The sequence below is a fragment of the Taudactylus pleione genome, unplaced genomic scaffold (assembly GCF_031769625.1).
Source record: "Taudactylus pleione unplaced genomic scaffold, aTauple2 ptg000399l, whole genome shotgun sequence".
NCBI lineage: Eukaryota > Metazoa > Chordata > Amphibia > Anura > Myobatrachidae > Taudactylus > Taudactylus pleione.
Window position 1 is genome coordinate 3,746,256 of NW_028284801.1, and position 72,089 is coordinate 3,818,344.

Genomic DNA, 72,089 nt, shown 5'->3' on the forward strand with positions numbered 1-72,089 from the left:
AATATCTAATTTGATGATTAATTCAATAATTTATTAATTAATAATCTTGTGTCAAAATAAAATTTTACATTATTTTGATTCCAGCTCCTGTTGTCTGTGTGTTTATTTTAGATAAGTTCTAGTTGTTTTAAGTCTTTAAGGTGCAATGTGGATATCAACCATTAGGGAGTTTATTAGCAGACTACAGCAAAATGCGCCACAGTGATGCTAAAAACATGTGAATGCGAAAAAAACTCCTACTCTGTGGTATTATGACCTTCTCAAATTTACACTGGACCAAGACCCTCAGCGCCTATCTCTGTGCTCATTGGCTAGGAGAAGAGGTGGAAGATTTGGGCGAAACTTCCAGCATTGATTTGGGAAGTGGAAAAACAGTGCAAACACACCATGCAAAATAGATGATACATGAGGTGAATTCTAGAATAATTTAGAGGTGAGCGGGTTCAGATTTCAGAAATCCGAATCCCCCGAGCCCCCCCGATCCGAGTCATATCCGAGTCAGGCTCGACTTTTCACGCCTGACTCGGATCTGAAATACAGGCAAAACGTCATCATCCCGCCTTCCGGATCTTGCGGATTTTGGATTCTATAAAAGGTCCCTCGAAAATCTTGATTGAAGATACAATAAGAACTGGAAAATTTAGAAGAACAAGGTTCCCAATACCAGATGGATTCTGAGACTAATAATTGGAAGAAATAGTCAACTTGGTCCAAGAAAGGTTGGTCACCAGGAAGTCATCGATTCTTCTTCTTTTTTTTTTTCTTCTTCAAGACACAGCCCTTCAAGACACAGCCCTTTCTTGGTTCTCATCTTACCTATCTAATCGCTCTTTCACTGTTCGCTTTTCTGATTCTACCTCCACTTCGCTACCTCTATCAGTTGGAGTACCACAAGGTTCAGTATTAGGTCCTCTGCTTTTCTCAATATATACCACCTCTCTTGGCAAACTAATCAGCTCTTTTGGTTTTCAGTATCATCTGTACGCGGACGATACTCAAATTTACCTATCCTCCCCAGATTTGTCACCATCTGTGCTGGTCCGTGTCACTGAATGTCTCTCCGCCATTTCATCTTGGATGTCATCTCACCACCTCAAACTTAATATATCCAAAACAGAATTAATTATATTTCCACCAGCCAATAGCAGTTACCAACCTGATATCTCTATTACTGTTGACAACTCGACAATCTACCCCACCCCACAAGCTCGCTGCCTAGGTGTCATCCTTGACTCTGAACTGTCTTTTGTTCCCCACATTCAATCTGTCTCTAAATCCTGTTACATACATCTAAGAAACATAGCCAAAATTCGATCATATCTTACGCAAGACACTGCAAAAACTCTTATACACGCACTCATAATTTCCCGCATTGACTATTGCAATAGTCTCCTTATTGGTCTTCCCAAAAACAGGCTCTCCCCACTACAATCCATTTTGAATGCAGCTGCGAGGTTGATCTTTCTCACCAAACGTTCAGTGTCTGCTGATCCACTCTGTCAGTCCCTCCGTTGGCTGCCGGTCTTCTACCGTATTCAATTTAAAATACTTACACTCACACATAAAGCTATTAACCAAACCACACCAACATACATCTCTTCACTTATCTCAAAATATCTTCCAACCCGACATCTCCGTTCTGCACAAGATCTGTGTCTCTCATCCCCGCGCATTACTTGTTACCATGCACGGTTACAGGACTTTTTTCGGGCTGCACCCACCCTGTGGAATGCCCTCCCTTGCACAATAAGACTTTCCACTAGTTTCCAAACATTCAAGCGTTCTCTGAAAACTCACCTCTTTAGACAAGCTTATCAGATTCCAGGACCGCCCACCTAACCTTTTATAGCTCCCTATCTAACTCTCTTCTTATAGTAAACACCTATCACATCTTCTCTTTCTTCAATTGAACATCCTCCTAACCCTAGGCCAACTTTCCAGTGTGATTGGATTATACAGCCCACCAAGAATATCTGCAGTTGGGCTGGACCAATTTGCAATAGCACCTCTCCTTGTGTATCAACACCTATTTCCCTATAGATTGTAAGCTTGTGAGCAGGGCCCTTTTACCCTTATGTATGTCATGTATGTATGTCTTTTACAACCCAGTATAATGTTAATCTTGATTCAAATTGTAAAGCGCAACGGAATTTGCTGCGCTATATAAGAAACTGTTAATAATTAATAATAAATACATTTTTCCAAGACTTTTTCGAACCACTTGAAGAAGAAGAAGATTTAAGTTGCAAAGTGTCTTTCATGGGAACTACCGAAATAGTTTTTTCATCATACTCAGGATCATAGTCACAATCTGTGTTATAATTCATCATCCTTATGCCTCCTTGAGTCTTATCCTTCTGGACAGGTTGTTTTTGTACTGGATCTTTTTGAGAAGGACTCAAAGAAATGCATCTGAGCTTAATAGCAGAGGGTAGTACCCCAGAACTTGAGACTTTGTTGAGATGAGTATCCTCGAGAGAACTGTAAGGATAAGTTGGACCAAATTTTTTAATGACTGCCACAGCAAAGGCTACTAAATCTGACAGCATCGGATCCTTTGAATCATAAATAGGCTCAACCCAGTCCCAAGCTTTACCTCGGAAAGATGAAATTATAAATTTTTCTACATTAGTAGGCTTGATTTCAGACCATGGAGAGGATTTCATAATAGCGATGAAATGATCCACCAAAGTATAATACTGCGTTATATCTCCATAAAAAAAAATGGACATAGAAACATCAGATTGATCCTGAGGTATACCTTTAAATGTAGTGGTATCATCATCTTGTGAACCTCTTAACGGATTGGGCACTAAAACATTTGACTTTGACACAACACTAGAAGATTCTTCCTTGAGTAAAGAACCGGAGATCTTTCCTTGGGATACAGATTTTGAAATCCCTTTTTGAGATGTAAAACTTGAGACTTTCCCCTGGACTATGAGACCTGATACCCCCTGCCGGGGTACATAACTAGAAACCTCTAACTCGGAACTGAAAATGAGGCAAATCGTCATTATCCCGACTTCCGGATCTCACGGGTTTTGGATTCTATAAAAGGTACCCGCGTCGGCGCCATTTTCCCACTCGGCTGTGGACAGTGAAGAGGGTGGGAGTTAGGGCTGGCTGGGATGTGTAGTGTAGTGTAGTGCTGCTGTTGTCCATAGGGGCTGTATCCACTCCTCCAAAGTCCATAGGGGCTGGCTTTGTTGTGCTGTGCTGCTGTTGTCCATAGGGGCTGTGTCCACTCCTCCAAAGTCCATAGGGGCTGGCTGGGCTGTGTTGTGCAGTTAGTTGTCCATAGGGGCTGGCTTGGCTGTGTTGTGCAGTTTGTTGTCCCTAGGGGCTGTGTTCACTCCAAAGTCTATAAGGGCTGGCTGGGCTGTGTTATGCAGTCCTAAAGGGGTGCTGTAGTGTTGTCCAGGGGGTGCTCTGTCCATCAGGGGTGCTCCCCCCAAGTGCAAAAAATTATTATTTTTTCTGTATTTGTGAATTGTGTGCACAGTAGCCGCACGTGCATCAACAAAGTAGCGCCAAGCGTGCGCCTGTGTCATAAGTAAAGGGCCAGCTGGCACATCCGTTAAAGGGTGCTGTAACCCCCAAAGTGCACTCCCAAAAAATTTTTTTTTCTGTATTTGTGAATTGTGTGCGCAGTAGCCGCACGTGCATCAACAAAGTAGCGCCAAGCGTGCGCCTGTGTCATAAGTAAAGGGCCAGCTGGCACATCCGTTAAAGGGTGCTGTAACCCCCAAAGTGCACTCCAAAAAATATTTTTTATTTTCTGTGTTTGTGAATTGTGTGTACTGTACGTGCATCCTCAAAGCAGCAGCGCCAAGTGTGCATCTGTCCGTTGAAGGGTGGTGTAACCCCCAAAGTGCACTCCAACAATAATAAAACATTTTCTTCTGTGTTTGTGAATTGTGTGCACTTTACGTGCACCCTAAAAGCAGCAGCGACAAGCGTGCGTCTGTCTGTTAATGGGTGGTGTAACCCCCAGTGCACTCCAACAAAAATAAAACATTTTCTTCTGTGTTTGTGAATTGTGTGCACTGTATGTGCATCCTCAAAGCAGCAGCGCCAAGCGTGCGTCTGTCTGTTAAAGAGTGGAGTAACCCCCAAAGTGCACTCCAACAAAAATAAAACATTTTCCTCTGTGTTTTGTGAATTGTGTGCACTGTACGTGCATCCTCAAAGCAGCAGTGCTAAGTGTTCATCTGTCTGTTAAAGGGTGGTGTAACCCCCAAAGTTCGCTTCACAAAAAATTAAAAATTCTTCTTTATTTTCTGTCTTTGTGAATTGTGTGCACTGTAGCTACACCTGCATCCACAAAGGAGCAGCGCCAAGTGTGCGCCTGTCTGTTAAAGGGTGGTGTAAACCCCAAAGTGCGCTACACAAAAAATAAAAAATTCTTCTTTTTTTTCTGTCTTTGTGAATTGTGTGCACTGTAGCTGCACCTGCATCCACAAAGGAGCAGTGCTGTCAGGGTTCAGCCTAGGATCGGCCTCTCTCACCTCCTTGCCGGCTTCCCCTGACTTCCTAGCGGTCAGACGTCTGGTGCAGTGATGGATGTGGGGCTGAGTATTCTGCCTTAGGTGCTTTTTGCGAGCTTCCATGGTCGGCTGTGTGCTGGGGATCGGAGTTCCCATCATGGGTGCCGCCATGACAGTTCCTCTCATGTGACTGTACTCCTAACCTATGGTAGCATGATTTCAGTCAGCTGATGCTGTGCTCCAGTAATCTGCTACCCCTGGGTATAAATCCGCCTCCAGAACTCCAGGAAGTTGCTGTTCAACTTCTTCTTCTTTGTTCCAGTGATACCAGCGTTGCTCTGTGCTAATCTTTCAGAGAGTTACTTCAGCCTGTTCACAGTTCTCCAGTTTCCAGTATTAGCTTCCAAGCTATTCTTAGTCTGAGAGTAGTTCTCTCCCAGTATCCAGACTGTTTTGTTTTCTATGTCTGTGTGTCTTTGTATATGTGCTGTTAGTATTGCAGCTTCCTTGTGTCACTGAGGTGTCAGATTACCTGCTGGTATTAATTAGCCCACAGTTGGACCTCCCAGCACATATCTGTGTCAATCTGCCCTGTGCACTTGCATTTAGCACTCTCCTAGTGTATGCCTGACTTCTCTTTGTGTCCTGTCTCTGCCAATCATTTCCAGCATTCCCATATATTTCCTGAGCCCACTCTGCTCTTGTCTGTGCAATCTCCAGTATATGTCTGTGTTCTTTGCTCAGTGTCTTGTCTCCAGTAATCAGCTCCAATCATTTCCAGCATTTCCATATATTCCCTGAGTCCACTCTGCTCTTGCCTTTGCAATCCCCAATATATGTCTGTGTTTTTCTGCATACTTAACTGTTTACAGTCATTGCCTGTGTTATAGCATTCAGTTCCATTTCCAGAGTTCATTCATTCCAATCACCTCCAGTCATATTGCATTCATTATAGTTTCCGGTCTTCTGCCATTCCCAGGTACCTGTCCAGAGGGCCGCGACCTGCTCACTTGGTGCAGCTGAAAACCAAATCCCAATTGGAGGGGTCACTGGAGAAAACCACCAAGTGAGTTAGACTCCACGCCTCTGGGCAGGTCTAGCCAAACCTGGGTTTGGCCGCAACTAGGAGACCTAGTCTAGTCACTCCCCTAGTCACCCGAACCCCTCGGCTCACCGCCTCCACAGAGGAATTCTTGCACTGGATCGTGACAGTTTGAACAGCCCAATATGCAAGCCACCGGGTTCCAGGGTGATGCAGGGTTTCAGGATTTACTCTTTCGTGTGACTGCACAGGAGACAGCTTTGCAATCTGTCAGACAGCAGCTGGAAGAACTCTCTAATCAAATGATGGTTATTCATTCAGTTCTAGCTGCTTTGTCCCCAGACACACCAGATTCTCCACAGTTTTGTTCTGAAGTTTCAATTACACCTACAGATGAAAATTTTCTGTGCAAGCTAGTGAACCTCTCAAGTGTCCTCTGGTTCCCCAATTTTCTGATATGCATGACCCTGAACCTTTCAAGAGTTTCTACTGGCTTCTAGAACAACTACAAAATCTCCATCCCAAAATTTTTCAAGTTATTCCCAAGCTTTCTAGTGCTACTCCTGACTTGACTAACAGCTTTTCCAAACAAACTAAAGTAAAGCATGAAAGTTTCCTGCGCCCTAAACTTACTGAGGTTGAACGTCAGCGACGACGGGAACTGCATCTCTGTTTATATTGCGGTTATGACAATCACTATCTTAAGGACTGTACTCTGCACCCACTGAGAAGTGGTGACAAGTGTGTGACTCCCAATGTCTGCGCTTTCAGTGCTCCCCATCATCCATCAGTGATTCCCGTTTCTTCAGTTACAGATAAGGAGGTGATGTCCACTGAGCAAAAGAAAGTTCAAGTTTTTGATTGGGGCCCTGCTACAAGATGCTTCAACCCTCGTCTAAGAAATATTGGGAGGATATTTCAACCTTCTAAAGTCAGGGACACTACTCATTCAATTTCTACTGGTCACGGCCCAGATTCCATTTCCATCGGTCCCAGTCCGGATTCTGTTTTCCCAATACGGGACTCCAGTCAGTAGCCCCAGGAGGGGTCTCAACTTCCTTACCCCGAGTGGAGGTCCCAAGTCTTGCACCCCAGCAGGGGGTCCCAAGTCTCGCACCCCAGCAGGGGGTCCCAAGTCTCGCACCCCAGCAGGGGGTCCCAAGTCTCGCACCCCAGCAGGGGGTCCCAAGTCTCGCACCCCAGGAGGGGGTCCCAAGTCTCGCACCCCAGGAGGGGGCCCCAAGTCTTGCACCTCAGGAGGGGGTCTCAAGTATCGCACCCCAGGAGGGGGCCCCAAGTCTTGCACCTCAGGAGGGGGTCTCAAGTATCGCACCCCAAGAAGGGGTCTCAAGTTCCACGCCCCAGAAGGGGGCTTTCATTTCAAGTTTCATGCCCCAGGAGGGGGTTTCAAATCTCTCACCCCAGAAGGGGGTTACAAGTGTTGTACCCCAGGAGGGGGCTTTCATTTCAAGTTTCACGCCCCAGGGAGGGGTCTTCGTTTCGAGTTTCATGCCCCAGGAGGGGGCCTTCATTTCGAGTTACACGCCTCAAGAGGAGACCATCGTTTCGTGTTTCACGCCCCAGGAGAGGGCCTTCGTTTCGAGTTTCATGCCTCAAGGGGAGGCCTTCGTTTCGACTGTTATGCCCCAGGAGCGGGCCGTAATTTCAAGTATTACTCCCCAAGAAAGGGTCTCAAGTTCCATACCTCAAAAGGGGGTACTGAGCCACTCACCCCAGGAGGAAGTCTGTGTTCTTGCATCCCAAAAGGGGGTTTCATATTGCGTACCCTGAAAGGAAAAGCCAAGTCAGCTTCCCCAGAAGGGGGTTTTAGGTCCCATACTCCAACAGGGAGTGTCAAGTTCTGTACTCCCGGAGGGGGCCTTGAGTCTCTCACCCCAAAAGAAGGTTTCAAATCTTGTTTCCCAGGAAGGGGCCTCAAGTCAAGTACCTCAACAGGGGTTTCCTGACTCTATACCCCAGGAGAGGGTTTCATGTGTCGTACCTCAAGGAGGGGCCTCTAATGCTATACTCCAAGAGGGGGTTCCTAGTGTTACGCCCCAGGAGGGAGCCTTAAATATTCTTCCCCAGAAAGGGATTTCAAGTATTCCACCCCAGGATGGGGTTTCCAGTGTGATACCCCAGGAAGGGATTTCAAGTGCCTCATCCCAAGATGGGGTTCCCAGTGTTATACCCCAGGAGGGGAATTCAAGTGTCTTACCCCAGGATGGGGTTCCCAGTGTAATGCCCCAAGATGGGGTTCGTGGTGTTATTCCCCTGGAGGGGACTTCAAGTGTCTCACCCCAGGATGGGGTTCCCAGTGTTGTGCCCCAGGAGGGGATTTCAAGTGCCTCATCCCAAGATGGGGTTCCCAGTGTTATACCCCAGGAGGGGAATTCAAGTGTTTTACCCCAGGACGGGGTTCCCAGTGTAATGCCCCAAGATGGGGTTCGTGGTGTTATTCCCCTGGAGGGGACTTCAAGTGTCTCACCTAGTGCCTAGATTCCTAATGCCATCCCCCAGGGGGGGATTTCGAGTATTACATTTCCGAAGAAGAGTTCAAGTGTCTTACCCCAGGAGGGGGTCTCAAGTCTTGTAACCCCAAGAACAAGGGTATCCAAGGGTTACTCCCCAAGATGGGGGTTCAAGCATTATACCTCCAGAGGAGGTTTCTAGTTATGTACCCCGGCAGGGGGCATCAGGTCTCATAGTCCAGGGTAAAGTCTCAAGTTTTACATCTCAAAAAGGGATTTCAAAATCTGTATCCCAAAGAAAGATCTCCGGTTCTTTACTCAAGGAAGAATCTTCTAGTGTTGTGTCAAAGTCAAATGTTTTAGTGCCCAATCCGTTAAGAGGTTCACAAGATGATGCTACCACTACATTTAAAGGTATACCTCAGGATCCATCTGATGTTTCTATGTCCATTTTTTTTTATGGAGATATAACGCAGTATTATGCTTTGGTGGATCATTTCATCGCTATTATGAAATCCTCTCCATGGTCTGAAATCAAGCCTACTAATGTAGAAAAATTTATAATTTCATCTATTCCGAGGTAAAGCCGGGGACTGGGTTGAGCCTATTTATGAATCAAAGGATCCGATGCTGTCAGATTTAGTAGCCTTTGCTGCGGCAGTCATTAAAGAATTTGGTCCAACTTATCCTTACAGTTCTCTCGAGGATACTCATCTCAACAAAGTCCCAAGTTCTGGGGTACCACCCTCTGCTATTAAGCTCAGATGCATTTCTTTGAGTCCTTCTCAAAAAGATCCAGTACAAAAACAACCTGTCCAGAAGGATAAGACTCAAGGAGGCATAAGGATGATGAATTATAACACAGATTCTGACTATGATCCTGAGTACGATGAAAAAACTATTTCGGTAGTTCCCATGAAAGACACTTTGCAACTTAAGTCTTCTTCTTCTTCAAGTGGTTCGAAAAAGTCTCGGAAAAAGAAGAAGAATCGATGACTTCCTGGTGACCAACCTTTCTTGGACCAAGTTGACTATTTCTTCCAATTATTAGTCTCAGAATACATCTGGTATTGGGAACCTTGTTCTTCTAAATTTTCCAGTTCTTATTGTATCTTTAATCAAGATTTTCGAGGGACCTTTTATAGAATCCAAAATCCGCGAGATCCGGAAGGCGGGATGATGACGTTTTGCCTGTATTTCAGATCCGAGTCAGGCGTGAAAAGTCGAGCCTGACTCGGATACGACTCGGATCGGGGGGGCTCGGGGGGGGTTCGGATTTCAGAAATCCGAACCCGCTCATCCCTAGTCCTTAGTGATCTAAATTTCATTGCCCATCTTTTTTTTTTTTTTATGGGGGGTTATTGCATATGTTGGATGAACATCCAAAACATGCAGGACCGACACACAACGATCATCTGATCATTGTCATCGGTCCATGTCTAGGGGGCCTATTTATTATCGCTTTTGCAATGCGATCAGGGCATGTCAGTACCGCCCATGATCACATTGCAAAATGCCATCATAACGGCCAGATGTATTAAGCTGCACATGAATGGAGACGGACTCCGAAAAGAGCCTGTCCCTGTGATGTGGGCTGGAGTGCACTCGGAGCTGCTACGCATGAGCAGTCCCACGGACTGCACGAGCGGCGCCCATTGCCGGCGGAGGGTTCCAGAAGATCCCTCCGCCGGCTGATATGCGGTAAGTAACCAAATGCCTACAGCGCCTAAGGCTATCATCAGATGGCGTTAGCTGCTAGGATTAATATCATGAATACATTGCATTCTGGATATTGGTACATTTGCCAGCATCGCATCCCCCATAGAAACCTTTGGGGGATGCGGATGCCAGCAGGACTGGAGGAAGCGCAGCATGTATCGGAGATACCTGCTTGTGGTCCCTCCTTGATACATCCGGGGGATACCCAATATTTGAGGTAAACCCCCGAAAATGTGTCTTTTCAGGGATTTTACTTCATAAAATATTAATAAAAGCAGTATTACTGCAATTATTAAAACATTTGTAACACTTTTTTTACATTAAACCTATCACTCTATTGAAAAAACACAGACAATAATAAGGTGAAATTAAAACTTTTTTATTTTGTACAAAAAGTGATTGTGAAAAATATAGAAGAAAATTTCTTAAAGTTTAAAACATTTTTATTTTTCAGCAAAGAAATCTGTGTATGATCTTTAATTTTCTTTTTTCACGGTTTCATGATGATAAAGGAAATTGCCTGTAAATAAAATTAAAGGAAAACTAATAATTAATACTAATAATGTACAAAATCACATTAAATATATCGTGCACGCCATGTACATTGTGTACATTAATGGCATGGACTCATGACTACCCCATGTGTACAGTTTTAGAGACCATAGAAAACATGATCTGTGTGGAGTCGTGTGGCCTGAGTTGTAGAAAAACTAGAAGTTAACAAATAAAAAGTGCAATAAGTATAGTGATAGCTAAATAATAAACCTTTACAATTTTAAAATTGATCCAGTGTATTGTTTATCAATCACTAGCATCGTGTAAATTTGTGTATTATACAAAAACATTACAATGTGCATTTGTGCATGTTTACTCACCTAGATTAGGGCAGTCCCAGTAAACGCATTTCTATTCTTTCATACTTCTACCAATGTTGATAATTGACGCAGGATTAGTAATATAAGGGCTCCAAACACAATCAAAAAAGAAAAGGTGAGTTCAGTTCATTCAGATCAATATTATACTGTACATATTAGAAACACAAATACATTGTATTAAAAAAAAAAGAAAGAAAGTGGGTTCGGAATGCTCACTTATGGTCCATGAATATGCGTAGCCAAAAGAAGGGAGCTTTCATCATCTACCCACTTTAATACACACAACCGTATGTATTAGCGAACACCCTCACTCCCTTTTGTATACTTAGTTTACCTGGGGAAAAATGTATACATGTTAATGTAAAACATTTGTGTAAAATAAAAAAATTAAAAATGAACAATATCACCATTTAAAATGTGTCCCTCGATGAATCTTCATGGATTCTCTTCATCTGTATATTCCACTCTTCTAGGAAATGGTGATGTCCATCATAACTTCATGGTTGATGCTCCTCCGGATCTTGCTCTCCTCTTCTGCTTGGTGCTGGTGGTCGCGTTGGGTAGATGTATCCTCGTGGATACTGTTGCTATTGGTGGGGATCCGGAGCAAACTACTGTGGACGTGCTGCATGGGCATAGGGTCCTTGAGATGTAGAGGTCCGCTGTGTTGACATGAAGAGTGTCATTTGATTGGAGATCTGTTGGAGGGACGTGGCGATGACGCTGTTGCTGGTGGCGATCTGACTTTGACTCAACACAACACATTCTGAGCACCACGGTCATGATGTTCACCTGTTCGGCGAGGGTGTTCATGGTCTCCCTGGATTCTTCTTTTCTGCAAGTCTTCTCTGCCTCTAGTACTCTTCCAATAGATTGGTCCATTTGTTCCAGTCTTCGGTCTACGGTGTCCCTGAAGCTGTTCTGACAATCATCCATTTCCTGCGCGATGTCGTCAATCCTCTGGACCTGTGATGCCTTGAGTCCTGTTTGAAGTCTTCAGACCACTTGAAATTGTTCCACTTGAAAAGAAACAAAAAAAAATATGAAAATCTTAAAACATATATGCATCAATAATTTACAAATCCTGGGTGTCGCCATACAGTTGCGTAAAATGTAGACCGCGGCATCAACAAAGATAAAATCACATAAAATAGAAATAACAAATTACATATTTACCTGTATCTGCACTAGCCATCCCTATCATCTAGACCTAATCCCTTATACCTACTTCTTACACTAAACCTCCCCCAGCCTGCATCTTCAACCTAAGAACACCTATACAGTTGGTAATTTTAAGGCTACCCCTAATACTTAACCCAGCAATACCACCTTAAGCAAACATAACAACCCAAAACTTAACTTTTACCATGAAAGTTGTCTGGATACTGGTGCTTGTATCCTACTTTTACAGGAATTCGGCACCAGTATTTGGACCACCTTCATCACGCATGCAGGGATCTTGACATCATCCCATCGCGCACATTCAGAATCTAAACTTTCCAAAAAATTAGAAAAATTTTACAGACAACATTTTAACAAATATTTCAAATGAAAAAAAAAAAAACACTTACCAACAGGAGTTGGTCTTCTCGTTGAGTCTTCTGCCATGTCCACTTGTTCATCATCAACTTCATCATCCTTTACTTGCAGAAGATCCGGCCTGAAGAAAGGTCCAATTCCCGAAGCTCCTCCAGTGCTGGTCGTTGGTCCTTTGTGTGTAATGTAAGATGTTAAAAAAATTAAATAAATTAAAAAAAAACAATTAAAAACACATGCTTCTTGGAGAATCAAAGAATGTACAAAACTATTTTAATTAAACCCCTGGGCAATCTGTAATTGAATTATAGATGTGTTTAAAAAGAACATACCAAAAAACCTTGCTGTTCGCTGATTTCTGCCATCCCTATGCCCAAATCTTCCTCGGATGTTGGATGAGGAATCTCTCAACCGTTGCTGGCGTCTCCTCAACGCGATCAGGGATCCTGCTGTCTGTTTAATACATAATATTATTAGTTTTATAAATTTGAACAATTATATACCATAGGCAATTTTTTTAAAAATACTAGTTGCGCTACAGTTTGTTCTTCTATCGCTTCTACAGATCACTTCACCTGTGTCGAAGCCGGATGATTGGCTGAGACCAGATCTTAAAATATCCGCACAACGCCATTTTGCATTGTCTGCATGATGCCATCTTGCGGCGCCCACACAATACCTTCGTGTACAGCGCTATATTATGATTATTAGTGTCGTGTATCTGCCACTGCCCCAGGTTAAAAATCCCCATTATACAAATACGTACATTTATTAATACATACAATATGAACAACCCCGCAAAGCACGTACCATGGTGTACTCCACAAACACGTAGATGCACAACGCATACTAGCGTCTTTTCTTAATATCCCCACACCGACACATTGCATACTTACACAGAAAGGTTCCCTAGCATTAAGGTTAATATTAGAGGTTTTACTTGTTATCAATTATGTTGTGAAATGCAGGTATTTGATATCTAGGGTTTAGTACATGATAAGCAGACCATGTTTGGTGCCATTCTAAATCACTGTTTATTTGCAGATCTCCGGTTCCATCGGCAAGGAGATTGCAACATGCGTCTGCAAGTTATGAATTATAGAGAGTTAGGTATTGAAATGTGCTCTGTAATGTAATGTTTGTTAGCTAGTTTAGACTTGTTCTTCAGCGGGAAAAGATACACAAAGAGCCGTTGGAGGGCTGAACTACCACTGTACAAACTGACCAATGAAATACATTGTAACAGAAGAACCAAGAAGAAGAACCAATGGGATTATGCCAACTCGATTCCATTGTATTGCCACTCTCTGTAAGGGTATATATTCAGACGCTCTATATCCAGTAGTCAATCATCTTATTCTTTCTTTTGACGGAGGCTTCACCTTTGATGCCGGGAAATCTGGATCCAGAGCGCCTGCGTATGTATCGACTGTACCTTGTGATTGTATAATCTCTTTGCGCTAATTGTATTGTAGATCAAGGCATGCAAGTACATGCCTTTATGTGAATAATATCTTTATGTGCTTTGGAACCACAATAAAAGTCTGGAAAGCAATTATTTCTTGTGCAACTTACAACGCTAAATAGCGACATTTGGGTATAAAGATCATTAGATATTCATACCTGAATTAGAGATCTGGAGAAACTATGAAGACACGCTTGCAACACAATGCTAGGGATGAGAGAATGATTTTTTGGCGAATGAGGGTTTTTATTATTTAAGATGGCCGGTAAAATAAATGCTCAGTTGCTAGTTTAAACAATAGTATATATTACCTTCCAATCTTGGAGCTGGAGAATCCAAACTGATGCTGGGGAACGTTGATTCAATTTGCTCCTCCCCACGGCAAATTGATGGCTGGATCCTGGCCGTTTTGTCCTTTTGTCTCGTGGGCTCTTTGGTCTTCTTCGGGTTGAATCTATAAAATATGATAAACATTTACAATAAAAAAAACAACAAGTTTAAGATTTATACCAAAAAAAAATTACATAAACATTTCAATAAATAAAATACAAAATTACATATTTCTAACCAATACCTTTTGGTGGGACCGTTCCAGATGTCGAATCCCTCTGTCTTTCGGAGGATGTCCTTTCTTCTGAATGGGGTTCCGTCCTTTGCCTTTTCTTTGGGGCTGCTGAAGATGTCCTTTCTAAAAGGACAATAAAAAATTTTAACATCATTTTTTATTTAGATTTGATTTAAGACTTTTAAAAGTTAGTCAATTTCTTACCCTGTAGGAGATGTGTGGCTTGATTGCGGCTGTCCATTAGTCCTTCGACACCTGTCACCATGATTGGATTCATGTGATCCCGGATCTTCTCCTCCCACGGAAGCCAAAGAATTGTCAACAGTGGTCCTCCTCCGGTTCCTCTTCCATGATCTTGAACTTTCTTCATCTTTTCTTTGGCTTGTCTCTTGCAGTTGGTGTATCTCTTTTTGCACATGTCGGCATCTCGATGTCTTCCAGAGGCTGCGGTGACCTTCGTCGCAACTTCATCCCAGATCTCTTTTCCCGGGCCGATGTATTTTGAGCACGATGACCAAAGATCTTGTCATAGTGCTTGTAGATTCCATCGATGAGCACGTTGTTCTCGGTCTCACTGAAGCAGATCTTCCTCTTCTTCTTGGATGACTTTCCACTTGCTGCAGTTGGCCCCTCTTGGGAAGATGGGATGTCTTCTGTGCTGCTGGGCTGTAAATTAAACACATTTTTAATTACAAACATAAGTAATAAAGAAACAATAAATGTTAATTTAAACAGCATAAAAAACGGCCAACTTCTCACTACAATAAAAGTGTTTATGTAGTGTATAGAGAAATTTGATAAACTAAATTCATCAAGAATCATGATCAAATAAAACCATTGGGCAGTCTGAAATTTAAAAGTGTTAGTTTGTATTTACTGTTGGTGTTGTCCCTATTTGTATCACATCTTTTTAAAATTACTGCAACCAATCAACTTAACTTTATTTTTTATTGATTTATTAACAGCGTAACATTCAGTGCCACCCTATATTCAGACAATTAAGAGTTACCAAAAGAAAAAAGGATGAAAATAGTCTTAGAGTACAGGGTGGCACTGCCGGTGGCGCTGTAAATAATTTCACAGTATATTTAAAAAGTCCACCAATATCTGAAAATGTAAAAAAAATTGGGGCTACAGTGAGGCAATGGAAACACTGACACTTAATTAAAAGGGGAAATACACAAGTGTGAGAATACACTTTGGCACAGAACAAGGGTGCAGGCTATTTTATTTTTAAAACCTGCACCCCTAAAACTCAATTTTGTTTTTTTTTAGCAAACTACAGGCTGTAAGTCTTTGTAATTGAATACGGGGATAATGACAATAAGCAAAAATAACGTCATTGGCGAAAAATTATCACCAATAACGGCATTTTGCCTGAAATGGAAACCTTGCAAAAAAGTACAGTCATTTTGCATCCAATTAAATAAGGCCCCTAGGGGTAAATTTAGTAAAGTAACAGTTTTTAGAAGTGAGTTTTAGAAGCGGTGTTGCCCATAGCAACCAATCAGATTCTACTTCACATTTAACTATCACCTTATACAAGACAATAACTAGACTCTGGTTGGTTGCTATGGGCAACTTCAGTTTGAATACTCACTTCTAAAAACTCAGACTTTAAAAATTTACCCCTAGGCCCTTTATGTAATTGGATGTAAAAAGACCGTCCTTTTTTGGGCCATATTCAATTATTGAAATGGCGTTATTAGCGATAATTTTTTCCCAATGACATTATTTTTGCTTCAGTGAATTCAATGAAAAAAAAATTACCGGTGCAAAAACTCTATGTAAAAAAACGGGGATAACTTATCACCGGGCTTTAACTGGGAAAACAAAGTACAGAATGGGGGTTTTGGCCTGCAGCTTTAACAAAAATAGCCTGCACCCCAGGTAATGGCCACCATAAAAGTCTGTGTAAACAAAACTTTAAAAAAACAATTGGGAAACCCCATAAAAATATTTTAAATGTTGAGGTAAAATTTAAAAAAATAGGGAAGACACTTGTAAACTAGCTAAATTCTATCCTGTGGGGTTCCCATATCTGCGGCAGGTGTATTCTTCATTGCGGATACTCATTGGGGAAATATTATCGGCAAAAACGCCATTTCGCCAATTGAATCTGGCCAAAAAAGGCCGGTCATTTTGCATCCAATTACATAAAGGCCCTAGGGGTATATATAATAAAGTCAGAGTTTTTAGAAGCGAGTATTGTTAGCAACCAATTAGATTCTAGTTATTATCTTGAAGAAGGTGATAGATAAATGCTAAGTAGAACCTGATTGGTTGCTATCACCTTCTACAAAATTATAACTGTAATCTCATTGGTTACTATGGGCAACATCAGTTTGAATACTCACTTCTAAAAACTCTGACTTAAGTAAATTTATCCCCTATTATCTATATGTTATTGTGAGTGGTGTTGTGATATAATTACTATACCTGGGTGGGACGATCTCCACGATCCTGTCCTGTAGTTGTCCCTGCTGCACTCCTCTTCCTCTGTCTGGACCCCTCTTCCTGTGACACCTGTCACTCGTCACTGTTGTCCAGGGACCCGTCAGAAGAGCGGGGCAGGCGGGGTGACCGCGGCCTCTTCTTCAAATCAAACCTATAATATAATCAAAAGATATAACTTAAGACATGTTTATTTAAAAAATAAGAATACATAAAAAAACATTAAATACAGATAAATAAAATACAATTACATTAAGGAGTACATATTATTCTTAACTCACATTATTAAGTAGTGACAAAATTTAAGTATGGTGTCCGAAAGTGGTAATTTCATTTAGCTACAGGTCTAGGGGTAGTGGACTATTGGGGTGTAAGAGCAAAAAATAAAAATTTACTAAGGAGAGGGAGGGGGCTTGGGAGGAGTTAGACCTTGCATGCATTTTAAATTAACCTAACAGCAAGCAACTATACTTATTAAAGGAAAACATTTTTGCAAATGTAAATAAGATTAAAGGGGTGTGGGGGGGTGGTTAAAGGGGCACATCACTGTCTGTGTGAGTGCATAGGTCTGGGTGCAATTAGTTTGCATGGGCATAAAATGGGAAAGGGACCGATAGGGGTGCAGCACTGCCTGTGTGAGTGCATGGGTCTGGGTGCAATTAGTTTGTATGCCCATAAAAGGGGATAGGGGTGCAGAACTGCCAGTGTGAGTGCATGAGTCTGGGTGCAATTAGTTTGCAAGAGGATAAGGAGCAATAGGGTTGGTGTTACAGTGCTTACAGGGGAGAGGTCACTATAGGTTTCTGCATGGCCTATGTGAGTGCATGGTGCAGGTTGGTGTTAGTGTGCATGTGCCTACTACGGACTACTGCACTTTAGGTGTTGTCGAAGCTGGATGATTGGCAGAGATCATGTCTTTGAAAATATCTGAAGACACTGTCGAAGTCAAATAATTGGTTGTGATCGCTTGCAAATTATTATCTGACAATCTAGTCATCGATGGTCTGTTGAAGAGCGAGTTGGACGATGCTCTGCGTCAGCTCAGTCTGATTGCTACACAAATGTGTATTTGTCTCTGCAACAAATTAATTAAAATATGCACAGAGACTAGTATGTTCAAAGGAAGTGGTCTAAATGCAAAATTACGAATCATTGTCAGAAACCTGCAAATCGTAAACAATTGTGTGCCTTTTTTTTCAGTACTGTTTTGGTTCAAAGGAACTGGCATTTAGACTTTCAATAGGCAGAGGAAAACCTTTGAATTAGCTATCAGACGAGGTGGCAATGGCAGATAGCTGGAGGTCTCCCCCTGATTGGAAGTGAACCTTGCTGCTTGTAACACCTTGCACTGTCGTTTTAAGATATGTTAGAAATGGACAATATATATTAATCCATCACAAATACCCTAAATTACATAACACACACATAGACTTACATGCATGCACACATTAAATAAAACATATAAACATATAAATATACAAGACTCACACACTTACACATACCAAAACTTATAAAAGGTTCCTCCACATTAAAAGCTTAATATTAGAGGTTTTATTAGAAAATACTTTTGTAGTGAAATGTAATGTATACGATATTTAAGGTTTAGAAGCTAGTAGACATGTCATGTTTGGTACCATTCTAAAACTCTGTTTATTTGCAGATTTTCAGTTCCAACGGCAAGGAGATAGCAACATGCGTCTGCAAGATATGAATTATAGGTTAGACTGTATATCTGTATGTAGTGTTTCTTTATTAGTTCTTTGGAGGGAAACCTACACAAAGAAGCAGTTGGAAAGCTAATCCATAGCTCTGATGACACCATATGAACTAACCAATGAACAGAATGACAAGGAGCAAGAACCAATGGAATATCATGCCAGCTCATCTCTATTGTTGTATATGTGATCTGTGTGGTACATAGGCTGGGGCTCTGTGAGCTGTAAGGGAGTAATTTTCCCTTACTAGATGACTGCAGGCTTCAGTATTGATGAACTGAGTACTGGATTCCAAAGTGCCAGCATATGTATTGGTTTGTACCTTTGTATTTACTTGCTTTTTGCTCTAATTGTGTTAGATGAAAGTGTGCAACTTTCTTTTTTTATTTCAATATAACGTTTTTGTGTTTTGGAACCACAATTGGATTGGAAAGCAATTATTTCTTACATGTAGCGCTAAATAGCGACATTTTGGGTACAGCGATTAAGGGGACAGCGATTATTTATTTATAATCTGGACAGCGATTATTTCTCTCTAGCGATTTTAAGGAATTCATAGATGGGGGCTCGCAGTTGATATCACGCCACCATGATTCACACGATAGCAAACGTACCTCGATTCCGCAACATAAGGGTGGAAGGCGCAATAAGCAGACAAGAACACACTGTGTTTGAAACCCTGCTACCATTCATTGTTGTGGAATCGATGTCCTTTATTGTGTGATCTTAAAAGGGGCGCTGATTAGGAATCTGGGGACAAGAGAGACAGGATTGTCTGTCCGTGTTTTGTGTGTTAGTCGCATTATTGTGTATGCGACTAGTCGCAAAATAGCGTAATTTTAATTTCTGCGCTCTTGTGCATCAGTCGCATTACTGTGTATACGACTAGGCGCACAATAACGTACACATATTTCCTGTATTGCTGCCACGTGTTCAAACGGTCATTGTATGCATAGCATGATTGCTTGTTAAACCTCTGAATTATACTGCTATATTAAGGGAAAAGGTTTTATTTGTTTTCTGCGCAGAAAAGGTGTATGTAATTGAAACGGGTGATTGTAAAGTGAGGTTACTGTCTGTTAAACCTCAGTGAAAACTCGGAAGGTGCCTGATGGGGCTGTACAAAATACTGGGCCATTGTACAAAGCAGGTACATTGTGGTTATCGATAAACTAAGGGGTTTCTTGGTCCAGCACCCATTAATCGCATAGTCCATTGATCAGTTAGGTTCTTTGGGCAATGCGATCGAACAGCATGGTTATATAAACCGTGATTGTGAAGTGGGTTGTTGTGGGAGTGAAACTGCTGGCAAGGTTAGGAGTTATTGGAACTTCTAGATGCTACTGGTGGGAGTAAACTCAAAGTAAGAAGCGAGCGGTGGAAGCTTGGGTTAATATCGTCGCAGGTAGAATAATTTTCAATAGGTGGTTATTCTGCTCCTCATTATACAAGCTGACTGTAACGCCATCTGCTGTGTATAACGGGAGGGAGTGCGTGAACGTAGCTCACTGAAAATCGTTCACCAATCGAAATTCTCTAGAAATTGCTAAGCGTTTTCTCAGATGGGTGCGAGGCAATCTCTGGTAATGGTCGATGATGTGCTGCTGATGGAAGGGCCGCTTGGGTCGGCCAGGTATGTTATGTTTAAAAAGTATGGTGCGTACGCTACTGAGTACTGCAACATATGGGTCAAAATGACAAAGAAATGTAGAACACCGTTTCCTAAGATTGGTAGCTTTGATTCGGAGGTACTGAATAATGTTATAGATAGTATATGTTTAGTGAAATCTCTAACGAAAAGGATTAAGTTTAATGGTTGTTTAAAGTTTTGGCAGCATGAGTGGAACATGTGTTTAAGGTAGCGTGCGACGCAAGATGGCTCAGGCATACTTCTATCTCCCTATGCGATGGAAGTTGACGGTACAAGCCGATAATTAAAATAATAATAAAAAAATTTAACAAGTAATATTTTTTTTTTTCTTCCTTTGTATTAAGGCACTTTAAGGTCAGGTTATTGACGAAGAAAAATAAACCCACTGTAAAATCAGCCATGACTGAAACTGGTGAGATTAATGTAAAAAGTAATGGTTTAAGCAAAATAATTTGTTATAAAAGAGCAATTATTAACATTTTAGATACTTAGGTGGTTTCATGATTCTGTAATGTACTGTATTAATCCATGTGCATTTTAGGAAAATAAGATGTCTTTGTTTACAGTAAATATTGGGATTCTAAATTACAATAGATAGAATGTTAACTTAAGTTATAAGGTGGCTGTCTCAATAAGAATATCACTCCAGCGTTGAATTCTCATAGTACTCATTAAAAACTTACGTATGTTCATTTTTTATGGTTATGCAAGATAAAAGTTTCCTTCCAAAAAGGACTATTTTTACAGGACTGGAGTCACATGGAAAAACAGGCTTTATTGTTGAAGAAATGGTAATTCCTGGCTTTCAAAAGGTATCTTGTATTAACCCTGTTTGTAGGTGCCTATATCATATCTGTAATAACACACTCCCACTTGGTACAATAGACCTCTTTATACTGGGGTGAGCAGGTTCGGATTTCTGAAATCTGAACCCCCCCGAGCCCCCCCGATCCGAGGCCGATCCGAGTCAGGCTCGACTTTTCCCGCCTGACTCGGATCTGAAATCAAAGCAAAACGTCATCATCCCGCCTTCCGGGTCTCGCGGGTTTTGGATTCTATATAAGGTACCCGCGTCGGCAGAGCTGTCTTAACAGCATTGTGGGCCCTGGGCAAAGCAATGCACTGGGGCCCCTACCCACCCATTCACGGGAAAAAAATGTAAATGGTCAATAAAATTAAACCTTTAGATTTAGTAGTACTTTCAACAAAATCAAACAAAAATGTTAAATAATTGGCAAACCGAACAGTATGAAATAATTATTTAATATTAATCAACACAAATGTTTGCGACATTTCTTTTTTGAGAATTTTTTTATAATTGGCTTGAAGTCAATGGTTTTCAGGATGTCATTTTCCATGCACATGAGTGAAAGCCAGTTCAACCGCTGCTGCCCCATTGTGCTGCGAAGCTGATTCTTTATAAGTTTCAATCTTGAAAATGAGCGTTCTCCTGTACAGTTGGTCACCATTGTGCACATGAACACTCTGAGTGCGATTTCAACATTGGGAAACACCGATTTCAAGTTGTCCAAAATTAGTTTGCTGTACAATGCAGGGAGAGTTTCACATTTTTCATCAAGATCCATGTAGTGCTTGAGATGCTTGCATTCATTTAGAAGGGCAGCATAATCAAGGTCTTTATCATACACATTAGCCAGATGCTCACACTTTTTGTCTAGCTCATCAGAACCAATTGTTTTCAATTGACCGAAGAAGGAAAACAGATTTCCAATCCATGAATAAGCTTCTGCACGTTTTGTGAGCTCAGAGTTCAAAGAGTCCAGAACAGGGAGGAATGTTTCTACCTTGAATTTTTCACTTTTGTTTATAATTATCTCTTCTCCAGATCCATCATATCTAGTAAGACGTACACTATGCTTTCGTTGCCGCTTCTTCACATCACTATAATCCAAATCTGGACACCTACTCCTGGCCTTCAGTTCATATTCACTGAATGTATCTCTAATTTCCTGAAGATAACTTTTCAGAGACTCAAGAAGAGTCATGGCGACAAGTATATTCACATCTTTAGACTGCAGGAACTTACTTGTTTTGTTAAACCTTTTAAGAATGTCGTTCCACAAAATTGTCAGAAAGATTGTTTCCATGTTCTCCATTCTCTCACTTAATCCTTCTGCCTCTCGCCTTGTGTTCACTCCTTGGTTAGTGTCAGCTGATAAAGAATCCAGTGCATCTTTAATTTTTTCAAAACCTTCATGCAGAGCATTAACAGCATCAAAATGTGATGACCATCTCGTATCAGACAGACGCTTGACCACAACATCTTTTCCTAAAGATGAGGACAGAACATTCCATCGATGTGTAGAAGCTGAGAAAAAAGAATACAAATGCTGAACAAAGTCAAAGAAGGAGACGACCTGTAGAGAACACTCTGCCGCTTTTACTCCCACCAAGTTCAGACTGTGCCCAGCACAGGGGACATAGATGGCCAACTCATTCAGTTGCCGAATCCGTGCTTGCAATCCAGTATAGCGGCCAGACATATTTGAGGCATTGTCGTATGACTGACCACGGCAGTTTGACAGCGGAATTTTGTTTTCATTCAGGAAATCTACAACAGTGTCTGCTAGATTCTTTGCTCCATGAGAAAAAATGGGGATGAACTTGAGGAAACGCTCTACTGGCTCACACCCTCTAATGTACCGGATTGTAAATGTCAGTTGATCAATGTGTGAGATGTCTGGAGTGGAATCCACACTTATTGAATAATACTTTGATTCTTTTATTTCTTCCAGAATGGCAGAAAGAACATGTTGTCCCATTAAATCGATAAATTCCTCACAAATGTTTGCAGATAGATACGATGGGTTCCCCTTTCCAGCATTTCCATACACTTTGAGATGTTGTTCCAGAAAAGGGTCAAATTCACTCAACAGCTCTAGAATACCTAAATAGTTTCCATTGTTTGATTCTCTCCACGAAATGCCAAGCCTCTTGAGGCAAGAAAGCGAATGACAGAAACCACACGTGTCAACACTTTATACCAGTACTCCTGCTCTGAGCGATATTGTTTGATTAACAAAGAATCTATGCATCCAGTTTCTTTATGGCGAATTGAATATGCGATCATGCACTTGCGATGTTCTTCTCCCTTTTCATGATCTACAATAAGATTGCTGTGTTTCCAATCTTTAAATCCTGATGTAGCAAATGGAGATTCTTTATTGGACAATAGGCGACATGCAAAACAGTACAAACAACCTTATGATGGTGAATAGAGTAGCCATTCGCGTTTTACATATTCGCCATTCCGCAGTTCATGTTTGAATACATTCTTTGATAGATACCTTATCTGAGTTATCTCTCCTCCGGCTCCTTTGTACTCTCTGCGTGAATTTTTAAGGTTGCAATCATGATTCTGACATGATGTTGGCCCACTATGAATCCAGTAATCCACTGTACTAGTATTCTTAATATCCCATAGTCCGGGATCTGTGACATGAATCACACTCTCTGTACACTCCTCTGCCATTATAGATTGGTGTATTTCTTCTTGTGGAATGTCCCCAGGAGCAAGAGTAGATGTAGATGGCAATGCTCTATTTACAGAAGCAGTACTAGTAGCTATTGCTTCTTGTGAAATATCCCCAGCAGCAGAAGCAGGTAATGGTATGTCTTGAACTGGATGACTGGATGCAGGAATGGATGTAGATGGTAATGCTGTATTTAGAGGAGCAGTACTAGTAGCTGATGTTGCACCTGGGATTATCCAAGATGTCAACTTTGGAAGTTTGCTAATTTTCTGCTTCTAATCTTCAGCTCGTTTCCTCTTTTGTGCTCCACTCATAGAAGTACGCTTCATTTCCCTGGCAGTACAGCTAGATTCAATCTACAGTTTAGTGTTGTAAAGAAAAGGAAAATAATGTGCTCTTTTTACTCTACCAACTTTAGGGGACTATTTAGCATTAAATATTTGTGGCATATTCCTCGAAAACACCATCAAGATTTAGCCCAGCCGCACCTGCGTTGTCAGCAGACCGTGCATGCACAGGAGTCCCGGTCACTCACCCAGAGCACATAGCATTAAAATACTGAAGATAGTGTAAATAACACTAACGGCCATATTCAGTTTGATGGCGAAAAGTCAGGGGTCAGACTTTTCGCCATCATCTGAGGTTTTTACTGGGATAAAGTATTGGGCGCGTGCCTGCTTATCCCAGTATTCATTTAGGATCCAGCGAAAATGGGACCCGGCGGAAAGGTAAGTATCGGAAAAGTCCTGGGAATTTTCGGGAAATCACCTAAAAGATGGTCTGACATGGGAGATCACTATGGGTACCCCCGATGTGGGCTGCTGAAGGTAGTCAGGGATTTAAATAGTCGCGGCAGGTGTATAAATGCGGATTTAGAAGAAGGGGTGAAGAATAGCACTTAGATTATTTTTTGGGAAAAAATGACTAGTCCCTTCAAATTTGGGGTACATGAAAATGGGTGCAAGCATATTTTCAACTCCCTAAAGTCATTTTATTTAATTCTTAAAAAATCCACCTGCCGCAACCATCAGCATTCTAGAAAACACCTGCCGCATACATGGAACACCCCCTGAATCAATTTTGCTAGTTTAAACCTTTGTTCTCTAATAATTTTTTTTCAACCCCAAAATGAAAGAACATTTTTTGGGGTGTGCTGAAGATTTATTAAAAAATTTTTTGACACAGATAACTTATTTTTTTTAAGCCTGCACCCCTAAACCCCAATTCTGCACTTTTTTTCGCCATGTATTAATTACATGGTGAAAACTTATCCCCGTTTTTTAACAAAGACTTTTCGCACCTGCAAAAAGTCTTTGAAATTGAATATGGGGATAATTGAAACAGGCTTTTCGTAGCCTAATTGAATACCCCCCTAAATCACTGATTGGCATTATAACACATCCTGTTTGATCATATGCTGAGTGCCGCACCTCTGGATTTGTATGTATAGAGTACGTGGAACCGGCACTCCAATGCAATAAATCAGACTGGTGCCCTCCTGATTAAGCCCTCAGTTTGCTTCTGAGCAGGATCATATAAAAGATGCAAGGGCGACACTCTGGACGACTTGAATAAATGTAGCTCAACCCGGTATAATTATCAACGTTTCAAAACTATTAATGTTCTTTCGTCAAGTTACAAAAACTTAATGAACAATGCTTACCTTAAGTAAGGTAAACACCACACAAAAGTGCACGCCCCTCGCTCGTCACAGACGCAGCTGGCTGGGCTCAATCACAGTGAAACAAAGATAACCAAAACACCAAAGTGAACCTATGGAGACCCAAATTAGTCTATATTATTATTTGGCATTTACAAAATACAGCATTGTGTAAAATCATCAGAATTATAACATTAGCTGATTAACGCAGTTGTTCCCAAACTCAGTGCCATGGCATCCTGGGGTACCTTTGGGTTCTTGCAGGGTTGCCACGGGTTGACGGTTCAGAACCAAATTAAATTATTTAAACCAGTGCTGCTGGCTGCCAATCATTAAATATGTGGACAAATAGAAGCACAACCATGTCCACCATCACATAACTCACTGAACGTAAGAATTACATATATGTACAATTTACTTGATCTTAATTTACTAATTTTTTTCATAATTTCTGAGAAACATTTGGCCTAAGGGTCCTGTGAAAAAAATGCTTATACAGTACTCTAGGACACTGTGGGCACGATTCAATTAAACGCGAAGTGAATAGCGCCGGTAATGAGCTCCCAGAGCTATTCAATTCTGCGAGAAGTTAGGTCGGGGAAGGTTTGTTCTCGCGCCTTAAACAGGGTGTTTAGGCACGAGAACGGGCATTCTCCGACTAAACTTCCCGGCGCGATGCTGTTTTCCCGATGCTAAGGGCAGAAAATAGCATCGTGCCTGGACTTTTGTTGGATTTCTGCTCGCATCCCAGGAGGGATGCGAGAAGAAATCCTTAGTCGGGCTTAGCAGCGCAAATGAATTGAATAGCTCCAGGCGCTGATTCCCGCCGCTATTCACTTCGCGTTGAATAGTAATCGAGCCCTGTGATTCACAAAAGTTTTAGAACCACTGGATTAGTGCTTCTTTTAAAAATGAAAGAAATGTTAACACCCAAACAAAAACTCCACATTGCTGCTATCATCTATATTTAGGACAATGATGACTAATCCAAGCCAAAACAGATATATATATATATATCAAAACCAAATGCCTTTATCTTGCGCTAATGTTAATCACACAAAGCTGCACCTCTAGATAAAACCCCCTGTAAGCTAGGGTCAAATACAATACAATATCACAATCACACTCTATTGTTTGATAGATAGATAGATAGATAGATAGATAGATAGATAGATAGATAGATAGATATATCAGGACCAGCGCTAGACTTTACTGCACCCATCGTCGTCCCTGTGTTGCTGCCCCTTCCCTCCTCCGCTCCCTCCCCCTGAGTTTACATTATCCAACTAGTGCCGGGAGGCAGGGTGGGCTTTTCCTGCGCCCACCGGCTACAATAGCTCTCCGTGCGACGACCCGGCTTGCCTGTGCCTGGAGCCGCCACTGATAGATAGATATATATATATATTATATACAAAAATGATACAGGTATTGTGAAATGCGATTTCACACCACCCCATTATGGGGACCCCACCCATAAGTATGGCTGGCTGCTCATGATGACTATGACTATTAGGACATTTTTGATAATGTAATGTGTGTTACATTACATTATCAAAAATGTCTTAGTCATGACAGGTTCACAGTAAGCTGGTAGGTTGCATTCCCATCCCCCTCCCCCATCACCCCATTCATATTAAGAGGAGTCTCCTGACCTGTCACCTGTGTACTGACTCCTGAGAGGAAGCTGAGGGCCTGATTCAGAGCCGAACGCTATTTGCGGACGGTCGTTCTGAGAAAGGGGCCGGATATTTAAATTAAGTGCTCGCTCTTTGCGGTCTGTTGACGTCTCTATGTCTGAACGAGTGAACAAAACATGCGGTTGCTATTTTGAAAAAAACGCCCCCTGGCCGCTCGCATCATACGTCATCTCCGCTATTTATTAGATTAATCGAGTACATTGAACGGCGTCTGAACTGCTCGCTATTCTTGTGGTAGCATTTTAAAGACAACCAAGTGACGTGGCCGATGACGCTGCTTTGTTAATTATGCACTCCCATTAAAAGCCTGTTTTGACCGTTTGGCACGCCTGCGTTCGGATCTCCACTCCCCGTTTTCAAGCACCTTCCCCTGTTACCACCCACAAACGCCTCACACTGTCACTCAAATTAGCAGGCATTCGCTATATTGCGAGCACACGATTTCTGACCGCACTGACTGGTTCGCGCATGCGCATTACAACAACCCATACGCATGCGCAGATGTGCGAACATCGCTCCGAACGAACAAGCGGCTCTGAATCAGGCCCTGAGACCAGATCCCGGGATGTCGACGGACGGATCCTCGACTCGTAACTATGCATAAAGAGTGGAGAAATAACATCATGTGACCTATTGTCAGGGCTGCATCTACTGTATAAACCTATAGATAAGGTAGCTCTATCAAAGTGGCAGCCGATAAATGGATTTATGATAGTAGTGTTTTAAATGACATAATTAATTAAATGCACTGTTAAGGAGTTAAATAATGTAGTGTAAAGGGTGAAAAAAAAAGTGGTAATTAATTATGTCATTTAAAACACTATCATAAATCCATTTATCGGCTGCCCCTTTGATAGGGGCAGGGCCGGCTACCATATCTATAGGTTTAGGTCATCAGCTTAAAATAAGCACTGACCTGTCACCTGCTGCAGACTGGGGGCTCCAGACACCTCACCACCAGTCAGGTGACGTCACCACCAGTCCGACCGGCACCAGGGAGACGGAGTCGGGCTACGCGGCAATCGGCGGCAGCAGCTGAGCGGGACAAGGAGGCGGAGCCAGCAGCAGCTGGTCTGGGCCTGGGCGGAGTATGCGGCGTCTTGCGTATGACGCATGAAGGGATGTCCACATGCAGACAGGTGAGTGAACCGCAGGCAGGAGGCGGGGGCGGGTGCTGGTGACTGACGGACGGACGGACCGACGGACCGATGGGGGGGTTGGTTGCCGGGTGCTGTCAGTGCCGCGCATGCACAGCACTGGCGCTATGTAAAAGAGAAAAAAAAAAAACGTTTACCAACATTCCGGGACTGCAGGGGGCTGGGGGGCCCCTTGAATCTTCGGGCCCTTGGTCAACTGCCCATCAAGCCCAATGAAAGAGACGGCCCTGCGCGTCGGAGCCATTTTCTCACTAGGCTGTGGACAGTGAAGAGGGAGGGTGGGAGTTAGGGCTGGCTGGGCTGTGTAGTGTAGTGTTGTGCTGTGCTGCTGTTGTCCATAGGGGCTGTGTCCACTCCTCCAAAGTCCATAGGGGCTGTGTCCACTCCTCCAAAGTCCATAGAGGCTGGCTGTGTTGTGCTGTGCTGCTATTGTCCATAGGGGCTTTGTCCACTCCTCCAAAGTCCATAGGGGCTGGCTGTGTTGTGCTGTGCTGCTGTTGTCCATAGGGGCTGTGTCCACTCCAAAGTCCTGTGCAGTGTTCCAGTCCTAAAGGGGTGCTGTAGTGTTGTCCAGGGGGTGCTCTGTCCATCAGGGGTGCTTCCCCCAAGTGCAAAAAAAATAAATATTTTTTCTGTGTTTGTGAATTGTGTGCGCAGTAGCCACACGTGCATCAACAAAGTAGTGCCAAGCGTGCGCCTGTGTCATAAGTAAAGGGCCAGCTGGCTTGACCATTAAAGGGTGCTGTAACCCGCAAAGTGCACTCCAAACAAAATAAAAAAATATTTTCTGTGTTTGTGAATTGTGTGCACTGTGGCTGCACGTGCATCAACAAAGGAGCAGCGCCAAGCGTGCGCCTGTGTCCCATAAGTAAAGGGCCGGCTGGCTTGTCTGTTAAAGGGTGCTGTAACCCCCAAAGGGCACTCCAAACAAAACAAAAAAATATATTTTTTTGTGTTTGTGAATTGTGTGCGCAGTAGCCACACGTGCATCAACAACGTAATGCCAAGCGTGCGCCTGTGTCATAAGTAAAGGGCCGGCTGGCTTGACCATTAAAGGGTGCTGTAACCCGCAAAGTGCACTCCAAACAAAATAAAAAAATATTTTCTGTGTTTGTGAATTGTGTGCACTGTGGCTGCACGTGCATCAACAAAGGAGCAGCGCCAAGCATGCATCTGTCTGTTAAAGGGTGGTGTAACCCCCAAAGTGCACTCCAACAAAAATAAAACATTTTCTTCTGTGTTTGTGAATTGTCTGCACTGTACGTGCATCCTCAAAGCAGCAGCGCCAAGCATGCATCTGTCTGTTAAAGGGTGATGTAACCCCCAAAGTGCGCCCCACAAAGAACAAAAAATTCTTCTTATTTTTTCTGTCTTTGCGAATTGTGTAGGCTGTAGCTGCACGTGCATCAACAAAGAAGCAGCGCCAAGCGTGCGCCTGTGTCCCATAAGTAAAGGGCCGGCTGGCTTGTCCATTAAAGGGTGCTGTAACCCCCAAAGGGCACTCAAAACAAAAGAAAAAAATATTTTCTGTGTTTGTGAATTGTGTGCACTGTGGCTGCATGTGCATCAACAAAGGAGCAGTGCCAAGCGTGCGCCTGTGTCCCATAAGTAAAGGGCCGGCTGTCTCATTTCTTAAAGGGTGGTGTAACCCACAAAGTGCACTAGTCTCCAACAAAAATAAAAAAATATTTTCTGTGTTTGTGTGCACCTTAGCCGCACGTATATATCAATATAACATAAATGGAGGACCAAACTTTCTCCGATAAAAAAAAAATAGGGAAAGATCAAGAACCACTTCCTCCTAGTGCTGAAGCTGCTGCCACTAGTCATGACATAGACAATAACATGCCATCAACGTAGTCTGCCAAGGCCGATGCCTAATGTCATAGTAGAGGGCATATACAATCCAAAAAGCCAAAGTTCAGTAAAATGACCTTAAAAAATACATTTACATTGTCTGAGGGGAAATATAAACTTGCCAATATGCCATTTATGACACGGAGTGGCAAGGAACGGCTAAGGTCTTTCCCTATCTTCATGACTAGTGGTTCAGCTTCACATGACGATGGAAGCCCTCCTCCCGCTACAAAAATCAAACGAGTTAAGCTGGCAAAAGCACAGCGAAGAACTGTGCATTGTAAGAAGATATCACAAATCCCCAAGGAGAGTCCAAGTGTGGTGGCGGTTGCGATGCCTGACCTTCCCAGCACTGGACGGGAAGAGGTGGCTCTTTCCACCATTTGCACGCCCCCTGCAAGTGCTGAAAGGAGCACCCACAGTCCACTTGCTGATATGCAAATTGAAGATGTCACTGTTGAAGTACAACAGGATGAGGATACTGGTGTTGCTGGCACTGAGGAGGAAGTTGGCGAGGAGGATTCTGATGGTGATGTGGTTTGTTTAAATCAGGCTCCGGGGGAGACAGTTGTTGTCCGTGGGATGAAAAAGCCCATCACAGTCATGCCTGGGCAGAAGACCAAACATTCCACCTCTTTGGTCTGGCAATATTTCTATCTAAATCCGGACAACAACTGTCTTGCCATATGTACCATATGTAAAGGTGAAATAAGTAGGGGTAGGGACGTTAACCACCTAGGAACATCCTCCCTTATACGGCACCTGCAGCGCGTTCATAAAAAGTTACTGTCAAGTTCAGAAACTTTGGCTAAGACCGTAAGCAGTCCAGGGACACCTAAATCCCATTGTCCTGTTGTATCCAAGCGCCTGCAAACCACACCATCAACTCCCTCCTCGTCAATTTCCTCCTTAGTCAGGATCGGAAGTAGTCCTGCAGGCCATGTCACTGGCATGACTGACTCCCCTATCCGGGATTCCTCAAGAGGATCCTGCATTGCTATGCCTCCTGCTGCCGCTGCTGCTGTTGCTGCTGCTGGGAGTCATTCATCATCCCAGAGAGGAAGTAGGAACACCACTACTTTTACTAAACAATTGACCCTCCAACAGTCCTTAGCGAGGAGGATGAAGTACGACAGCAGTCATCCTGAAGTAAAACGTATAACTGAGGCCTTGACTGCTATGTTGGTGTTAGACGTGCGTCCGGTATCCGCCATTAGTGCAGTGGGATTTAGACAATTGATGGAGGTAGTGTGTCTCGGGTTCCAAATCCCGTCTAGATTCCACTTCACTAGGCAGGCGATACAGAGACAGTACAGAAATATCAGAAAAAATGTCCTCAGTGTCCTGAAAAATGTGGTTGTACCCAATGTCCACTTAACCACGGATATGTGGACAAGTGGAACAGGGCAGACTAAGGACTATATGACTGTGACAGCCCACTGGGTAGATGTATCACCTTACGCAGCAACAACAGCAGCATCGCCAGTTGCAGCATCTCAGAAACGCCAGCTCGTTCCAAGGCAGGCTACGCTGTGTATCACCGGTTTCAGTAAGAGGCACACCACCGACAACCTCTTAGAGAACCTGAGGGAAATCATCGCCCAGTTGCTTACCCCACTTAGACTCTCCTGGGATTTGTGATATCTGACAACGCCACCAATATTGTGCGGGCATTACATCTGGGCAAATTCCAGCACGTCCCATGTTTTGTTCACACAATAAACTTGGTGGTGCAGAATTTTCTGAAAAGCGACAGGGGCGTGCAGGAGATGCTTTGGGTGGCCCAAAAAATTTCTGCCTACTTTCGCCATTCAGTGACATGCGTGCCGAAGACTGGAGCGCCAGCAAACACTCTTGAACCTGCCCCGCCATCACCTGAAGCAAGAGGTTGTGACGCGGTAGAACTCAACTCTCTATATGCTTCAGAGGATGGAGGAGCAGCCAAAGGCCATTCAAGCCTATACATCCACCTATGACATAGGCAAAGGAGGGGGTATGCACCTGACTCAAGCGCAGTGGAGAATGATTTCCGTGTTGTCCAAGGCTCTCTAGCCCTTCGAACTTGCCACACGTGAAGTCAGTTCAGACACTGCCAGCTTGAGTCAGGTCTTTCCCCTCATCAGGCTTTTGCAGAAGCAGCTGGAGAAAGTGAAGGAGGAGCTAAGAAGGAGCGATTCCGCTCGGCATGTGGGACTTGTGGATGAAGCCCTTCATTCGCTTTGCCAGGATTCCAGGGTGGTCAATCTGTTGAAATCAGACCACTACATTTTGGCCACCGTGCTCGATCCTAGGTTTAAAGCCTATGTGGTGTCTCTCTTTCTGGCCGACACAAGCCTGCAGAGGTGCAAAGACCTGCTGGTGAAAACGCTGTCAGCTGAAGCGGAACATGACACGTCAACAGCTCCTTCTTCATTTTCTCCCACAACTGGGGCTGCCAGGAAAAAATTTAGGTATCCTAAGCAACCCGCTGGCGGTGATGCAGGGCAGGCAGGACCAAGTTTGGACATCTGGTCTGGACTGAAGGACCTGGCAACAATTTCTGACATGTCTACTGTCACTGCATATGATACTGTCACCATTGACAGAATGGTGGAGGATTACATCGGTGACAGCATCCAAGTAGGCATGTCAGACAGTCCGTACCTGTATTGGCAGGAAAAAGAGGCAATTTGGAGGCCCCTGTACAAACTGGCTCTATTTTACCTGAGTTGCCCCCCCTCCAGTGTGTACTCCGAAAGAGTGTTTAGTGCAGCCGGGAACCTTGTCAGCGAACGGCGTAGGAGGTTGCTTCCACAAAATGTGGAGAAGATGATGTTCATAAAAATGAATTATCAACTCTTCCAGGGGGACCAGCCTCCAGAACGTACAGAGGGACCTGTGGTGGTGGATTCCAGCGGGGACGAGTTAATACTCTGTGAGGATGAGGATGTACACAACACTGAAGAGGGTGAGGAATCGGTGGATGAGGACTACATCTTGCCTCCGTAGAGCCAGTTTGTGCAGGGACAGATTAATTGCCAGCTTGTTTTGTGGGGGCCCACACGAACCAATAATTTCAGCCACAGTTGTGTGGCAGACCCTGGCGCTGAAATGATTGGTTTGTTAAAGTGTGCATGTCCTGTTTATACAACATAAGGGTGGGTGGGAGGTCCCAAGGACAATTCCATCTTGCACCTTTTTTTTCCTTTGCATTATGTACTGTTTGGGGCCTAATTTTTCAAACTGCCATCCTGTCTGCCACTGCAGTGTCACTCCTAGATGGGCCACGTGTTTGTGCTGCCCACTCGTATCTCTTAGCATAGTCATCCAGCTACCTCGGTGCAACCTTTTGGACATAAAAACACTATTGTGAGGTGTGAGGTGTTCAGAATAGACTGGAAATGAGTGGAAATTAAGGTTATTGAGGTTAATAATAGCATAGGAGCAGAAAAACCCACAAATTCTGTGATTTTAGCTGTTTTTATGCTTTTTTTCAAAAAAATACAGATTCAAAACACAAAACCCAGAACCCAAAACACGTAAGGGTGGTTTTGGCAAAACCAATCCAGATCCAAAACACCAATAATTATTTTCTCTGATAGATTTTGCTCCAAAATTTATCTATAGACTTACAGTCAGGCCGGAAGTGCAGATGAATAATTCACAGTCACTTAAAAATGTACATACAGTATTTATCCCCCATACACACATTCATTCGCGGCATATCACTACATTTATTCTGTTTAGGTCACCTGGCAGCATATCAGTGAAAATTGGGCATTAAAGTCACACATGTGCAATGTTTGTTTTAAAGTACTGGGGAATTCATAAGTAATGGCAGCCAATGCAGATATGACATATATATATATATATATATATATATATACACATGTATATAAATATTTTAAGCAAATGAATGTAGCTGGAAATTAATTTTTTTAGTGATAATAAAATTATTTCATTTTACATATTAAAATGTTATATATATTTAGGGATTGTTCCGATGTGGGGTGTCACGGACATTATAGTTAGCAAGTTTTGGAATGTTTGTTGTGAGTGGCCATGGTTTGTGCCGGAGATGTAGTGCGGCACTTGTGTGAGTTGTGATTTGTATGGGTTTGCGTGCATTCTTGGAGGATAGGCATCTGTGTGATGTGTGGAGTTTCTGGGCACACACATGCAGTGCAGGGGTTTGTGGTTTGTTTGTGCTAACATGATTTTGGTGTTCTGTGTATGTGATTATATATGCTCATCTGTGTGGAGTTTGTATGTTCTTATGAGGGTTTCCTTGTAAATATAGCAGTTTGAAGATTTGTTTTAGATTAGGGAATTCAGTTCTCATTATGATTCGAAGGGTTGCAGAGATATGCATGGTGCAGTGTTTGGGATGATCCAGTTGCTGGATATGTCTCGTCAGGGAAATGGGGGCGGTTATGGGCCCTGCGAAGGCTGACAGGTTTGGTTTATGGGACGCTTTGATTGCTGTACACATGTGGTGCAACGAGGACGACCCGGTGTCTGGGGTCTGTGGTGATGAAGGATATCTGAGATGTAGCGGTAAAAGCACTTGTTATGTAGGATATTCTGTTGTTGTAACGTATGGGAGTAAATGATGATCAGCAATTTGTTCCTAAATGCCAGAAAACAGATGAAAATGGTCGTCAGACAAGTTTGTTAAATGTTTGATCAAAACAATTTGTTCAAATAACAGTTTTAGTACATTTTCGGGCGTTTGGGAGCAAATTGCTGATTGCGATTTACTATCATCCCTTACCAGATTTTCATTCCAACCAATCAACTTGTTGGATGGTTGGATGTAAGTTGGTCTAGTGTGTGGCCCAGTCTCACCTGTATCCCTGTTGCCATACAGCAACTGCTGCTCTGCTGCGCTGCTGTATGGCAACAGGGATGCAGTTGAGACTGGGCTGTAACAGCAGAAGCAGCTTTCTAATTTCTGGTGCCAGTTCCTGGGACTCTCATTCCCTGTCCTCTAATATCTAAGACAGGCAACAGCAGATCCTGGGCATATAAGCACACCACTCTATACCTGTATCTATATTAGGAAAATATTTAGTACCATATGTACTCTCCCAGATCGGAATAGAGGGACGCCTCTAATAACCTCCATATTATACATATAGGTGGTATCCGTGGTGTTCAGCATTTTAATATTGTGGTATCATTATACCTCTTGCATGTTGTATGTATTTGTTTATTATTTCGCCTTTTGTTTTCTTTTTGTATTTATATGTCAATTGTGATACATGTTTTTTATATTCATACGTTACTTGTATATCTAATATACAGGTGGATCCACTTAACCTCAGAATATCTTACCCTAGATAATAGTACATTGCACCTTCATTAACTAATATCATATTAGAAGGTTGAGGTGGGTCCATCCTATGTATCATTTCACTGGTTCCGGTGGATTACTGAGGGACTACTTTCACTAGACATACCATATGTATGGTTTCTGTGATTATTGCAATATTGCATCTCAATATGTGTACTATGTAGGGTGGTACTTTGTTGAATTATCTATTCCAATTGTGTATATTATTAGTAAATATCTATAACTATACCCCCAACACCATATGTATGGTTTCTGTGATTAGTGAAGTATCGCATGTGTACTATTTAGAGTGGCACTTCGATAAATTGTTTAATTCAATTGTGTATATTATCAGCAAATATCTATAACTATATCTCTAGTACTGCTAAATAGACCTGGATATAGTGGATCACTGTTAATAGATATAGTGTATCTTACACTATCAATGTTCATATTTGTCTATGCTGTCTATGTTTAATAGGTTGATTTCGAGTGTCTATGTTTTATTTTTAAAGAATTTAATAAAATTTAGTTTTAATATCAACATCATTACATCAATTTCAGATATATTAATATCAGCAATGGGTAAATACATGGTGGTTTGTTTGCCAACTGAGACATTAATGTAATTTTCACATGTGATTATGACCTTCACATAGGTGTAATCAGTTTGTCCAATTTTTCAATACTAATTTTGTAGCTATCAATACAGCACAGGAGTGTGCCCTAATAGGAGTCTTTTCTTTCTCTCCTCTCCAAAATAGTTCTCACAATTGTAAAGTATTTTATAACATGGATTTTAATAAAAAGCCAAACAAAAACAGACATAAAATATTCAAACAATCCATAATATAGGTCACAGAAAAGGGGGGATTTAAACCATACCAGTAATTTGCCATAAACAGGCGTAGAAATAGTGGGTACATCCGGCTCCGGGTACCTGTTTTCCCTGTTGTGTAGGCTCCTGCATTTCTAAATAGTTTTTTTAAATTGTTATTGTTTATAATTTTGGAGCGCAGTGGCGTTTTATCTTTAGCCACCTTCTATAGATGTTTTATTACCAGTGGCGGGCTGGGCTGGGGGGCAGGGTGCCATGTGCCACGCCGGGCCGCTCTATTGCTGAGCAATGCGGGCTGCCTTCTCCTACAGCACAGGGGTCCTGGTGGTCTAGTGTTAACACTAGACCACCAGGGCCCCTGTGCTGTAGGAAAAGGCATCCCGCTTCGCTGCTGCACCCGCGGCTGCGTTCTGACTTTAACTGTCGGCGGCAGCCACGGTCACATGGCCCCTCACTGTGTCCTACAGGGCTACGGAAGCCCTGTAGGTCCACAATTAACAACCAGGCATATCTGTGATACGGCCACCCTGCCGCACATAGGCGGCCGTATCACTCTGGAATGGAATGCCTGTTACCAGCTTGTGTGCACAGCATGCGTGGGCGGAGGAGGGGGCTGCTAGAAGCCTTGTCACCCAGGACCCCCTGCCTTCACCCCCTGCCCCTACTGCCCATTAATACCCCCTCCCCCCCAAAAAAGACAATAAGATGGGAGCCTCATTCTTAATAGAAGGCTCCCATAATCATTTTAAAATAAAGTGGTCCTTTAGAAGTGGGCTACACATCCCAGCATGCCCTTCCACAGTTTTTCTCTCAGGGCATGCTGAAATGTGTTAAGCATGCTGGGATGTGTAGTTCAACAGCAGCTAATGGGCAGCTTATTATTGCCCACCCCTGGTGGGAGTCTGTGTCAATAGGCAACTCCCATATAGGAAGGGCCATGGAAAGTTCCCCCCTGGCTGCACCCCGATGTCTGAAAGGAAGTGAAGAGAAAAATAAGCAGGGGGAGAGCTGAAGGAAAGAAGAAGAACCCAGTTAAAGGAAAAAAAAGTGGAGTGAGAAAAGCAGAGAAAAAGAGTAAAAAAAGAAATCAAGGTAAGTGTATGTTTAGTATTGTATTTATACTCTTATTTTCTGTTTCTGTTGAAAACAAAATATGGTGGGAGGCAGGGGTGTTTTAAGAGAGGAGGGGGCCCGTGTGCAGCCTCCGTTTGGGCCCCCTCCTCTGTCAGCAGCTCAGCGCTGTAGATTCTGGCTTCATACCAGAATCTACAGCGCATGTGCGAGTCTCTGGGAAAATGGTGCCCTCGCCTACTTTCCCGGGGACATCTTTTCTGCGCATGCACAGATCACTGGGAAAATGGCCACCGCCATTTTCCCAGTGAGTGTTTGCTGCTCTGCAGCACCGGTCTGGCGCTGCGAAGCAGCACTTCGGACCCTGCGGTGAGGCAAGTATACTTTTAACTATACCGCACACCTTGCACCCATTATAAAGACGCATATGGTGGGAGGGAGTTCCTGTATGCAATATCTCTCTCTACTGACATTTGGGGGATATATGCAAGGTGCTAAGTGTCAAATGCGCTTTAACCAGTGATATTTTATTCTTACATTGAACATCTGTATGTATGTTAGATAACGTAGAGAAAATCACTTTTCACTATGATATCTGCAAACATATAATGATTTCGCCATCACCGTACTATTATATGGCGAAGTTAATCATGCAGATGTTGCTAGAAAACAATGAGCACTTTTGTGGCTTATCGTTTTTCATATATCAGCAGCCTTACCTGCTGGCATGTATTCTGTGCGGTAGCAGACTCCGTTCCAGTACATGTGCTTAATGTTTGCAGATAATAATGTATCTTTGAGATAATTAACACCAGGCCTATTTTTTTTTTTTAATTAATAAATATTTATTATACCAAAAACCTCCATTTAAGGAGGCACCGATACTTATGGGCCAGTGCTCTGGACTTACCCCCCAGGCTAAAAGTTGCCAGCCAGCCCCTGTTTATTACTTTCAGGAGTGTATCGTAGGTGGGGCGGATGGAGCAGTTGCTCGAGGAATAGGCAGTAGGTCATCTGCATTTTTGTTTACTGTATTGATAATAATGGACTGCCAATAATGGTTGGGTAACTGCAGTACACAACTTGCTGTAGCATGTGGCCACTCTAACTGTCATGTGTTTGAAAAATGACAGGAGCTGATTGGTTGGAGCACCATTTAAGATTAGTAACGAGTGATAACAATAAATCTGGGCCATAATGTGCACATGCTGGCTCCCGTGTCTCCTCTGCTTGTGTGCTCTATTGCCTGTTCCTGAGGGGTTGGGTATGAAATAACGGCAGTCGGGATGCCAGCTGTCAAAACACAGACAGCAGGATCCTGATGCGCAGTGTCCCGGAACAGGGCTCCATAAGTAAGCTAACCCTCCCCACTTATACCCCTAACCCTCTGTTCCTGCATCCCTACCCTAACCCTCCCCCCATCCTAATCCTTCCCGTTAGTGCCTAAACCTAACCCTCCCCCTTCCTAATAATCCCAGTTAGTGCCTAAAACTAACCCTCCCCCCTTGGTGCCTAACCCTAACTACCCCCAGGGGTGCCTAAACCTGACCCTCCCGGTCCGTAATCTAACCCTAACCTCCCCCCCGTAGCCAGTGGCGCTGAGAGGGGGGTGAGCGGGTACTAAAGACCCGGGCTTGCTGGAGGGGCCCGGGTCCGGCACCGCCTTCCCTCCCTCTTACGTTACAGCAGCCCAGCACACGCTGATGTGTGCTGGGCTGCCCTGGGAGGCTGTTCGCGGCTGCTAAAAGCAGCTGCCGGAGCAGTCTCCTATGCCTATATGGGGAGCGATCTCGCTGATCGCGCCCCCCATTGGCTATGCACCGGGCTGAGGGACACACAGTGCCCCACTCCCCAGCGCCACTTCGCAACGCTACAAAAATGATTACATTTTTTTTTCTTTATAAGGGGGCGTGGTCACGCCTCCCGCAATTAACCCTCAACATCCTGACTGTAGGCATAACTACATCCCTTCCTGAGCTCTGCTCTTACCCCTGCTGCTATCATGATCCATGTTTACCCCATGCATGTCTTCCTCTCCTCTGTGTGTATTTTTCTATCATCACCATTTTCTTGTCCTCCTTTGTGTATACATGTCTTCTTTTTGTATGTGAGTCTGTATGTTTGTTTCTCATTTTATATGTGCCCATATAGCTCTCTGTGTCCTCCCCATTTTTTAAATGTGTGACATCGCATTGTGAGTGTCCTGTCTCGCTTTACATCAGACATATTATATATATATATATATATATATATATATATATATATATATATATAAAATGTTTAAACTGTTTTTATATATTTTTTTTTCACGGTATTGGAAATGAAAGCCCAAATCGGGTATGTTGCTCACAGAGTGGCCTGACAAAGTGGTACACTAACAGTTACTGCTTTGTGCCATTTATATTTATAATTGTGGTTATAAGGAATTTTTATCACTGTGATTAGTGGTGATAATTATTTATAATAGCTTAGAACTGGATCTCTTGCTTTAAACAGAATAAAATTTATTTAGGTCCATGGTCATCCGTATGATATTAGTTTGCATAAATGATATCAAAATGATGTTGCTGTAAGTATAAAGACACAATGAATCATTTTAATGAATATAATTCTTGTGATGTGTCCTTTTGTAGTATTGTAACATACTTGCGATAACATAGCATTTGCACTTTGTATGCTTCCTACGTGGCTGGACTATGCTCTCCTGCACTTCTCCAAGGAAGCTACAGATGCACACTGGCCAGATTACAATTGCAAGTTAAGCGACTTTCAGGGGTACATTTGCTAAAGTGAGTGGAGTTGCTGCCCATAGCAACCAATCAGATTCTAACTATTATACTCTAGAAGGTGCTAATTAAATGTAAGTAGAATCTGACTGGTTGCTATGGGCAACATCCACACTTCTAAAAACTCTCACTTTAGTAAATTTACCCCTCAGTGTTAGTTTTATAAGTGACTTTAGTCCAGAAGTTCCCAAACTCGGTCCTCAAGGCTCCCCAACAGTTCAGGTTTCAGAGATATCCATGGTTGAGCATAGGTGGTTAAATCAAATTGACTGAGGTACTAATTAAGTCACCTGTGCTCAACCATGGATATCTCTAAAACCCGAACTGTTGAGAACTGTGTTTGGGAACCTCTGGTTTAGTCTGTTGTGGAACAACAAGGCACAGCATGTCCCACCAGAGGGTAAGCTGGAACTTGTTTATCATGCATACAGTGGTATACATAACAAAATGTAAATGGCTTTGGGTGAGAAGGGGTGGGGGGAAAGGGGGTATTAAATCTGCAGCCAAGGAGAAGGAGGGAGTATTAACAATGAACGGCCTATAAAATGACTTCAGGAATGCATTTAATCTCCAGTGCCGTGTTAAAAGTGTTTACAATTGAACATTTGTATGTAAGTCATTTCAAGAACCAAGTAATAAATAATCCAGTGGTCACATACTTCTTACTCAATTTGTGAGTGGAAGATGTAATGAAGGAACGTCTAATTGGTGGTATTCCAGGTTAAAGTTATATTAGACACTAGCCGGGATACGCCCTGGTTGAAGACTGGACCCTGATGTTAACCTGCAGCCTTTATTTGTTTACATTGTCCTCGACTATAATCTAATTCCATTAATCCTGAAAAGGACCCCACTGTTTGCTAACAGGCATGCAAACAGTGTCATAACTACTGTGAGTGCGGCTCTGGTGCCCGTGCTGCCTCTGTGGTCCACCGCTCCCCCTGCACCCAGTCGCACACAAAGTGGGCCGTTTGACCCAGGTGTCAGTGACGTTGATTTGATGCTCGCCGGCCAGCTGACGCACTAGCAGGCAGTCATGGAGAGACAGCGCCGCTAGTCAAAAGGCAATCATGAGCTTGCAGACTAGCAGCCAATCAGCAGTGGCGGCTCCCGATTGGCTCCCGGTCCGCGAGCTCCTAGTGGCTCACGACTGGTGCTGTCTGTCCATGTCTGCTGCTGTGCCAGCTGTAATTAGCTGCTGGCCCGGCCTCAAGTCCACACCTGCTGATGACACACAGGAGGAGAGAGGGGCTTTATTACCATCACAACAATTGGCAATACTGAAAAATAAAACATCAGTGTACAGTATACGATAAAGTATATACCAATAATGACCACATTACTGATTATATATGATGATACCAGGGAGCAACCCAGAAGAGGCCAGGTGGTACATAATCTATGCCGGCTGTAGACTGTAGCAGCCGCAGAGTACCACCGCTACGCACTAGTTGTCAGAAAGTGGATTCATTGTTTTAGCAGTTTTAAATTCTTTTATTTGTTCATTTTGTATTAAAGTGACATCTCATAGTGACAATTATGCAGATGACTACACGGTGATATTTTTAGTTACTGTCTACATTACAGGCACAATGCATTTCTTTTTCAGTTGTCTATTTGAACTAACAAGAGAAAAGATGACTAAGGGGCCTATTTATTAAGCTGTGCATATAATCCTCCAAAAATGTATGGTTTCTGAGGATTTCCATGATATTTTGGAATGAGGCATATTTAACAAGGGGGTACTACAGCAAACGACAGATATATGCAGCGATCCCTCTCTTTACAATCATAGAAGCAGCCCCATAGCTTTCTGAGAGTGTGAAAAAGCCCAATTTACCAAGTTCTGTAAAGCTTAGCTTTTCTGGACTTGCCCCTAAGAGCTAACAATCTTTAAAAGTATTGCACATGTCTTACAAAGAGGGAACTTTTTCCTGTGACTTGCGTTTGACCGTGTATGCACATTAAGCAAGCCAGCTCCAAACAAAGAGTCTATGTCCTGGCAAGAGACCCTTAATAACATTTCCTGATAAATTATTTCTTATTGCCATGATATGCAGGAAAAAAAATAATTGATTGGGCAAAGATGCAGGGGATGATGAACAGGTCCCTAGGAAGTGTACAAGGATGGCTTATCAACAAGTTAATTGAAAATGTCACATGCTTACTTTTGAACTGACGTTAACCAACTCCCAATGCACAGAATTACTTGCTCAATAAGTTAGTGTACAGCGAGTATATTTCGACAACATTCAGCATGTCGACACTGATTAAATGTAGACAAAACATTCCTGCTGGTCTAGCGGTGTCATACCTGGTATGGCGGACTAAGCGGCTCCAGCTGTGTCTGCTGGTCCAGCGGAGATATCATAGTGATTTCCAGCTCATCTTGCAGCGCTTCCGGCAGTACTTATCTCTAATCTGCCGCTAGTGCCTAACCGTAACCTCCCCTCCCATAGTCTAACTCTAACCCTCCACTCCTACAACCTAACCCTTACCCTCCAGTCCCTGCAGAATGTTGACATTTCCCATATCAATATTAGAACATGTTGACATTCTGCAGTTGCTAATATGTTCGCACTGTGGTGCGACGTTGTAAATGTCGACATTAGAACTGCATCCCTTGTACCTTGTATAGTACATACTGGATTCCAAAATACTACACGTGTTTATGACCGATAACGAAGGGTTGCGAATGTATGCAATCATGACTTAAATTGCTTTAAAGCTGCATTACCAACTATTACGATATACAGTATATGCAGTTGCTTTTCCGGGTGCTCCTCGGTTCATGCCCTCTCATAGTCTTGAACAGAAATATTCTGCCACTTAAGAAGTAGTACAGGTTTAAATGAGCATCCCCCATTTACTGTTCTATAATAAATTTATACACATACAGTAGTAGGCCTGTGACACAGAAAGAAGATAATGTACTCAGTATTTATGGTGTACACGTCACCTATACACAGTGGTGGCAGCCACGTTGTGCTTTCACAGTACAGTATCTTATATCTTTAAATCCACTACTGTATTTTATATTTAGACTACCCAACGCCTTACTTGTTGACTGAAACAGTAGAAGAAACAATGCTAAGTGGGCAGTCTATACATTGTAATTAATATCAGTAAGATGACTGATGGCGCTATGGAATCTGTGGTGTCTTATAAACAATATTGATGATAAAAAATGTACAGTATTGGATTTAAAGAAATCTCTACCCTGAATTGCAATAAATTGTCTTTCCAAGAGCGATTTTGAATATCTCTACAGTTGATCCCTATATCCAAGGGCACAGTGAACACCTATTGAATGCAAGTATATTATTATTCCATATATTATTTTAACACTTCAGTTTCACTTTCTCCTTTTCCTTATATGATCTCACTTAGATTGGTAGTTACATCCAGCAATACACTGAAGGCTGTCTTGAAACTGATTCACTGTAAGGGCAAGATTAAGCAATACACTGTGTTTTTAGGGAGCAAGCCCAGGATAGGGCAAGGATCAGATGAAGAACCCATTAATTTCTGCCTCAGTTAATTCACTACCATAGAGTCTACTTAATGCGATTTATAAATGCTGCTGGTACTTTTTCAGTATTAGCAGCCTCACAGGATAGAACAGCATTAAGTTGGTGTTTGAGGGCAGTGTCCTGACCAAAGAGATTGTCCAAAGGCAGTATCAGATGCTGGGATAATGATGCCAACTGAGCTTCAAGAAAAGTTGTGTAATATTATCTATAAGACAATGGTGAGATACACAGCAACAGGTGAATCAAAGCTCTGCAAGAAAATGTTAGGTCAGCAACAATTCAAATCATAAAACAAGGAAATTAGAACAACCCCCACAATGACAATGGTATTCGGGGAAGAAACAAAAGTGTATTTTTCAAGTTTGCTTCAGAGTAGAAAAAACGGCGTAGTAACACTGGGCCTTGAGAACTGAAGGTAACACAGCTCTTAAAGGGATCCGGTCAGAATAGCGACCATAGGGATGCTGGCACTGGGGGTGGGAGAGGGGAGGAAAGGGGCGCAACAGTGCAGCACAGGATGGCGCTGGGCGCAGAAAAGCCTAGCGCCAGCCCTGGTCCTATCCTAGAATTGCTTTCTGCATGCCTCTGGATTTAGGATAGTAAAACAGCATGCATGTTTTACTATCTGATCATCTTTCTATTCAATGTGTATAGCAATTTAGGACTCATGGTCTATCCCAGTAAACTTAGGGACTAGAAGCTTCATCTTTTTAGAAAGATTTATACAAAACACAGGTTGATTAAAATATTTGTAGGTATGCATCAATGTCAAGGTTTCCGTCATATTCTTACAACTAACAAAAGGATCATATAGGGCTTGAGGTTTCAATAAGGTTAAAAAAAGAGGTAGACTAGATGTGGTTCTCCCGTCAAATTCTGTTTCTATGTCATCAGAAGCATTGAGAAAACTACTCACGTGCCAGAGAAACGTAGACACCTGTCTAGGAATGAGTAGATCGGATTACAACAGCAACTCTCTCTGAAGTACTGTCTCATCCCACATGTGTTCTATTGGGTTCAAATCTGGTGAAAGAGGAGGTCAACGAACGATGCCAAACTCAGAGAAATACTCCTCCCAGCCATAATCTGGGTGGCTATGGGCCTGTGCAGTGGCTGATTGTCATGGTGAAAGAGCCATGCATGACGCAGAGGGTGCATAATACCTGCAAGGATGGTTACATAGAGGACCTCATTCAGAGTCGGTCGAAGCGGCCGCACGGTTGTACGGAAAAAGGGGCAGGATATGCAAATGATTCCCTCGCAAGTTGCGTCCCTAAGTTCGGATCGGTAGTTGGCCGACCAAGGGGAGGAAGCGGTCAGAAGACAAAAAAATACGCCCCCTTCTCGTACGCATTGCACGTCATCTCCGGGCATATAAGGATTAATCGAGACCATCAGAACTGGTCGTAGAGCTTAAGGTTGACCATACCCTCTCTTAAGCTCTACGATCATGCCAGTGTAAAAACCTCCCAGGTCACATGTGCCATGACGCTACTTTGTTAATTATGCACTCCCATAATCTGTATGCACTCCCATAGAACGCCGTTCGCATAATTAGGCACGCCACTCCCCCGTTTTCAAGCACCTTCCCCTGTTACCACCCACAAACGCCTCCATCTGTCACTCAAACTACCGACCTGGCTGTGTTCAAGGAGAGAGAAATATCTGATCGTAGCGGCTAGTTTGCACACGCGCATTGCGAACTTTATGCATGCGCAGTATAGCGAACATCGGTGGCGTACGACCGTGCGGCTGCAACGACCGACTCTGAATGAGGTCCAGAGTCCTTTGGTTAGTACTTTCTGCAGATGTATTAGGTGTCCAAACGTTTGCCAGCTGAAAACACTCCACACATAACAGAGCCACGGCTGCCCTGGACTGTCCCTTGTTGGCATGCAGAGTCCATTGCCCCGTGGAGTTTACTCCGCACACATAATGGTCCATATGCCCAAAATAGTTGGAACCTCGACTCGTCGGACCAGGCTACACGTTTCCAGTTAATTTGTGTCTAGTGGCAGTGTTCATGTTCAACACAGGCAATGTGCAGAGCCTTGTGCCTAACAAAGAGACCCAGGTGGGCCATCGGCTCCTTTATCCCATAGAAGGAAACGTCGCACTGTTCATACGCTATCTGCTGCAATTAATGAGTCCCATGCGATACTGTCCACAATCTTCCAGAGTTTTTCAGCAACTACCACGATGCCGTATGATAGATGTCTTTTCTCATGTTTTGTAGCCATAGTACATCCGTGAAATTGTTGCACGTGAAAATCCAAATCTCATGCTGATTTCTAAGATGGAGAGACCCATCTCTCTGACACCTACTACCAAGTCTTGTTCAAAGTTGCTTAAATTGTGGCACACTGCCATCTTCACTATGTATTACAAGAGAACTAATTGCAGAGATACCGGCCTATACAGTATACTGTACAGTACTTTAATAGTGGAAGATACCATTTAATGCAGGGTGTGTGGTGGCATGTACTGGAAATGGAAGCGGTTGTCAGTTTTTCTGGCACATGTATATGTAAAAGTGCTTTCAAAGGGTTGTTGGAGTCGGGTTGGGTACGGGATGCCGGCGGTAAGAATACCGACAATTTCATAGTCAGACTCCTGACCCAATTAGGTAACTAACCCTCTCCCCTGCAAACCCTTACCATCGGGATGCAGACTGTCTGAATTCTGGCGCCGGCATCCCGACTGCCGTGATGGTAACTACATCCCGTTGAAGTCCGCCTAGGCCTGATAACAGGGTTTTGGCATCTGCCCGTATTGATGTAACCAGAGCTGACCCTAACCAAACTAATGCCCTAGGCAAGATTTTGGCTAGTTCCGCCTCTGACCAAGCATTCTTCTCATAGCACAGCATCCATCACCACAGATCTCAGCAGCAGCACCGATCACCCATAGCAATCCTCATACACAGAGCTTATGCCACACATTAGCACTGCCCTTATACACAATGCCACACAGTAATGTGCCTTGCATATTAAGCCCTTATACACATAATACAATACATTATTTGACCCCAACTTCCCCACACAGCACTCACCTGGCCAATAAAACTGACCTCATCACCTCAGCCTGCCTGGACTCAGCAGATATTGAAGTCGCCATGCTTGCGCTCCTTACTCTATGCTCAGCTTTGTGTCCCCCTGCAGACAGGGTCAGCCTGCTGGACTCTACAAATGCCCATGGAAGGAGAAGGTGCTGTGTCTGGGCATGCGAAACAGCCCTCCTCCAGCGGCCATTTTTGTTACAGCCCTGCTGCCTCTGCTCCCCGTTCTTGTTGCTGCCGGCTGTATGAGCTGCTGCCCGACTGGAGTTGAGAACTCCGATCACGGTAGGGCAGCTAGAGGAGAGCCATTAGTGCCATCCCGCTCCCACCGCTGCCTGCTGCCAAGCTGAGCCAGCCCTAGGCTTGGACTGCATGCCCTAGGCATTTATCTAGTTTGCCTATGCCTAGGGCCAGCTCTGGATGTAACTCACCCTTCCACTGCCAAAGCCATCTCACTCAGTACCTGTCAGAACCACAATGGAGAAAGCTGGGTAAGAGAAAGCTTGATTTACCAAAATGTATGCAGCATGCTCCAAAATACAGAACATCTTATCTGGAAAACCTCTGTATCTCAGTCTAGAAAGATCCCATAGCTGTACATTGCTATTTAAATTGTGAGCACTAAATTAATGTGGTTGCATATATGTTTAGAAGGATTCAATATTGTTGTTATTCAAATAGTGTACTCTTTGGTGCACCAACATAATCATGGGAAAAATGGCAGGCATTTTTTTTTACTGGACATGGAGAAACAAACCTTTAAAGTAAAAATAATGTATTGTTTGTTTATTTGTATACAAAGCAAGAATTGGATACGATTATGACTATTTAAATATAATTTGTGAACCTTCATTTTTTGTAACAAGGTAAGTTTATCTACCATCTTTTAGTTTAATGTATTTTGCTCTTGTAGTGAATTGCACTTTTTGCTTGTTGTAGATTGAATGACCTTATTTTTTTCAGCATTGTTTGGCTATGTATGGAAAACCTGGCACTAATTTAAGGCATCTTATAGCCTCTAAACGGACCATTTACCATTAGGACTGGGGAAACACTTGGTAATTTTCAATGTAGAAACTCACAAGCATGGGCCACTGAATGCACAAATTACAGGACTATATCTAGCAATGTAAATTGGTGATATAGATGGTAATATTGGTAAACGATATTGAATTAATATTATTTAATCTATTACATGCACTGCTTTTGCTTCTTATTAATATTTTAAGGACCAACCCTCCACATTTGTGTAAGGATGTAAAGGATGCTGCCAGAATAGGTACTAGATTGACTGTAAAACAAGTAGGAGAAGAATGTTGTACACATATTTCTGATAGTGAACATGAGGTATTAAACCATTTGAATAAAATTCAAGACTTGCAACAAGACCTGAGGAAGATGGGACAAGAAGGGTGGGATCCTTTTGGATGGTTTGGAAAAGGAATCTCTAGACTTTTCTTGGGAATATTGCAGTATGTGATGTTGGGATTTCTGGAAATAGTTGCGTTTCTAGCGATTAAATGTGCCTCCATCCTCTGTCATCAGATGGAAGGGGGGGGAAAAAAAACATGTTTTAAATCAGGAAGACAAAGTTTCAAAGTACATGGCCATGATAACTGTACCCATGATATCTCCTCCAGATTTCCTGAAACATAAAGCCGACTCGTCACCGGTCCGCCTTGTGAATAGAAACATAGAATTTCACAGCAGATAAGAACCACTTGGTCCATCTAGTCTGCCCCTTTTTTATTTATACTTTTGGCAACTTCAACCCTATTACGTCTCTCTTAAGATATTCTTATGCCTATCCCAAGCGTGTTTACATTGTTCCACCGTCTTAGCTTCAACCACATCTGATTGGCAGCTATTCCACTTATCCACTACCCTTTCTGTGAAGTAATTTTTCCTCAAATTTCCTGAGCCTACCTCCCTCCAGTTTCAGTGCATGTCCTCGTATTCTTGTACATCTCTTCCTTTGAAGAATGCTTGCCTCCTCGTGAATGATTGGTGAATTCCTTGTCCTGCACGTCAAGTGTAGCCATTTATCCTATCCCCATGAATGTTTCTTTTACCTTGTGGTTTGTTCACATACCCTTTTTTAGAAGCAGAACGGATCAGAGGAGAAGGGACTTGACTGTGATGCAAGCAACAAAAGTGGGAAAATATAGATGGTAATATTTGCGATTTGGGGGAATCTAAATACATGTATTACATGCACTGCTTATTAATAGTTTAATTTTGCACACCACTCAAAATATGTTTAAAAACTTTAGATTATAGACAAATATAACATGATCTAGACACAGATAAGATGTTCTGCCCATTGTTTGCCGCAAACTGGCAGACACCATGGGGAAGGGTCTAGCCACTCCTAGGGGGAGGTTAGGGTGTGGTAAGGGGGGTTAGGCACCCCCGGGAAGAGGTTAGGGTTAGGCACTAGTGGGGGGGGGAGGGGCAGGGATATGGTACTTACCTGCCCTGACGGGATCTTCTCCCTTCAGCCTGCCGGCATCGGAATATCCAGCCGCCGGGACTTCATACCAATTCCATCTTAATGTGTATCTTTATATCGTGATGTGATTTGTTGGTTGTTAATCTGCCTAGTAACTAATAGTATAAAATCAGTGTATACACAGGGTGACAGTTCTGCATTTTCTTGAACGGTCTTCATGCTGCATGATCTTCTTGCTATTTTGCATTAAACAAGCATTGATTTTGATCTTTGGTATTTTTCCTTTGAAATGTTTTATTTGCTAAGAATATTGACTTAACATTGGCACTCCCACCATGTCCAAATGCAGCAGCTTGTATGCCAATGACTTCAATGAGAACCAATGGGACTTCACAGTTATTATCCAAAGTAATAACAAAAAACACACCTAGCCTGCTACAGGCAGAGAAGCTGCCGTCTCAACTGAGGACCGGCCACCGGAGGTCAGATCCCTGTTCTGAACATGATGCCTATTCTGGAGCCTTTCTTCCTGTGCGCTCCACACAGGGCCGGATTACGGTCTGTGGGGGCCCCTGGGCAACAAACTTGTGGAGGCCCCTATATACCACTGTCCCCTGTAGTAATGCCCCTTATATAGTGCCCCCAGACCCAGTAGTGGTCCCCCCTATGCAGTGCCCCTTATATAACTCCCCAGTAGTGGTCCCCCTATACGGTGCCCTCAGTAGTGCCCCTTATATAGTGCCCCCAGACCCAGTAGTGGTCCCCCCTATGCAGTGCCCCTTATATAATGCCCCAGTAGTGCCACCAGACCCAATAGTGGTCCCCCCTATGCAGTGCCCCTTATATAAATCCCCAGTAGTGGTCCCCCTATACAGTGCCACTTATATAGTGCCCCCAGACCCAGTAGTGGTCCCACCTATGCAGTGCCCCTTATATAATGCCCCAGTAGTGCCCCCAGACCCAATAGTGGTCCCCCCTATGCAGTGCCCCTTATATAACTCCCCAGTAGTGGTCGCCCTATACAGTGCCCTCAGTAGTGCCCCTTATATAGTGCCCCAGACCCAGTAGTGGTCCCCCCAATGCAGTGCCCCTTATATAGCAGCCCCAGTAGTCCTCCCTATACACTGCCCCCAGTAGTAGCCCACCCCTATTCAGTGCCGCCAGTAGTTGTCCTATTCATTGCCCCCAGTGCCCCCATGAAGCAGCCCCCCCTATGCAGTGCCCCTTACACACACACACAAACCCCCCCCCCAAAAAAAAACAACTTGCCTGAAACCCCGCTCCTGATGCGACCGCCGCTGTATGCTCCGGCTCCTCTTCTCCTGCAGTATGGGAGAGACGTCAGCGTCATGACGTCACTCCCATCATCACCCGGGGGGAGCCGTAAGACGGAGTTCATAAGTGAGCTCCAGCCGGCTCCCTCCGTTGAAGCAGCAGCCAATGAGAATCTGTTGACTCTCATCGGCTGCTGTAACAAACACACAGCTGCCGGCGGCGGCTGTGTTTGTCACTGTGTAGTGTGGCCGTGCTCACTGCGCGGTCTACACTACACTAGTGGCGAGGACATTAGCGGCACCGCTACTAGTGGGGGCCCAGGGATGACCGCCCCTGTCGCCCCCCCTTAATCCGACCCTGTCTCCACAGCTGCCTGTCATCCAGTGGCTTATCTGGAGTGGACCTTGTGGATCCCACGCTGCTGATAGTCTCATGTCCTGCGGGACTTGTAAGGTCATGACCGGGACTCTCATTGCTCTGTCTGCATCTCCTTTTTGCTGTACTCCTCTCCCTTCTGGATCCGGCTGACACTGTCCACTGCAGCCTATTCCTTAATTGATCTTGGACTGTTGGAACCGGCAGCCATTGTTTCTTTATGTGCTGAGGCTCCAGGTGATCTCTTGTTGCTGCAGACACTTGTTTCATTCCCCTGGAGTGCTTTTGTTCAGAACACTTTCTTATTATCAGAGGTTTGTTACCCCTGCTCGAGGTACAATATGGGATCTGCTATATCTGTTGCCGGTCCCCTACCTAGCTACGCCATTCTCCGGCCACAAACCTTTTTGGCCCACTCCCCGTTCCCACCATTGCCACTCCAGTGCCCAGAGCCATAACTAGACTTTTTGGTGCCCTGTGTCAGAAGAGCATTGGCACACCCTCCCATTTTTTCAAATAGAGACATAAGACACGCACCCAAAAAAGGGCCATGGTCTCATGAGGAAGGGCCAGGGGAGAGATAAGGGAGGCCAGGAGCTTATGGGGATAAAAAAAAAAAAAAAAAAGAGGAAGCTACAAGCGAGAATGATAAACAGAAAATTGACATGCCTGAACAGCACCCCTTGCCCTGTGCCATGGCACAGGTCGCACTACCCTAGTTACGGCCCTGCCAGTGCCTTAGCTGTGACCAGGAAGTTTTGTCATGCTTCTGACCTAACTGACCTGCACCACCTCACCAAGAGTGAATTTTCCATCTACTTTACTGTTTATTGCCATCAACTATGCAAAACTATGCAGAAAAAGCCTTCTAAGTCTAAGGAGGGCTCGAGATCTGAGGTTCAACTATTTACACGAAATCAAGGTGATGTCCGGCGCTAGATAGACAGGAGGGGTCAAATGTTAATGCAGAAGTAGAAATAAAAGGTGTTTGTCAACCTTACTGGTACAAACAAAACTGAAAATTACTGCGCTCTAATACTTGAGCTGGGACATTAGTGAACACAAATGAATGTCAGAAAATTTATTAAAAGAACATGAGTAGAAGCTTACATGAATTAATCAAATGGACCTAAAAATAAACATGAAGGATACGAAAAAGAATAAAAGATACAAATATATAAAATATATTTTAGGAAAATATCGTAAATAGCCAACAATAAAAAGCTGTAAAGACTGTAGCAAACACAGAGTTGATCAAGCTCTCTATGGAGTAAAAATTGTATGGAAATATATGTTAATATGGAAATTGTATAGAACATATATTTCCATACAATTTTTACTCCATAGAGAGCTTGATCAACTCTCCGTGTTTGCTACAGTCTTTACAGCTTTTTATTGTTGGCTATTTAAGATATTTTTCTAAAATATATTTTATATATTTGTATCTTTTATTCTTTTTCGTATCCTTTATGTTTATTTTTAGGTCATTTGATTAATTCATGTAAGCTTCTACTCATATTCTTTTATTAAATTAATTTTCTGACATTCATTTGTGTTCACTAATGTCCCAGCTCAAGTATTATAGGGCAGTAATTTTCAGTTTTGTTTTCAACAATCTCCCCCTTCATCTACCCGTTTCATTTATGGATACTGAAGTTGAATTATCATCTGGACTGGCTACTAAATCAGACATCCAAAGTATAAGGAGTGGCTATAAAATAACAAGCCGTTTAATTATATTAAGTACATTTTAACTCCATTCCCCTTCTGCATCAACACACACTGCTGCATTCTTATTTTCCATTGGTCAAAGTCGTACTGTAGCTCATTATCTGTCAGCTGTCTCAACAGGTTGGGTATGGGAGACCGGCAGTCGGGATTCCGGCTGTCAATAGATCAACGCGGCATCACGATGTTAAGAATCCCGACAGGAGATAGGTAAGTATACTAACCCCCTTCACCCCCTAACCCTCTCTTTGTGCATCCTAACCCTCCCCGTTAGTGCCTAAACCTATCCATTCCCCCTTAGTGCCTAACCCTAACACACCCCCCGTGGTGCCTAACCCTCACCCTCTCTCTCCCATGGCTAACAGCTAACCCAAGGCATGATACTTACGATTGGGATGCCGGCTGTCAGGATTACGGCGTCGGCATCTCACCCGCTGTTGTGGCCGCATGCCGGGACTTCACCCACCGCCATCAAGTAACTACATCCCTTCTCAACAGCTCCATTGTTTCCTTCTTTACCTCAGTTAATGAAGCAAAACAGGTTCCTTTGAGTACAGATTTGACTTTAGGGAAAAGAAAATTCACGTGGTGCTGGGTCTGGCGAGTATGGAGGGTGTTCTAGCACTGCAATGTTTCTCAGCCAAAAACTGCTTCATAGAGAGAACCGTGTGAGCTTGTACATTGTCCTGATGGAGGATGAAACCATTTTCCAACAACTCTGGCCTCTTCTGATTCTTTCCCACAAAGTTGTTAGAACATTTTTTCAGTAATGTTGATTCACTGTTGTGCCTTCTGGTACTAAGTCTTCCAAAATAACACCCTTGATATGAAAGAAAACATGGCTTTGGATTTGCTTTCTTCATTCTTGGTGATGATGGTGTTTTCCAGTGCATGGCCTGATGTTTTGTCTCAGGATCGTACTGGAAGATCCATATTTCATCACAGGTAATTACGATCTAAAAAATGTGAATCTGCTTGACTATGTTCCAAAATGTGTCTATAAACTAGCCTTCAATTTTCCTTTCTGCTCGGCAGTGAGAAGCCTTGGAACCATCTTAGCACAAACTTTCGTCATGTTTTTGTCACGAACGTCACTAAATCTTTTGTGCCACTCAAAACACACATGCACAGGATATACAATGTGCCCTGTAAGCCTCGGTTAGCATACGCAAAAATTTGGTGGTCATTTTGTTCAATTCAACTACAAATTTTAAAATACGTTGCTCTGCTTTAAACTGAGCATTTTTACGATGCACAGGAAAAACACAACACTGTATAACAGCAAACTATCTGTGCGAGAAGGGTGAAACTTGCAAAACAGTTTTGGGATAGTCCAAGGTCAATGTTCCCTCACTACCTTTTAACTCATGTTTTTTTTTTTTACAAGTACAGTCTCGGTAATTAATAGCCTCACCTCGTATATGGTGTTTGGCTTGCTGGACACTAACGGTGGAATTCCAGAAAACTATTAGCAATATCCGCAGATATTTCTCTCTGTACGTCTTCTTTGAAGTATGAAGTGTTCCAGGATTTGGCCCCTCCACTATAAGCACCGCAATCTTTGTGAGATTTAAAGACTCATAGGGACAATGGCTATCACTACAGGTGGGGTTTCCGTTCCGTCAAACCAGTTGTTGTGACCCTAGGAAGAGATTTGCTTTAATTGAAATGCCAATTTGGCATTTCCATTTGGGCTCAAATAGTGTGGTCACTCCCCTCATTTGTTTCTGTGGCGACTGACCCTCCCCCTCCCCTCCTTGTTCTTCTAGCCAGCACAATTTGTCCTCTGATTTTCTTGTAAGGGTCCTTCATTGCATTTTTTTTTTATCTCCCCCAGTCTCCTGAAAATGTTTTTTCAATTTATCTCTATAAATGCCAAAGGCCTCAGCACCCCCAGAAACATTCTTTACTGTATACACCACCGCTGATTTTGTAATCGTTCACGAAACCTTTTTTGTTTTTTTAGAAATAGGGATAGTTCTCCATGAACGTCTTGGGGTGGGTGATATTAATACGACCCTTTCCCAGATCTTGTTAATGAGGCCCTAGGTGCTCATCCTGGTCCCAGCTGGTTCTAAATCACTCTTTGGACACATGGCCGACGCTTAACCCATGTCCATGGAATATACTTTTTTTTCTCTTATTCTTTTAGATGCCCTCAGGGATCATCCCTCATGGAAATTGAATGAGCCTTTGCTTAAAATCCCACATTTTCAGGCCCAAATAATCAAACAGCAATCAGTTTTACTCTAGATGTCTTTCTCCTTACTGTCTGGACAGCACACAAATCCGTGATAAGGGTTATCATTAAATATACCTCCACTCGTAAGAGGAAACAATCTGGTTTGTTGGATTACTTCTACTGACAATTACAGCAACTTCAGTGTTCGCTTAGTTCGTCCCACTTTCCAACGTTCTATCATTGGTGGTCCGCAGTAAAATTATTATTATTCCTCGGGGACAGTGGCCGGTGGGGATTTTGACTGGGGCGGTACGCCTGTCAAACCGTAACGCAGGTGTCCAAAGGCGAGCTCAGGGAGCACAGAGACTCCCTGTGGAGCAGAAGGGCAAAAGTTTGGCTCGAGGGATGACTTTCAATTTATATGGTGCCACAAGGGTTCCGCAGCGCCAATTCAATTGATGCTTGTGGTACAAACAGAACGGCAACTTTGATGGGTCAGCCAGTAGTAGTTTTATGAAAAGGGCAATGTGGCTCATACACTCCTAGCCATTAAATGAGAGCTAAAAAGGCCTCCTAGACAATTGTGGGGAACAGAGACATAAAAGGCGCTATGAATCTGTAAAGATTATCTATTCTTTTTGTCAGTTTTACAAATCTCTTTACACCTTCATACACCCAATTCACCCCTTCCTCTGTGATAGACATCTGGGCAGTTGTTGCTGCCCTTGGCTGGATAGCCCCCCTATTCTTAAGCTTAACAGGGAAATTACTATTGAAGTTACCTTGGCCATTAGAAAACAAAAATCTTCCCATGCTACAGGCCCTGATGGTTTCTCTATGCAATATCATGCTTGGAGTCTTATGGTTCCTTATCAGGGTATAAATAAACTACTCCAAATTAAAAACACTAGCTTTTCTCCTTCTCCCGCATGAATCTAAGTTATTACAATAAATTTTAACTTTCAGCGACGACCATTGGCTATTCACCATCTGAGGATTCTAATTACTAAAACTTCTGATCAACTTTTTCAAGCCAATGTCTCCTGAGAACTATTAAACAAGATTTGACCTTTTTCTATAGATTTCTTGGAGTGGTAGAAAAAATGCTGTGAAGATTAACATTCTTCAAAAGCTGCTGTATCAGTACAAAACCCTCCCAATTTCTGTGCCTGTACCCTTTCATAGGAATTTGCAATCACTGTGCAGGCCATCTAAATGAGATAAGCAATAAGAATTATCTATCACTCTGGGGCATATCCAATTGGGCGTGAAGTGTAGCGAGGTAATAAACCTCAACCCAATTTTGGAATAATGCGGGTATGCGCGTTCCCGATAACCGCGGTATCCAATTTAAAAAAAGGGCCACGGGGTTTTCAGGTGTGAAAACCCCACGGACAGTGAATAGGGGGGGGAAAAAAAAAAAAAAAACTTACCCGTCCGGGGGTCTCCGCAGCTCCCAGTGGCCTCCCCTCCATCTTGTCACTGGGGAGCGGGCTGCTGGGAGATGTATTTACCACAGCGCGCGTTATGGGGTGGGGGGAGTATACACTTACATAAGAAGGGGGGGAGAGGGGAAACACTCACATGCTCACAATGCTGCAGAAGACCCAGCTCTCAACGCTGGATGCAGAAGACACCGCTTCAGAAAGTGAGTAATTGAGGACTAATTAAGCTAATTGGAACTTCCAATAGCTTAATTAGTCCTCAGTGGGGGTGCCACTGGGGTCCCAGAGCAAGTCCTGCTGATTTTTCCTAAAATTAATGATTTTAAGAAAAATCAGACTCTCTGGAGGTGCGAGAAGGAAAGGAGAAAATTCCCATATTTAGTCACCTTATTGAATAGCAAAACCCTGTGGCTGCAGGAAAAACCCAGCGCTGCGGGGTTAATTTTCATGGCCGCAATTGGATATGCCCCTTTAGTCTCTCTATTCTCCCCTTTCATGTGATTTCTCTTATGTGTGACTTACCATCACATAATTCTGGTGAAGAGGTGCCACTCACATATAAAGTGAGGAGTGTTGTTAATAGCTTTTTATGATGGATGTCAGAATCAATAGGTGAACCTATTTACCTGTGCAATTCAACGCAATGTTTGGGCACGCTAAGGATTTCTTCTGACCCCTGGGGATGCGAAGAGAAATCCTACCAAAGTTGCAGCTGTTTTTCTGCATAGCGCGGGGCCAACAGCTGCGCACCCGGCACTTTGGTAAGAGAACGTCAGTTAACGCACCTTAACACCCTTGTTAAGGCGTGATATCCAGCATTCTCCGACCGTACTGAATTGAATAGCTCCGGGATCTCGTTCCCGGCGCTATTCAATTCTAGTTGCATTGAATCGCCCCCATATATACACGTGCGCACATACATACATATATATATATATATATATATATACACACACACACACAAACACACACACAGTATACACGCACATTATATGGCACTACTTTCTGGAAACAGCTGGCTCCAGTGCCCTCAGCGACTGATGGATTTAGAATAGAGCACAACGGCTGCAGCACTCGGAGACTGATTGAAAAGCAAATATATTAAATGGTGTCACATTATCTAAAATACAACGTTTCGGAGCACTGACATCGTCCGGAACGGTGTTCCAGAACCGCACAAGTTTTATTTTTCCTGCATGCTGCATAGTAAGGTGCACTGGGGGAACTAATAGCATTTGGCCACAGCCTGCATGTCCCTCACTGTAACGTGACTGACTTGGATGGTGGCCATATTGGCTGACAGCTCAGGGTCCTGACAGTAGGCGGAGCCGGTCAGGATCCTGAGCAGCCTGTCAAGTACCGCAAGATGGCCACCACCCGCGTCAACATTACTGCAGACAGGGACAACCATTAGCTGCACTGCAGACGGAGGCCAAACGGCAGGGGCGGATTGGGCCACCAGGAGTCGCTGGGATGGCTCAAGCTCCCCTCAAGGGCTTACACAGCCGCCCCAGGCCAATTCAGAAATGCTTGCGGTGTGCCACGTGACGGGAACACATTCTGGAACCTGCGGCCAGTGCAGTTCTCTCGAAACCCAGTAGGTGTTGCTGTGCTGGGAGCGGAAGTGGTGTCGGCATGGAGGTCGTTTCAGGTAGAGTGTGCAGCTGCGGAGGCGCGAATCTCCGATTAGTATCCATATCCAGTGAACCGCGGGTATCAGATAGGTGAGAGGCTCCGACACATGGGCACTTGGTGTTATACACAGCAACAGCTTGGCCACTCCTCCATGCGAGTGCTGCTGCACAGCATTGTGTGGTGGGTGCATTCCCCCATTTTCACAGTGTATATTTATACTATACTATTAAAAAGGTAGAATTACTGTTTTAATCAACTTACAAAATTAACCCCATAGAGTAATAAGTTTAATTCAAAGCATGTATTCAATTATACTGCAATATTAAGATCCAAGGTTTGGCGCACGAATATCTGCTTTTAGGGTACATATTCCAATCAATAAGCAAAGACATCAAATCGTATTATTATTAAATTTATTTGTCATATAGACAACCAGTGAAATAAAGTGATATGTACCTGCATTAAAGAGGGGGATATCCCATTGGTGCATTTTGGCATTGCGACAATTTTAAAGGAGTTTGTTTTAATCTCCAGACATTTAACAAACTTTTGCAGCAACACAATACATTCTTCTTTTCCTGGGGATCCGGACTACTCTCTTGAAGTAACCATTTTGTTGATGGGGAGAAACACAAAAGGCAGCATATTTGCTCAGATGCCAACTTCTAGTCCTAAGGTCTTAATGCTGATCCAGCAACAGACTACTTAGTGTTGATTCACAGTGCCCAATGCTGATGCACATCTGCTGGAAAGCATGGTGTGTACAGGAGGCCGTGACTGGAAGATCGATGTGGAAAGATAAATATATACACAAGCATAAAGAGCTGGTTTGATAAAAGCAGAGCAATGTGTCAAAAAAGATGTTCCATGCTCCACATTCCCCATTCATAAATACTTTAGATCTTACAATTCCCCTAGAGAATGAGCAAATAAAGAACCAAAGGGGGAAGTGGTCAGACAGATGGATGAATGAGTGGCAAATGTCAAAAAAGAAACATTAGATGTTGGTGCGAGTTGGGGTACTTGGCTGACGAAGACCCAAAGTTTTGCACAACCAACCAGCAAAGTCAACTTCCTGGATTTCAGCACGTTTTATAAACGTGTGCGTCTGAAAATAAAGAGAAAGATTCAATGTCTGTAATAAAGCGAAGACCACTTAAACAGCTCTTTGTTGTTACACTGCTCACCAACAAATTAAACTTAACTCACCATCAGCATTTTCAGGTCCGCTCGTTCAGCTGGATTCTTTATCAGACTAAGAAAGAAAATAAATATTTGATAACTGGAGGGGCGACGGTTATGGCATCTAAATTCTTCATTAAGATAAGGTGTTTGTAACCTCAGGAGTATGGAGATGCATACTTATTTAGGTTAATAAAGGATATCCTAAAATAAAGTACAAACTACAAATGTGAGAATCACCACTAATTTAATGCCTTTGAAAATAGTTGATGGCAGACATAGGGCTCGATTCAGATTTGGGAATAGAGTAAGATAGAGCAGGTAACTGTGGAAAGACGACAGGGGGAAGGGGGGGGGGGGAAGCCTGGAGGTTATATAATGTGACTCCTCATTGTGCCTTGTGAATCTTTCCATGCTGTACTATAAAAACATAGCACAATTTGTGTAGTAATACACCAATGTAGTATTTTTAAGGAAATTAAATGTAATAATTTTATGTTTTTCTTTCCAAAATTCATGGCAGTCATGATGTACTAGATGTTACCAAGCAATATTTGAAAGACTGAGGGTGGTTTAAATATAAATAAATATTTTTATTGAACAACAGTTTGAAAGATTTTCCTTCAAAATAGAGCATAAATATAAAACATTACTTCCAGAAGATATTGTCTGGTTAAGGTATGAAGAGATGACTCCCAAGTTGTTTTTCATAGATTGGCTGCCCAGGAAATCAGCACAACCCCTGTAGAATATATGCTTAGGACACTGGCACCTCACACTAGTTCTCCTTGTAAGTCTGTACAATGACATCCTTGATCCATCTTGCTGGAGCATTTTTGGATGGAGCATGCCCTAGACGAGGTCCTATATGAAGGACAAAAAGTTGATCCGTCTACCTGACTGCCTTTGTTTGGAAAAGAAGAAACTGAAATTGCCTCAAAAATATTCAGGGTATTTTATCACTCTTTATTGTTAATTAGTTGTGAGCAGAGAGACGGAAGTACAGAAACTACTTTATTTAGGAAAGTAGGAAACGTTTGCATCACACTAAGACAATTCAAATATTCAAGAAAGGCCAGTTAATCCACAAAACATGTTATTCTTCTATTCTATGAGCAGGTGTGATCGCTACCAAGGACCGTTTCAGGGAGAGATCTTGCAAAGGTTCAAATGGGACAAGACATTGGAGAATCCCAATCAAATTAAGATCTGAGACGGTACGCCTGTCAAACCGTAATGCAAGGATTCCAAGACGAGCTCAGGAAGGACAGAAACCAGCCATGAAAAATACAAAGGGGGCAACTCAATTGTTTTATCACGCCCGATCTCTCGTCTAAAATGACGGGGGATCAAGAGGGCGATATTCAATTGTTTTTGGGCGTCCAAACCTTTTTGCGCAACTCACCCAAATAGACCAGGTTTAGTTGTGTAAAATGGCTAAACCCATCTAAAGTCCTGGTTAGCGCACACAAAAAGCAGTTTAGGTGCCCAAAGCCAGGACTTTTCAAACATTTCTGCTCGCCCCCTCAGGAGGTGGGTGAAAACAATTGAATTGCCCCCAAAAACTTTTAAATGAGGTCTAATTCTCTGACCTGTAAACACAATGAAAAATAAAATTTGTCAGATGCCAGTTTGGTGTCCACAAAAACAAAAAATACAAAGTCCCTTAACTAAGCAATTTTGAAGAAACTCAATCACATCCTCATGTATGGCAACAGCTCAATTTACATGTCCTCATAGACAGGTTATCTTGTTTTGGATGAAGTACTGGTCAGATCTTCTACACCAGGGACCCAGATAAAATAGGCAAAGGTTGTTCCCGAAGTAATTCTCAAGCTGCTGCAAACCATAGATGACAATGCCAAAACAGAGAGCTGAGATGACCTCTCATACAGACCTTATTTTCTAAATGTTTGTGTGCATGCATTTTTTTTGCTCTGGAGTTATCTGCTCTGCACCACTTCTGTAATAAGATGAGACCCCTAACTTGTGAAGCTGGAGACTTTGGTGAGAACAAACTATTCTAGTTCTGAGAAGGACACAGTATGCAGTCGGGCAATCCCAGCAAGGGTCTAATGATAGGCATTGAAATTCTGACGCCTGGCACACCATTCGAAGGTAAGCCGGGCGTGGACAGCCGCGCGGGCGGGGAGGATTAGGTTAGGGGCTCCCCCCGGGAGGGTTAGGCTAGAGGACGGGGGGGGTTAGGGTTTGCACCTCCGGGGGGAGGTTAGGGTTAGGCACCTCTAAGGGCGGGTTAGGGTTAGAAAGGTTAGTGATACTTACATTAATTTACGATTGGGATTTTCACCCTTTGCCGGGCTGCCGCTGTCGGGATTTAAATTATACTAATTCCGAAGGACATACGGGGCTGAATTCAATTAGCCGCTATAATGCAAAAACTTAACATATGTTCCGTTTTTGCACTCTTCAGGACTTTTTGTGCCATCATTTTGCATAGTTTGCCTATGCGTACTCCCATTTTTTCACACAGTCCAATTCCAAAAGCCGCGATGCAGCATTCTCCCGAAAACAGTGGTGTAACCGACAAAAAGTACAGCAGAATATGAGAAAATCAGTCTGTATCCCCCCCCCCAAAAAAAAAAAGGCAAACTGAAATAGGGAAAACAATAGAGAAGTCTATTAGTGGCCCTAATAAAACTATTTGAGGTTCTTCAATAGTGTCAAATGGCTGTTGTATGCATTTTGCTATAACAGTAGAAGAATTATAGAAAACTTTCTTTTTTTGGGGTGGGGGGGGGGAGGCAATATAAATGCTGCACTTAAATTAAGGGCACACTAACATGGGTGCAAGTATATTTTTGTATCATTTTAAAAGCACTTTTAAATAGTCCCCTATGGATTCCGAAGAAAGGGATTTAGACCATAGATCTCCTTTTCTTCTTCATTACATAGGGGACATGGGCATTACACCTTGGGATGTCCCAAAGCTATCCCCATAAAGAAAGGGACACGCCGGAGCTGCACTGACAATCCTTCAGCCAAAATTCACGACAGCGGTAGCGAAGGTGTCAAATGAATAGAATCTTGGGAATGTTTTGCAGAGTAATACGGCCCTATCAAGTTGCACAGCTGAGGCACCTTGGTGAGCTGCCCAAAAAGTACCCACCGATCTGGTGGAATGAGTCTTCACCACAGCCTGCACAGGAAGGCCAGCACCATGGAAAGTCAAAACAGAGTCAATTGGCCAAAGTTCGTCCTGAATGATGCCAGCGCGGTCCGTGTCAAAAAATTAACCTATCCTATGGAGTACCGGGGTCCTAACTAGCAAGGATCAGTGGGTACCCACAACGTCCAAAGAGGCCTCTTCTGAAAAACAATCAGGTGCTCATAAAAAAAAAAAACAGGAACCCCGATTTCCAGAGTGATGAGAAATCTAGAGACTACCCTAGGAAAGTCGCTCCACCGACTTCGAAGAATGGCCCTTTCCAAGAGAAAAACAGAAATGAGGAAAGGATAGCACACCGGGGGTCACCGCAATAGCTGACAGGAAGACAGATGTTCGTGTAAACTAAAAAATGTCAATCAAAGGCAAAGCCTCAACGGACAAAGCCCCAAAGATTGGTCCCAAGCTGTACAAATGGGAGCTGTGCAAAGAGTACTTATGAATAAAGGTACATACTTCAGGCAACAGAGCAAACTGACTCTGGAAGACGACTGGAAGAGCATCTCCACCCCTGCAAAGGTGAGGCCCAAATCCAAACACCCCTAGAGCAACCAGAGAGAAAAAAAATCTGGGTTTAAATTTACTGTCAGAACACCAAGCGAAGTAAGCCTGCCAAAGCGGTGAAAAAGTCCTGCAGAGGAAGGCATACAGGCATTCAGCATAGCACTACTGAATGCACTGGAAAAGTTTTAAGTTCGCAGGACGGATGTCTCAGGAACCACCCCATTGCCCCATTGAAATGAGACCGCTCAGAACCGAAGAGAGGCGCGGGCCTGTATCAGAAAAACCAACCTCCAAGGATAACACAGCGTAGCGTCCACAGAGGCCCGAGGAGTTCTGCGTACCATTATGCTGTGGCAATCATGGGCTAGCAGAAAAAAAACGTGCCACACTCCAACGACAACTTGTGGGAGGACAGCGACAACGGGTCAAGGAGTACACCCGTAAGGCTTTCTGGATTATGGTGTAATTGCAGAATCTCAGTCACCTACGGAACTGCTGGAAAGAAGAAGTCCGATAAGCCCCAATGAAAAACTAGGAGCGGAAAGACATCTGGGTGAAATGCCCCTACGCTGGCGTGAACACCATAGCAGCTGAGGAAGTTCGCTTATCGATTCCAAACCCCAGGTAAGCAAACTGCTGACAGAGCCGAAAGACGACGATCTGGCCAGCTGAGAAAGCAACTCGCCCCTCGAAGGAGTTACAACTGAGATTGCAGCTCTGATGGTTAAGGATGGTGACGGCTGTCTCGTTATTGCACTGCACCTGAACAGGATTATGCTGAAAAAGTGGCCCTGAAGACCTCAAGAGGCTTCAGAACCTCTAACGGCAACCGACTCTTCAGAGCCATCCACCAACCCTGAAAGGACTGCTGACAGGTTACCACCCCCACAGATGCAGACTTGTGTTGGTGGTGATGAGGAAGCCAAAAAGGATGACCCATGTCCAAGTGGGAACCCTGGAGCCACAAGAGGGAGAGCGAACCTCTCAAGAGAAAACAATTCCTCATGTCTTCAGACAGAGGAGATCAGCTCCACCAGGACAGAACTCCCATTTGAAGAGGCCGGGAGTGAAACTGAGCATATTCCACCCTGTTGAAGGTGAAGACCAGAGAGCACAGGAACCACATGCAAGAGAGTATTGACCCTCAGTGATGACACAAACTTACGAATTCTGTCCTGCAGATCCCAAGCTTTTCCAGCGGTAAGAGGACCCGCTGAAGCCTGTAATCTAGCAAGGCCCCCAAAGGGTGCATCTCCTGATGGAGACATGAGGAATTTCCAACTGATGATCCCTCCATGGGACTGGAGATCCACTTTGAGATGGATATGTTCCCTGAGAACTTCTGGTGACCGGGTGAGGATAAGAGGGTCTATTAAATAAGGCCGAATTCTGATACCCCTGCAGGGCAAATGAGCTGCCCTGACTGCCATGATTATCATGAATACCCGGAGAGGCTGTGGAAAGACAAAATGGCACAGCCAGAAAAGGACATTTTCCTCCCGGACTGTACAGCCCAGGTGACTGAACCAGATAAGAACCTACAAATAGCCTCCTTGGACATCAGGAGGCCTATGAAAGCCCCAACTGCAGTGCCAGAAATATGGAATGCAGAGACTTGAAGCCCTGTGCGAGTGCTCAAGACCCTCCAATTATAAAACTGACTCGCTCCCGGACGTTCTAACAAGGATTCCTCTAGATGGAAATTGGGGATCACAATAATCTGGCCTTCAAAATTGAGGATCGGCCAGAAGGAACCAATCAACTACTGAACCAAAAAGAGCGCCCCCTTTTGAGACTGGGAAACTGAAACCATTACTTTGGAAGCCAGGGAGTGAAAAACTACCTCAGGATCCCCTGCTTGCCTGAATCTCCCGGAAAACCCATGGTACAAAACTGGTTTACAGGCTTAGGGCATAGCCTCAGGAGACAACACTCGCACCCAGGTGTTCAAGGTGGTCGCTAACCAGGACTCTGAGAACAGCAGAAGTCAGTAGACTTGGTGGTAGGGAATCCAATAAACCAGGGCTGTTTAGCTTGGACCGGGAACCCTTGAATGAGTAACCCTGGCCCATAACTTTTCCCTGTAGACCAAAAAATTAGAAGTTCGAAATCTAGGAGCGGTCACTGAAGGGAGGAATTCTGTCCTGGATGTCCCAAAGTCACGTCTCCTGAAAAAGGAAGAGACTTTTGGGCCTACTTAGAGTCTAAGCCAGTGCACCAGGAACTTAGCAGTCGAGGATACTGACATCTTGGAGGTTAGGACACCAGTATCAACTGCTGCCTCTACAAAATAAGAGGCCGTCTTCACTGATAATGTGAGTAACCACCAAACCTCGTTCCTATAGGTATGCGATCTGAGGCCCTCCTAAAGGGCGTCTGCCCAATCTCCAAAGGATTTAGGCACCCAGGCAAAAGCCAGGGTTGGATGTGCGATGGTATCTGCCAAAGCATTAATACCCTAGGGAAAAGGTTCCCACTTCCTATCAGTCGAATCCTTAAGAGATGCCCTATTAAAAATAGGAAGGGAAGTGTTCATGACTAGCCAGGCAATGTGAGCACCCTATTCCGGTCAATGCATGGAGCGGACAGAGCAAGCTCTTTGGGCGTATCAGATATTAAAGTGATAAAAACAGATACTACACTTGATCGTAGCTAAAAGCAGAGAAGTGATCCTAGCGCTGTCAGGTCTGGAAGGCCAATGTTGAGCCATGTCTGCTGGCTAGCCTCAGCCACTCCTGTACGGAGTAAGTGAAGGAGTGCTGCATCTCTCTACGGCAGGTGTGATCCTCCGTGAAGGAAGGAGACCTGCACATTAGCCCACCGGACCACATTATCTGTAAAAGAAGCCTGTAACGGCTTCCTTGACTCGTAGGGTTGAAGAAACCTTCACCCCCACGTAACCTTGAAACACCGGGCACCAAGGCCTGTGATAGGAATTCCTCTGCCATCGCAGTTTTAGAACAAAGGGATCTGTGGAAAAAGTACATTATTACACAGCTCTAGAAAGAAAAAAAAAGGTTCAATCAGCTACGTAAGACAGGAGCACCCACCTCCCTGGGTACTTCAACCTTGGAAGCCATTTAAAAGCAGTCCAAGTGTATTCCCCACACAAAAGTTATAAACACAGTGATGTGTAGATTACGGGGTTGTGCCGTGAATGAGAAAGCGCCACCAATTGAGAAATAAGTGGGGCTATAGAGAAAAAAAAAAAACTAAGGACATACGAATGTTAAGTAATTTCTCTATGATTTGATACATTAACATGAGATTTACTGATGGGGTACTTAGATATAAACATACATACATGGCTGCCAAGCATTTATCCACAGGAGGTGAGCGATAAAGGATAATACCCTGGGACAGGCTGCTTGCAGAGAGAGAGCGTGTCCATGGGTGGGGGAGTAGCCTGTCTCCCCTCTGGTGTGGACCCCAGGGATATGGACCTCACCGCAGTAAGCGGTGTTCTGTTCCCCCATGCCCTGGTGTTCTAGTGTATGGCGCGGGGACATCCAGAGCCTACACTACCAACACCGCCTGTGGTCTCCACACCGGCGCTGTATAGCCACGAGCATATGGCTGCTTGCAAGCAGGGATCCGCTCTTACCTTGTTTAACACCAGGGTTGCTCGCCTGGGCGTCCGGCTGCGGGTCCCTGGTGCGTGCTGGGATTTGGCCGAAGACACTGACCCACTAGCCAGCCATCAGCGCAAGAGGTCAGTGAAGTGGCAGCGCGAGCGCCCTATAGGAAGCCTAACGCTGCTCACTCATTAAAAAATGTAATACAATTATATTAAATAAAAAGCTAGACTGCTTAAAAGCAGTCTCTAACTAAGTACCTACTACTGCATGGCACCATACTAAAACTGAGCTGCCTGTGGCTAGGGGCGTAGTATAGGGGGGGAGGGCTTATATATCGAGGAGCCGAGCCTTAAGGGAGAAAAAAAGTTTAACTAGTTGGTGCTTGGACTCCTGCTCCTGCCTATACCCAAGGTAATGCCTGTGCCCCCTATGGAATGAAGAAAACTTTTTTTTTCCCTAACTGGTCATTAAAGGGGGTGTCCAAGAGGTTCTGCACCAAGTCCCGAAATTTTTACCTTAAAATAGGGGTTTTTAAACAACTTATCACCTACTCTGTTGGTGGAGTAAACTTTGACGCTTTTTCTATGGAGAATTCGCAGATGCGAAAACCGCGGTTAATAGGATGGCCCGATAAGTATAAATTTGCACGAAAAGCCATTTTTCGTCGAAAAGTGGCTTATCGGAGTTAATAGAATTCGAGCCTAATGGTGCATACACACGGGACAATCATCAGTGATAACAATATCGCTGAACGATCTCCCTGCACCTTCCCGGTGTGTTGGATGATCGTTCACGTTCATCCAGCACACCACCAACGACGGGCCAGCGACCCACGATCAATGATTGCAGGCCCCTATCTAAGCTGGTCGATATCGACCAGGTTGGCCTGCATGCATCGCAGTTCGTTGGTGGGTTGGGAGGCACCAAAAAATGCACGATTTGAAGGATAACGATATCGTTCAAATCATGCTTTTTTTTTTTTTTTCAAAATTTCTTTATTGAGTTTTTCAAAAGTGATATACACAGACTTTTCCAAAAGCGTAGTACATCTCTTCTACTAAGTATCTCTTGACAAATATAACATGAAAGAGTAAATTGGTTACAAAAATTTTTTGACATATTGTCTGTAAAGAGACACATATAACTTTATATAAAGTATAGCAATATAGATTGGTATGTGCCTTATAAAAGAGATATTATAGAAATAGACCAATCTGTTATTATCATAGTAATACTAATAGGGGGATTTTTAACGTCAAACATTAGACAATAGACATTAGACAATAAACATAGGGGGAAACACTATAGGGAGGGATAGGGGAAGGAAAATAGTAATAAGTGTACAGAAATTCTAGATTTTTAGATGCGTTCAGTGATCATCAACCAGACATTTAGCTATATGAGATTAGAGGCTCAAAATTAGACTTACAAATTAGTAACATATTAAGATGAAGTAATAAGATGAGATGAGACTGGTTCTTCGGTGTCCCCCAGCAGAGAGCAATCTGAGCAGAAACAAGTGGTCTCGGGATCTTAATAACTCAGAAGGTCATACATAAATACATATTCATACACATATATACACCTTGTTTTTTTTTTTTGGTATATCAACCCAATATTTATGATAACTTCTTAAGGAGGAACCAATCAGTTTTCTCGAAAATTTTAAATATTTGTGTCTTAGCCTCAAGATCCAAAGATTCCACAAATCTCCCCCATTTACGGTAGAATTTAATCACTCCCGTTTCAATATTTGGGAGAGTAGAATATCTATCATAATACATTAATTTTAGCAATAACTCTCTTACTTCTTGAATTGTGGGCTTAGAGTGTGTGGTCCAATGTCTCAAAATGACCTTCTTAGCCACAGTAATAGTTACAAAGAGGAAAGGGGTTAGTGATTGAATGTCGGGATTTGTCTCCCATCCAGCAAAGTTTGCAAATAGTAGGGCTAATGGATCTAAAGTGAGGTTAAGATGTAGTTTATTGTTTAGCTCTATCATTAGTTTATTCCAAAACTTCTTGATCACTCCGCACTCCCACATGCAGTGAATGAAGGTAGCATTCAAATGTTTGCATTTACTGCAGGACCCTGATTCCGAGACCACCATGTGCTTATGTTGAGAGGGGGCAATGTAAGCTCTGTTTAGGGTTTTGAAGTGTACTTCTTGTAATAGGGAAGAACCTAAGGTGCACATAGTGGATTCAAAATTATAGAATAGTTCTCTGTATTTATAGAGGGGACGTCTGCTTGCCAGGATTTCAAAGTTTTTGACCAAATTGCTTTATCTTTCGGTGAAATTCCCTATATAGAAGTCTTGTTCTATAGGAGGATTTTGAGACCCGAGAGACTAGCAACATCAGAAAATCTTGTGAATGATTTATCATCATGGGAGGTGGCCATGAATGTATGTAGTGTCTTAGTTGAAGATATGAATAAAAATAGGAATGGGGAAGTTCATATTTCTCTCTGAGCTCTGAAAAAGTCAGAAGACTACCACCCGGGTCAAATACATCTGCTGTAGAACGGATACCTTTGAAGTGTAGTTTTTAAAAATAGGATTTTCCATACCCGGGAAAAATTGAGGGTTTCCCAAAGTGGGATAAAGTTGGAGTGTTTAGGGTTCCTCTTAAGGGATTTGTTGATGGCCCACCATGCCAGGTATGCGTCACTAAACATTAAGTTATGTAAATGGTCAGGAGGTATTAGTGCTTTCGGAGTATATATGAGAGCTCCCGGGGAATAAGGTGCCATTAGTTCGCAGTCTAATGGATATATAGTATAAATGTTACGTGAGAGAAGCCAATCTAGGATGTAACGAAAATGTACTGCATATGTAAAGCTTAAGAGGTCTGGGAAGTTGACTCCTCCGTTTTCTCTCATGAGTTTTAATTTGGCTTGTGCTATTCTAGGTTTTTGTTGGACCATATGAACTTCATAAATAATCTGGAAATACGGGTAATGTCCGCACGAGTTAAAGTGATGGGCAGCATTTGGATCATGTATGATAGTTTGGGAAAAATAATATTTTTAATTACTGCTAGTCTCCCAAGCATTGACAAGGGTAATAACATCCAGCGGTCTATCATCTTGCCCATCGACTGAAGCAGAGGCGAGAAGTTTAGAGAATATAATTTAGATACCTGGGCAGGAATTTGTACACCTAAATATTTAATATGGGAGTCTAGAATCTTAAATTTATTCATTCAATGAGGGGGATTGTGAGATTGAGGCTATATCACCAGAGAAAACCAGGATCTCAGATTTCTCGATGTTAATTTTATAACCCGAGAATTTCCCAAATTCTTCAATGATAGCCATGACCTTCGGGACAGAGTCCGAAGGGGATGACAAGAATAGCAGCATGTCGTCAGCGAAAAATGCGACACGTAGATCTATATTGCCAACTTTAATGCCTTGATATAATGATTGTCTTAATGCAATTGCCAGGGGTTCAAGCACTATGGCAAATAATAAGGGGGATAATGGGCATCCATGGCGCGTGCCTCTTTGTATTAAAAATGGCGCAGAAATGTATCCGTCGCAGACTACTTGAGTAGAGGGATTAGTGTAAAGGGTTTTTAGAAAATTTATAAAAAAATTTTTTTTAAGCCAGACCTCTCCAAAGCAGAGTATAGGTGTGGCCACAGAACCATGTCAAATGCTTTTTCAGCATCAAGTGACAATATGATTTTATCATTGGGGTTAATATGTTTATTAGTAGCTACAATAGCTGATAAGACACATCTAATATTGACCACCGAGTGCCTACCAGTGATAAAACCAGTTTGGTCCTCCTGAATTATTGAAGGTAGGAGATGTTTCAGCCTTTCCGCCATTATTTTGGTTAATATTTTGTAGTCTAGATTGAGAAGAGATATGGAGCGATAAGAACTGGGGTTACTAAGATCACGACCTGGTTTTGGTAAAATTTTGAGGGTTGCTGAGTTGAAATGGATTGGCATGGTGTTATGTCGGGTAATATGATTTAATACCTTTGTAAGAGTTGGACAAATCTTTTTAGAAAGTATGTGATAATATTCTGCAGATAGGCCATTAGGACCTGGTGCTTTATAATTTTTCATATTTTTTTATTGCTTTGCTCACCTCTTCCTCAGATATCGGGGAGACCAATGTATCATTAAATGAAGCGGAGACCTGTGGCAAAGGTAAAAGTTCCCAAAACTTTTCTGATGTACCTTGGGGGGGTGAGATCTTTCTCTTCTGAGTATAATGCTTCGTAAAATAACCTCAATACCTCCATAACCTGAATTCCTGAGGTAGTAATGGAACCATCGGGTAGGCGTAGAGGGTGGACTACCGAAGGGAGGTAGCTACCACGGAGCAAATTAGTGAGTAACTACCCAGATTTATTTCCAAATTTATGGAATCTATGGTCTTTCTTAAAGGTAAATCGACTTTCCATTTTGATGAAGAGACCATCAAAACAGGACTTGGCTTTTAAATAAATGAGTCTGTTTTCATTGCTAGTGCATGAGAAATAAGTTTGAAATGCTAATGTAAGGGATTGTTGGGCAGCCAGGTAATCTTCCGCTAGCTTTCTTCTATGTGCCGACATGTAAGAAATAATCTCACACTTAATCACCGCTTTGGACGTTTGCCAAAATATCGGGTTAGTTTCTAAGTAGTCAAGGTTATTTTGCATAAAATCTTCCCAAGCTGTTTCTAACTTAGATCTGAATTTTAAGGATTGTACTAGGTATGATGGAAACCGCCACGTTCTATAATTTCCTTTGTCACAATTCACATGAAGCCTCAGTCTCAAGAGAGCGTGGTCGGAGAGTCCAATTGGTTCCATCTCAGCTTCAGTGATATGCGTAAACATTGCAGTGGGAAAAAAGCAAATAATCAATTCTGGAGAGCGTGCCATGTGCCGCAGACAGGCATGAATAGGACTTCTCCAGCGGGTGTAACACTCTCCAGACATCTAAAAGGTTTAAGCTGGCTGCAAAAGCTGGAACTCCCAATTTAGGAGGTTTCCGACTCCGATTAGGTGTCATCTGTCTATCTAAGTGCATTAAAGAGATTAAGTTCATATCTCCAGAAATACATAAGGAATCGGCAGGGTATTGATTTAGAAGAGCAATCAATTGTTGAAAAAAAGGCTTTGAATAAACATTTGGTGCATAAATGTTACAAAAGGTGAATTTCTTCCCCACCAGTAGATTCCGGCCCTCGGAATCTACTTTCGTGGATACCAACTCCACCTGCAGGTGACGTTTGATCATTATCACTACTCCTCTGGCTTTTGATGTGTATGGGGCAGATGCTAAGACTTTCCATTTAAGAATATTCAATTTGGCAATCTCAGAAGGTATTAAGTGTGTCTCTTGTAAAAATGCAATATCTATTTTAAGCTTATTTAGATAAAGGAGGATCTTTTTCCTCTTTGGAGGGGAATAAAACCCTCCCACTTTCCATGAGCCTATCTTGAATTCCGCCATACAACTTGTATTTTTAGGAAAACATGAAGCCAAAACGCATCCATAAAAGTTGGGAGGAAGGAGGACACAAAAAGGGAAGTACAAAACAGGGATGAAGACAAACACAGGGACATAACACTTTAGTAACTACATTTGAATTCTTCAATGTACTCTTAGAGTCGGTGAAAACATATCGTCTCCACAGAGCTTCAGTAACAATTATGCAATCAGCATTGAAACTATCTGGGGAACAAATATATTATACTTAATCCAATAAAATACAGAGAGAATAGCTCCTAACCAATCCGGCAGCATTTAGTAAACATAGATAGAGCAACTATAGTTAAATCCATTGTGATATCGTTTTAGACGGTAAATGCCTAATATATAGTCCATAATATAGATAAAACAACTAAAACGGTAAGAAAAGAAGGACTCGAGTACCCCATTATCACCAACACATGAATAACATATTAACTTATTATTTTTTTTTCCCTCTCAGTGAGACTAGCATTACATATAGCAGATTAGTGTAAGCCTTTCTCAAATAAACCAAAGGGACCATACAACGTGAGAATGGTTCAATATATCATATGACATTAGCCATGAGGGAAAGACGTTGAGGTTTCCTGTGTTAACCTTAAATATACCCG

The 72,089-nt window shown here is 43.0% G+C and overlaps 3 protein-coding genes and 1 pseudogene across 5 annotated transcripts in view; all 4 read right to left on the reverse strand.

Annotated features, from left to right (window-relative positions):
- Positions 1-10,173: 10,173 nt before the first annotated feature.
- LOC148506630 (uncharacterized) lies at positions 10,174-14,659 on the reverse strand. Its single transcript, XM_088446466.1, has 8 exons — positions 14,368-14,659; positions 14,173-14,286; positions 13,910-14,052; positions 12,466-12,586; positions 12,169-12,306; positions 10,814-11,616; positions 10,598-10,686; positions 10,174-10,242 (listed from the first exon to the last, which is right to left on the reverse strand). The coding sequence occupies exons 1-6, from the start codon at positions 14,579-14,581 to the stop codon at positions 11,594-11,596; spliced, it is 753 nt and encodes a 250-aa protein (XP_088302592.1). The 5' UTR covers positions 14,582-14,659; the 3' UTR covers positions 10,174-10,242; positions 10,598-10,686; positions 10,814-11,593.
- A 6,595-nt stretch (positions 14,660-21,254) lies between these two features.
- LOC148506631 (zinc finger MYM-type protein 1-like) lies at positions 21,255-46,507 on the reverse strand. Its single transcript, XM_088446455.1, has 2 exons — positions 46,443-46,507; positions 21,255-22,935 (listed from the first exon to the last, which is right to left on the reverse strand). Exons 1-2 carry the CDS (start codon positions 46,505-46,507, stop codon positions 21,255-21,257), a joined length of 1,746 nt encoding a protein of 581 aa, XP_088302581.1.
- Positions 46,508-57,936: 11,429 nt separating this feature from the next.
- MAP2K2 (mitogen-activated protein kinase kinase 2) overlaps positions 57,937-72,089 on the reverse strand; it is an 84,429-nt gene continuing 70,276 nt past the window's right edge. For all 3 annotated transcript variants that reach the window (XM_088446482.1, XM_088446481.1, XM_088446480.1), the window contains exons 10-11: positions 58,750-58,795; positions 57,937-58,648 (exon numbers count right to left, since the gene is read on the reverse strand). In XM_088446482.1, coding sequence (XP_088302608.1) covers positions 58,538-58,648; positions 58,750-58,795 — 157 coding nt within the window. In that variant the 3' untranslated portion in view covers positions 57,937-58,537. The remainder of the gene's footprint in view (positions 58,649-58,749; positions 58,796-72,089) is intronic.
- On the reverse strand, positions 64,878-65,084 carry LOC148506633 (U2 spliceosomal RNA; annotated as a pseudogene).

What these genes read in the sequence shown, in the direction of transcription:
- LOC148506630 (XM_088446466.1), bottom strand. Translation starts at nt 14,581, where the DNA reads ATGTGCAAAAAGAGATACACCAACTGCAAGAGACAAGCCAAAGAAAAG. An exon ending in TCCAGCTCCAAGATTGGAAG is followed by an intron (nt 12,587 to 13,909) that starts GTAATATATACT and finishes TGTATTAAACAG; the next exon opens with ACAGCAGGATCCCTGATCGC. An exon ending in GCGAACAGCAAGGTTTTTTG is followed by an intron (nt 12,307 to 12,465) that starts GTATGTTCTTTT and finishes TTACACACAAAG; the next exon opens with GACCAACGACCAGCACTGGA.
- LOC148506631 (XM_088446455.1), bottom strand. Translation starts at nt 46,507, where the DNA reads ATGGCGACTTCAATATCTGCTGAGTCCAGGCAGGCTGAGGTGATGAGG. An exon ending in AGGTCAGTTTTATTGGCCAG is followed by an intron (nt 22,936 to 46,442) that starts GTGAGTGCTGTG and finishes TTGCCTCAAGAG; the next exon opens with GCTTGGCATTTCGTGGAGAG.